The sequence below is a fragment of the Silurus aristotelis genome, assembly GCF_946808225.1.
Source record: "Silurus aristotelis genome assembly, chromosome: 2".
In the NCBI taxonomy this organism is placed as follows: Eukaryota; Metazoa; Chordata; class Actinopteri; order Siluriformes; family Siluridae; genus Silurus; species Silurus aristotelis.
Genome location: NC_139575.1, coordinates 10,658,647 through 10,730,735, shown reverse-complemented (window position 1 = coordinate 10,730,735; position 72,089 = coordinate 10,658,647). Strand labels below are relative to the sequence as shown.

The 72,089-nt window shown below is 36.9% G+C and overlaps 4 protein-coding genes across 6 annotated transcripts in view; 1 reads left to right on the top strand and 3 right to left on the bottom strand.

Annotated features, from left to right (window-relative positions):
- Positions 1 to 4,791, bottom strand: part of ror1 (receptor tyrosine kinase-like orphan receptor 1) — a 122,655-nt gene extending 117,864 nt beyond the window's left edge. The window contains exon 1 of the mRNA XM_083566173.1: positions 4,349 to 4,791. Coding sequence (XP_083422299.1) covers positions 4,349 to 4,547 — 199 coding nt within the window. The 5' untranslated portion in view covers positions 4,548 to 4,791. The remainder of the gene's footprint in view (positions 1 to 4,348) is intronic.
- Positions 4,792 to 16,098: 11,307 nt separating this feature from the next.
- On the bottom strand, positions 16,099 to 25,337 carry pgm1 (phosphoglucomutase 1). The gene is made up of 11 exons (XM_083567328.1): positions 24,997 to 25,337; positions 23,406 to 23,568; positions 22,737 to 22,880; positions 22,508 to 22,633; positions 21,780 to 21,970; positions 21,185 to 21,339; positions 20,930 to 21,045; positions 19,145 to 19,280; positions 17,809 to 17,992; positions 17,195 to 17,329; positions 16,099 to 16,478 (listed from the first exon to the last, which is right to left on the bottom strand). Exons 1-11 carry the CDS (start codon positions 25,294 to 25,296, stop codon positions 16,389 to 16,391), a joined length of 1,740 nt encoding a protein of 579 aa, XP_083423454.1. The 5' UTR covers positions 25,297 to 25,337; the 3' UTR covers positions 16,099 to 16,388.
- Positions 25,338 to 34,686: 9,349 nt separating this feature from the next.
- itgb3bp (integrin subunit beta 3 binding protein) lies at positions 34,687 to 46,639 on the top strand. Of its 3 annotated transcripts, XM_083524224.1 has the most exons (9): positions 34,692 to 35,009; positions 35,210 to 35,246; positions 37,874 to 37,958; positions 38,482 to 38,554; positions 40,781 to 40,859; positions 40,975 to 41,062; positions 41,442 to 41,498; positions 45,425 to 45,473; positions 46,231 to 46,639. In XM_083524224.1, the coding sequence occupies exons 1-9, from the start codon at positions 35,005 to 35,007 to the stop codon at positions 46,235 to 46,237; spliced, it is 480 nt and encodes a 159-aa protein (XP_083380350.1). In that variant the 5' UTR covers positions 34,692 to 35,004; the 3' UTR covers positions 46,238 to 46,639. The 3 variants fall into 3 exon arrangements, with proteins under 3 accessions (XP_083380349.1, XP_083380348.1, XP_083380350.1); XM_083524223.1 differs by lacking the exons at positions 45,425 to 45,473; positions 46,231 to 46,639 and adding an exon at positions 45,068 to 45,200 and having other exon boundaries at positions 34,687 to 35,009; positions 38,485 to 38,554; XM_083524222.1 differs by lacking the exons at positions 45,425 to 45,473; positions 46,231 to 46,639 and adding an exon at positions 45,068 to 45,200 and having other exon boundaries at positions 34,689 to 35,009.
- A 2,066-nt stretch (positions 46,640 to 48,705) lies between these two features.
- alg6 (ALG6 alpha-1,3-glucosyltransferase) lies at positions 48,706 to 67,146 on the bottom strand. The gene is made up of 14 exons (XM_083567424.1): positions 66,865 to 67,146; positions 66,601 to 66,685; positions 65,351 to 65,440; positions 65,020 to 65,108; positions 63,880 to 63,962; positions 63,723 to 63,787; positions 63,434 to 63,619; positions 60,682 to 60,817; positions 56,024 to 56,109; positions 54,585 to 54,669; positions 54,397 to 54,467; positions 51,636 to 51,704; positions 50,212 to 50,398; positions 48,706 to 49,231 (listed from the first exon to the last, which is right to left on the bottom strand). Exons 1-14 carry the CDS (start codon positions 66,944 to 66,946, stop codon positions 49,034 to 49,036), a joined length of 1,512 nt encoding a protein of 503 aa, XP_083423550.1. The 5' UTR covers positions 66,947 to 67,146; the 3' UTR covers positions 48,706 to 49,033.
- Between the last annotated feature and the right edge of the window lie 4,943 nt (positions 67,147 to 72,089).

Sequence of the window (72,089 nt, the reverse complement as noted above, 5' to 3'; positions counted from 1 at the left end):
GTCTCACAATCGTTATTAGACCCAAAGTCTGAAATACTGAAGAGCTCTGATTCCGTTTCTCGGCTGGGTCGCACGAAATTCGGGATGAACTTTCTTTCCGTCGTCATAAAAGGAACATTTCGTGCGATATCAACCGTGATCGGCGGGAAAGAAATTCCATTTATGTGAACGCAATGCTGTAACCCACCTACCAATGACAAGCTCCATCCATCAACCAACAAGTCTTAATTTAGATCCCAGCATGCACTGGAGCCTGTACGTGCAGCTAAACGCACATCTGCTATGGGGCCTGCGATGAAAAGCCAGACATAAAGATTGATGTATATCCCTGAGAGCAGCCGGTCAAAAAAAAAGACCTATTTGCAGTTATATCACAATATCTGCCTACTTCTTTAGCATTGTAACAAATATTAAATATATTGCACGTTTTTTTTACTCCATAGAATGTACTAGGGCTGCAGCTATCGATTATTTTAGTAAACGAGTATTCTACAGATTAGTCGATCTAATCGATTATTCGAGTAATCGGATAAGCAGTACTGTTTCTTCATTAAAAGAGCGATACTAAATATACAAGAGAAAACAAGACCGGCCTCTTAAAATGAACAAATCGTTTGTTTCCGTTTTTAAATAAAATAAAATTTTTATTGCTGACATTGCAATCTGTGAAAACCAAGGCCATTTACTGCATTTCATTGCCATATTGCATCAAAAATGCAAATGCAAATATATAAATAAAAAATTGTAAAAACACACTGTATGGAGTTTTCTTTGTGTTTTAGTTTAAAATGATCCCAAACTTTTTGTTGTGTCCTTTGATCTAAGTTTTCTCTCCATTTCTCATTCTGCAGCAGCTTCTGTGTTTACCTATCCAGGGATCTCATTCATAAAGGTGGCGTAGGCACAAAACAAGGCTGAAAACATGCGTACGCCACTTTCCACGCAAAGGTTATGATTAATAAAAAATAAATAAAACTGACGACAGAAAGTGCGCACCTGTAAGCAAGCTCTGAGCCCTGCATACGTACGATGTGAAAACACAGAAGGCGAGAAAGGGAATTGGCAACACAGATACCTTTGTGTGGTTGCCACCGGCTTGCTCATCAGGGACAAACTTACTTATGAAGAACATATTCACTTTTAATCACCACATTATCTGTGTAAAGCTGCTTTGAGACAATGTTCATTGTTAAAAGCGCAATACAAATAAAAATGAATTGAAAGCACAAAACGAGGCTGGAAACGCGTGTACGCCACTTTTATACGTCTATCTTTTATGATTTCTTTATTGGAATGCCTGGATAGTGATAATATATTTAACTGATTGTTTAATAACATGATTTATAGCACAGTGTTGCTCAATTCTCATTTCTCTTTATTGGCCAAAAAAGGCTTCGATTAATTTTCTGTAGCTCTGACTACAGTTAACGTAATGCTCTTGTACTTATATGTAATCATCTCTATACTATAACATAATAAACGCGGCCATGTATGTGCATTTGTATATATATTATAATTATTATACCTGTCCATGGCAGATATTACACGTTTTGAAGTGAAGTTTTGAAGTTAAGTGAGGAGCTGTTAATTTGGCACTGATGTAAGGAGTCTCCAGTGTCAAACAGCATATTTCTCTGCCATTGAAAAGGACAGTGAACTTTGGTGTCTCAGCAAAAAATTAAGAGAATTTATTGTCTTATTAATTGCTACAACCTAAGCAACAACGGGAACTAACTTGTGTCTGCGATGTCCCACAACTTTAAATGTATAAGAAGTGTGGTGTTGTTTACTGAATGAAAATTGAGGGTGATCATGGCCGAATGCAAATCCCACCATCCCGTTTTAAAAGATTTTCGAGTCTGCCCTGTACACCATATAGTGGTTTATGCCTTACTGATTGTAGGCACATCTTTATGTAAACAAACAGGTTCATTAATGGAATTTCTATAGTATAAAAAAAGGAAAAGGTAGACAACCTCAACTGCTCCAGCAGGAAAAACTACGAAATGCTCAAAGCCTGGGCTCCAGGATGAGTTATAAGGCACAATATTGTAGTTATATTAATATATCCCAATTCTAATAAATCTGTACTTATTGAGTGCGCAGGACAGTTTGGGGATTTGGCTTGTACTTCACTCAAGTACTCCCTCAATGCGCTTGGTTAAAATGGACACTTTATCAAATTTAAATAGCGCTTACTGCTTTAAAGGGTATAATTCACAGACTTTAAATAAACAACGACTGTACGCATGAGTGCTACACAAATTAATGCTGATCTCTTGGGTAAAGATAATCAAATTATCCATCACTGTTTGCTGAAGGACTTTGTTGTGGGGAATATGCCCTGAAATACACTTAAAGCACTAAATACATGAGCAAACATCCCACTTTAGCTCTAAATGGTTTTGTTTAAAGCTTGATTTCTTGATAGTGAAAGCAACGTTTCAGCTACAGAGTAGAATAAGTTGCCTTCGGTTTAATCACGCGTCTAAAATGCGAATCTCTGTCCCATCGCTTAAAATATGTTTCGAGGATACTTCTGTTCTTTACACCCGACTTAGTACCGGACTCAAATGAACACCACAGACTCAAATCGACACTTGAGATTTCCCTGATAGCACTTTTGCTAATGTATTTTGCTCAATGGGGGAGTTTGCTCTGCATAATTAGGCGTTATCTTATTCCTAGTTCTCTTTCTGAGGCAAATGAAGCAATTCTACCTCACAAAGGCCCTCCAACCGAGAGGCTTAAGACGCCGACACGCATACTCACTGCACTTTAAGAGCTCCATTGTCATTCTATATAGAGGCAAAACCAACACTGACTCCAGTTTAATTTAAGGATCAACCTTCAGTCAGTATACAGTGGCTATGGGGTGAGGGTATAGAGTCGATAAGGTAAGAAATCAAAGTGCATTAAAGCACTGAAATGAAAGTTTTAGAACCCAGTTTTGAACATTAAAGCTTTTAGGAAACCTTGTACAGACACACATTCACAATGTAGGCAAATACATTGATTTTCTTCACAATTATTGCATGCACACATTAGATTAGTGCACAATGCACTGATTAATTTCACTATTAATGCTCATTTTCACTTTCAAGTGCTCAGGGAACTTATTGTTAAATTCAAGCTAAAGTCCGTTCTTAAATCAACCATACATCTTCATGTTGATTTGTTTTTGATGTGGCGATTTTGTTTCTATTTTGGTGCTCTATATTGTATTTTAAAGAAATGAGCCGTTTTCTGCAGCCATAAAGTCACATGGACACATTCCTGCCACACATCCAATGACGTTCAATAAGACAAATACCTCAGACAATCTTACACACAAAAGATAATGGTCAGTTTACGCCTTAATACGAAAGAAATCGAGAGACTGAGCTTATTTTTACTCCATTTTCAGCTAAATTCCTTGACACTCAATGACACACTGGTGAGAAATCCAGTCCGAGAAGACAGCCCAGCTCTGGGAATATGCTGTTTTAGCAGAGACCTGACTCAGCTATGCATGAGATGACAAGCATGATGGCAATGACAGTGGGATTAGAACAAGAAAATGGACAGATTAAAGGACTAAAGCGCTGCTGCAGTGCTTTCTTTAGATTGAAATCATTTCACACTGATGCCACGATCATCGAGTTATGGCTTTGTGGGTGAGCAAACTAAAAACAATTAATTTGTCAATAGAAAAATAAGAACCAATGCAATTGTCTTAGAATTATAGATATAAAATAAAATTTTCACACAACAAAAGTTAATTATGCTGAATTAAGATGTTTATACTAAAATATGGGGTTATAAAAATACTCACATGAAAGACATTTAAGGTGAATCTTTTTATTTATTTATGGTTTATTATAAGGATGGTGGGCGTTGCTTTAGTCCCGTAGTCGCATGATGCGGATCAGATTAGCGCACGCGATATTCTTAATCTGTCCGACCCCGAGGCGCGAGCGCTTTATGGTTCCACTGTTTCAACCATTACTGTTTAATAGAAATTATCCAAATGACGCAAATATATGCCTTTCTACTGCCAATTAATGATTTCGCAAGTTAATTGGGCGTTATTAAGAAATAATTGAATTGAATTATTAAGAATTAACAGGACGACTATCACCTGCTGCGAAGCAGGTCACGTGGCCTAAATGGACAATTTGCATATAAATAATGATCACAATTATATATTTAAAGTCGTTCAACAGTTTTGCATGCTCCTTGTGGTTTTATAAACATGGCTGTTCCTTTTGCATACGAAGCAGAACAGCGTGCAAACTCAATTACCGCACATTGCCATTGATAACTTCCATCTGATGATGATGATGAGGAGGAAGGGTAAGGCTCTTACCGGCAGCAGCGCGCGCCATGAAGCCGCTCAGTACAACCATGAAGCAGTGCACAAAGCAGCGCTGATGTTGTTGGCATCCTCGTGATGCCAGTCTCTGTGCTGTCCGCCTCGTCCACCACCTTCCTCCGCTCTCGTGCTCCGGAGTCATGCCTGTACATCCGCTGCAGATCGGTTCAAAAGCGCAAATAAAAAAAAACATGGACTGGAAAGCGCACGAGCTCTTTGCGCGCGCGCGTGTTTGCTCTCGCGCTCTTTCTCACTCTGTTATCCCTCTCTCTCTCTTCTTCTCCTCCTCCTTCGTTCAGAAACTGGACTTTCCTTGCACTCCCCACATGCACGCTCCTGTGTACAAGCCGAAACTGCGTGCACACACACTCACACACCCACACACCGCATATTATAGACGCCCCCTCGAGCTGATGCCACGCGCTCTGGACAAAAGTGTATGTCGCCACCTACTGGTGGAAATCTTATACGACATGAACTGCACAACCTCCTGTAATCCGATGGAGGTTATCAGAACACATTTGATCGATATTAAATATGCAATAGTCAGTTTTTTGGTTTATTAATTCTAAACATGGAATATATGTGCATGATTACAAACAGAAACCAATGTATTAGTTAGCAAAAATGTATTAAGCCACTAAAAAACCTGTTTGAGAAACTGGCTACCAGCATCCAAATTCACATTTGAGTGTGTAGCAAAAGAGTAAGCAGGTCCTTTTGAAAATATTCAGCTGGAAAAACATGTAGCAACTAATCAATTTAATTGACATTAGGTCTGTAACATGATTAGTTATAAAAGATGTCTTAGAGAGGCAGAGTCTCCCAAAAGTAAAGATGGGCAGAGGCTCCCCAATCTGGTAAAAATATTGTGGAATATTTTAAAAACAACAATCCTCAAAGGCTTTGCAAATCTCATCATCTACAGTACATAACATTATCAAAAGATTTAGAGAGACTGGAGAAATCTCGATGCGTAAGGGAAAAGGCTGAAGACCTTTGTTGGATGCCTGTGGTTCTCAGGCCCTCTGACGACAGTGCTTCACTCATCGGCATGATTGTGTCATTGAGTTTATTAAATGGGCCCAGGAATACTTCCAGAAACCACTGTCGGTAAACACACTCCGCCGTGCCATCTGCAGATGCCAACTAAAGCTCTATCATGCAAAAAGGAAGCCATATGTGAACATGGTCCAGAACACATTTTTTTTGGGAAATCACGGATGCCGTGTCCTCCGAGCTAAAGAGGATGGAGACCTTCCAGTGTGTTATCAGCATTTGGTTTAAAAGACTGCATCTCTGATGGTATGGGGGTGCAGAAGTGTATATGGTATGGGCAGCTTGCATGTTTTGAAAAGCATTATAAATGTTAAAAGGTATATAAAGGTTTTAGAGCAACATATGCTCCCCTCTAGACAATGTCTTTTTCAGGGAAAGCCTTGCGAAACCACATATTGTAGCTATTACAACAGCATGGCTTTGTAGTAGAAGAGTCCGGGTGCTAAAATTGGCCCGCCTGCAGTCCAGATCTTTCACCTATAGAAAACATTTGGCGCATCATTAAACGAAAAATAAGCCAAAGACAGCCACGAACTCTTCAGCAGCTGGAAACCTATATCAGGCAAGAATGGGAAAAAATTCCAAAAGCAAAACTACACAAACTCATAACTTAAATGCCCAGATGTCTTCAAACTGTTTTGAAAACCATGGTAAACATGCCCTCGTGCCAACTATTTTCAGACCTGTAGCAGGCATTAAATTTGAAATGAGCTAAGTGAATAAAAGTGTAAAATTTCTCAGTTTAAACATTTATTTTCTCTGTTCTATTGTGAATAAAATATTGGCTCGTGTGATTCGAAGGTCTTGTAGTTGTTATTTTATTCAAATTTAGAAAAACCTCCCAACATTTCTGGAATTCGGGTTGTAATTTTGGCCAATGCAGTGTCAGTACTTGAGTTGAAAAACAGCCCAGTATTTAGTCCTGTGGACAAAAAGTGACACTAGTAAAGAAATAAAGGTTAAAATAGCGCAATAAAAAATTATCTCTAGTTTTAAATTGGATACCAATTAAGCTGGACCAAAAAAACAAGTGTGCATAGAAACTGCACCGAGTTTAAAACCTATACTAGGCCAACACATGCTCCCATTTAAGTTTAATTGCAGTGCTGTGATATTCTTCCACTTATGTAATACCGGTTCTGTTGTTTCCCTTGTCTTTAATAGAGAGGAAAGAGGAGCGCTATAAAATAATGTTTAACATCAGTATTCATTTTACATCTACTAGTGACCTGTATGGGAATACCCATTATAAAATAATCACTAGGCAGATCATTGATGTACTTAACAAGGTGGCCACTGACTGTGCTTTTGAACTAAAACTGAAAGATGAAAAATTTACACTAACGTGAGAATGTGATCATACACCATGGCAGTTTGTTTCAATTTCGACACATGCACATCTTTAAAATTCCTCCTTCCCTTTCAACATCTATTATAGCCATGCTCTATAATCCATCAGCTCGTCTAACATCTGGAAACTTCTCCGGAATTGATTTATGTGGATTTAAAGCTGAGGTGTCTTCACATTTTATGAAAGTCGGCACACTCCCATTTCCACTTTAAAGCAATGCAGGACTGCAGGGACTATTCAGAGAATAGTAGCAATTTACAAGCTCGGGGTCTCGCATCCTGACCTGTTTCTGTTCGTTTGTGTCATGCTGCCAGAGGAGAAAACGGTTTAGAGCGATCATCCTTTGAAGTCCTGGTATGAGTTCGTTCAGCAAACCTAAATTTCATCTCTCATTTCCTCTCTAGGCATCAGAATTCTGACCTTAGCCTGCAATCAAAGCCAAGCCTTGTGACATTTCTCAGCAGTTTTCATCGAGGAAGGAAGGCAGGAAAGGGACAGTGAGGTGTTATGTAAGGTGAGAGAGGTTTAACATGCATGTATACTAGAAACACGGATAATGATTGCCGGAAATGTCTTAATGAGCAAATAAATGAGTTGTTAGCACTACTTACATGTTACATGCTCCACCTGCTCATCTCATTATACTTATTATGAGAACAGTTTATCTCTCACAGGACATTGCAGTGCTGCATAAAAATGACTTAGAATGGTGTGAATACATAAGATAATAAATCTTTCTAAATGAATGTTTCTGCACTGGTTTACAGAAGCACATTGCCCGTCTTTCATTCAATTTGAGAGTTTATGTTAATTGAAGTAATTTATAATACATAGTGTTAAACTTTGGTGTTGTGGTTATGAATAATTAGTGGGCTGTGATTCACAAAGGAGGAGAGAACTCGGAATTGAATTTATTTATCCTCAGTAAACACATCATCTTGGTCATGGCCGATATATTATGGAGCATATCCTAGTTATACTTGTCCCCATGCACACACATATTCAAACACTCATACAAATTAAAGGGCATAAGCACGGTATGTGATTTTTGAGCATTGCATTCCACATTTAGTCCTAATTTGCTCTTATAATTCCCTCCACTCTTCTGAGAAGCTGTTTTACTAGATTTTGGAGTGTGCTTATAGATATTTGTGTTCATCAGCCACAAGGGTATTACAAAGGGCAGGTACTGATGAAGGTGAGGAGGCCTGGGGTGGAGTCAGCATTCCAATTCATCCCAAAGGTGTTCAGTAGGGATGAGATCAGAGCTCTATAGCAGGCCACTCATGATCTTTCTCTCCAAAGCATGTAAACCATATCTTCAAGGAGCTTACTTTATGCACAGGGACAGTTTAATGCTGTAACAGGTTTGGGTTTCCAAATTTAAAGATGTCCTTTACAATTGAGTGCCTCCAGCTTTGTGGTAACAGTTTGGAAAAGAACCACATATAGCAGGAAATTTCAGGTGACCCAATACATTTGGAATTATGGTGTATATTTTATAGAAGCCTAGAAATAATATATACAGTAAATGCAAGTAAGTCATATGGAACAGTGATTCATTCAGTTTTTGGGCCAGAATTTATCGAAAAGAGATTAAACTAAATACACTGTATTAATTACATTCAATATAAATGTTATATGTACATGGATCCTATGGCCATATTTCCACAGTCTTTCACAAATATTACAAACCCAGTTCCAAAAAAGTGGGGACATGGTGCAAAATGTAAATAAAAATAAAATGCAGCGATTTGCAAAATTCATAAATCCATACTCTATTCACAAAAAAAAAAAAATCATGTTTAAACTAAGAATATATTCCATTTTAAGAAAAATTTGAATTCGATGACTGCAAAAGGTTTAAATAACTGTGTAGCATTACGTCTTATGTCTGTATACAGCTGGAAAAGGAGGAGACAGTAAAATGTTGTTCCATATGTGTCTGATACAAGATTCCAGCTGCTCAACAGTTCTGGGTGTCCTTTGTTGTATTTTTTGTTTCATCATTAACCAAAAGATTTCAAATAGTAAAAGGTTTAGAATGCAGGCAGGCCAGTTCAGCACCCGGACTCTACTAATTCATGCTATTGTAATAGATGCAGTATGCAGCCAGCATTGTCTTGCTCAAATATGCAAAGCCTTACTTAAAAAAAAATACATTTTCTGTATTGAAGCATTTGTTATTATTTACTGTTCAGCAGTAATGGAGCCTGTTGTCAATGAACCTAATTAGTTGCAAAATGTTTCTCCAACTGTTTAATTTTAATAACACTTACTTTTCCAGACATTTGTTGCCCCGTTCCAACTTTTTTAAAACATGTTGCAGCCATCGAATTGAAAACTCGTACATTTCCTTAGTTTAAACATGTAAGATTTTTTTCATGTTTTATTGTGAATAAAATACAGGTAGACCCCAACTTACGACGTAGATAGTGACCGGAAAACCAGTTCTAAATCCATCAGGCCATAAGTCGAGAAGAATGACTACTCTATGATGCCTTCCGACGCAGACATAAAGAGGCACTGTAAAAACATTAAATAAATTTTTTACATAGTACAAATAAAGTACATTAAAATTATATATATATATTGTATATGTGTGTATATATACGTTTCATCAACATATGAGAAAATGAGAAAAAAAAATAACTTGTGAAATAACAAACAATATTTGATACATATTTGAGTTATTTTGACAACAGAAGTTGACTTAACTTTGAAGTTCAAATGAAAAGTCTTGTAAGTCTTGTAACACATGAGCATGTGCAGTATTATTCAACCCCCAGCTTCAGTACCTTGTGGAGCGCCCTTTAGTTTTTATAACTTCTAACAAGCGTTTTCGATAAGTGCTGACAAGCTTCTTACACCGCTCGATTGGAATCTTTGCCCATTCTTTACATGCAAAAGCCTCTTACTCAGTGATGTTTGACGGCTTCCGTGCTGCAACTGCCTTCTTCAAATCCCACCAAAGATTTTCAATTGGATTTAAATCTGGTGACTGAGAAGGCCACTCCAGGACACTCCAGCATCTTTTCCCCAACCAAGCTTTGGTTGATTTGAAGGTGTGCTTGGGATCATTGTCTTGCTGGAAGATCCAATGATCACCAAGGTTTAATTTGTCAACAGAAGGCTTTACGTTCTTTTTCAAAATTACCTGGTATTTCTGGGAATCCATGATGCCAGGTACACAATCAAGATTGCCAGCCGCAGAAAAACAGCCCCACATCATTATTGACCCACCTCCGTGCTTGACCGTGGGGATGGTATTCTTCTGGTCATAAGCCTGACCTTTTGCATGCCAGACATACCGCTGGTCCATATGTTCAAAAATTTCCAGTTTGGTTTCATCAGTCTATAGAACTGTGTTCCAGAACTCTGTAGTTTTGTCCAAATTCCTCCTGGCATATTCTAGTCATGTTCCTTGAGGTCAAAAGTGGAGTGCGTCTTGGGGTCCAGTTATGAAGTCCTTGATTATTCAGTGCACGTCTTATATCTTTTATAGTTGCCACTAAAGCACTTGTACCAGCCTTCATCATGTCATCCTGTAGCTGTCTTGCAGTCACACGGGGGTTTTTCTTAGCTGTCCTGACTAAGTTCTTGATGAAATTGTGAGCTTTCTTCCACGGCCAGGCAGGTTTGCAGCTGTTCTATAAGTTTTAAACTTCTTTATAATGCTCCCAATGGTGTCTCTTGGAATGTTAAATCTTTTGGAAATCTTCTTATACCCAAGGCCCTTCAGATGTGATGAAATAATCTCCTCTCTCAGCTTTTGTGGAAGCTCCTTTGTCTTTCCCATGATTGCAACTCACCATTTTTTTGTTTTTTTTTTATCGTCGGAGGTGACCGTTGTATCTCCGAAGATATCGTAAGTTGAGAGGTCTGACTGTATATGTTTATGAGATTTGCAAATCATTGCATTCTGTTTTTATTTACATTTTATACAGTGTCCCAACTTTTTTGGAATTGGGGTTGTAGATATTAATAAAACACACACACACACACACACACACACACACACACACACACACACACACACATACACACACACACTAAAAACTGAGTTTGTAAAGGTATTTTAATATGACATATATAATTCATTATTTCTAATGTTACCTTAGAAGTTAAACAGTCCAAACAAAAGAAAAGAAAAGAAAGGAAAGCAGCCTGTTGCCTGTTCTTCAGTCTGATTGAATCTAATATTAAACATTTGGAAGCTATTACGTGCCATGCAGCAAAGGAGGCGAAGTATTTATGACATGCAGCTATTTTCTCTTTATTTTTCTTCTGATGTCTATCTGTTTTACTTTCCAAAAGCAAAATAAGATTGAAATTGCAACCATGCACAGCATTTAATTGTTATGAGCAGGGAGACTGAGGCCCGTACAGGCCTACAGGAAGAGCCATTGTTTTGAATGAACCTCCACCAAAACAGCAAAACGTCCCTCCCAAGAATAGACCTTCTGTTCTGGACCAAGGATTGGGTGTCAATCAAGCTGCATAAGTTATAGGAGAAGATCTTCTTCATGAATTACAATCGAGAACTGGATTAGCAAATTTGGGCCTGCTGAGACTTAATGTAAAACATTGGCGTGTGCCTTAACCACAGTCATTACATGGAATGCATATTTTATTTTCCACTTTGATTCACTTGTAAAAAGAAATTTTAAAAGGTTTAATTATTTTTATCTTTGTATGTTAAATGTAAACATTTCTATTGCATGTTAAAATGACACTTTTATTTATTATTGCCATCACATAACCCTTTAAATCTTTGGAATCATATAACATAATGGTGTTATTAAATACCATGATGTTAATAGAGCGAAAAAGCTAAATAAACTACACAACAGGTGGTATTCATTGCACATAAATATGAGGAAAACTTCAATGGACAGGGTAAGAGGAAATATTTGTGGACTTGGGTGGTCCCTTTTCAGAGCTTGTTCACTTTGTAAGCCTTCAATAACAACTAGAATAAAAATGGACACTGGAAAGTTTCTGATCAAACAAAATTCCATGACAGAACAACCCCATTAGTGAAGTAAAGACCATTAGGAAAATGGGTGCTGTCATGTTTGATAAGTGTGACTATATTTGTGTGAGACATTCAGTTCAGGAGAAGGAAATCATCAAGAGTCCACCAGAAGCAAAACAATGGAATACTGCATTTATGTATTTTGCTTGGTTTAAATCTTCAGGCAAAAGTAATGCACATTCGAAACCATATTATAAAACATTTAAAATTAATGTCTCTGTATGTCAAAGGTTAATAGGAGAAGTCTACATTCAGGGACAATGTAGGGACAGTTTTGCAGTGTCAGTCCATTTACTGGCATTTTAGGGGAGTTTGGAGGAAACTGAGAACACAGAACATGTACCGAATCCTGCACAGATATTCCAAGCCAGATGAAGGTAGTGACAATTGTCATATAGCACCATCTTCCTTGTTTAATTGTTTTAAGGTTACTTAATGTTTTTGTTTTATGTTATATATTCAGAACAGACTTAGAACAGATGTTCTGTATGATCAGCAAGATAAATTAGTGTAGCAAATAACATAACAAAATGTTAATGTAAAAACTATTTGCACTTCTATTTATAGCATTTGGCAGACACCCTTATTTAGCGTGACTTACAGGGCATTGTTTAAGAGCCCAGCAGTGGCAGATTGGTGGTGCTGTGATTTGCTGGGATCTACAGTCTAATACCTTATCCACTGAGCTAGCACTCCCCCACCAAGCCATTGTTAAGTCACCTACTGTGCAAAAGAAAAGAATTAACCTAAAAGTGTCAAGTATCCTTATTACTTAGCAACCAACCAAAATAAAGCCTAACAAACAATTTTCATGTTACATTGCCCATGGAATAGAAAATACCAGAGTGCTGCGAAGAAAGAAATACTGTTCCTACCCTTTAATTTACCAACAACACAAGAATGAATTGGAAACTAATGTCTTTTGATAGGTGTTCCAATAGACAACCCTTCACAAATACCAGGTAGAAGGTATTTATCAAAATGAGCTTATTGCATGAACAAGGAATAAATATGTGGCGACATAATTACAGCAGAGGAGGACATGAAAGCTATGTGGTAGGAATCTAACTTAGTATGTAACTGCCAGGACGGAATGCTAAATCTCTCTTTCCATTTTGTTTATCACGTATATACAGTACAGACCAAAAGTTTGGACACACCTTCTCATTCAAAGAGTTTTCTTTATTTTCATGACTATGAAAATTGTAGAGTCACACTGAAGGCATCAAGGGCTATTTGACCAAGAAGGAGAGTGATGGGGTGCTGCGCCAGATGACCTGGCCTCCACAGTCACCGGACCTGAACCCAATCGAGATGGTTTAGGGGTGAGCTGGACCGCAGAGTGAAGGCAAAAGGGCCAACAAGTGCCAAGCATCTCTCGGGGAACTCCTTCAAGACTGTTGGAAGACCATTTCAGGTGACTACCTCTTGAAGCTCATCAAGAGAATGCCAAGAGTGTGCAAAGCAGTAATCAAAGCAAAAGGTGGCTACTTTGAAGAACCTAGAATATGATATTTTTCAGTTGTTTCACACTTTTTTGTTATGTATATAATTCCATATATAATTCCACATGTGTTAATTCATAGTTTTGATGCCTTCAGTGTGAATCTACAATTTTCATAGTCATAAAAATAAAGAAAACTCTTTGAATGAGAAGGTGTGTCCAAACTTTTGGTCTGTACTGTATATATATATATATATATATATATATATATATATATATATATATATATATATATATATATATATATATATATAGTATACACCTTCTAGAATTTAGAGAAAGCAACTGACGTGCCATTCAACTATTCCTGGGCTGCAAGCAGGATTTTGAGCTCTAATTACTCTATTATGTGCAAAGATGCACCAGAAAAAGGAAGAAATATGATAAGAAGAGATCTTAGAAAAGATTATAAGGCCAGTCAGGGGTCAGTGCATCCCGTAACTCTGGGTTGTCTAGCTATATATCAAGAGAACCACAATTGTAAAGTTTTTGGTTGGCATAGAAGTTCCACATGTACCTCAACAAAACTTTCTGGACATAACATCAGATATATGTTTTATAGATTTTATTTATGACTAGTATCATAAGAAGGAGTTCTCATAATGCTCTAGTTAATAATTATAAGTTTTCTAATTAAAACTACACATTTAGACTTTCTTTACTACATGGGGCAGAACAATAGTTAATGTTTTATTTTATTATATTATATTATTAGATTATTTTAAGCCACTTTTAATAATTTTCTTTGGCACTAGTTAAAAAGGAGCCATCGAAGTTTGTCTGGTAAAAATATTATGGCCCAATTTTGAACGTTCCCCTGAGCGAATTGTGGTGTGGAAAACAGAATATGTTTTATTGGCCATGTTTCCTGTCTGCATCTTATTCTACCACCAGAACCACATCCTTGTGTGATGCGAGAGGTGATTAGTATAACAGTCCCTAAGATTTCCAGTCAAGATTCTTCTGACGTCATATAAATATAAAAATGTGCTGCTGGATTTTTTTAGATGTTGTAAGTAACTACTTATTTTCTGTTGGTATTTTGTTTTGAAAATATGAAATGCATGTTAAAGACACTGTCCTTTCACTTTTACTGAATTGCCATTTTTCTACAGCAATGCAACGTCAGCAAGTTATTGCAAAACGAGATATTCTAGTCTACGTATGCTTTTGAATGCATGTTTTTCATAAATCATAAAGGGTTTTAAGACTAGCTTTATTAACAAGAAAGTACTTTATTTATCTACGTTTATACACAATCAGCTTCAAAACTAGTCTTCTTGCATAGCAATACACAGTGTTGGGCAGTAACTAATACTGTAACGCGTTACTTTAAAAAATAAAGTAACTTCGTTACCGTTACCGTATGGTGCGTCACCCGTTACTATTTAAAATAAATTAATAGACAGTCTAACCTGCTTACAGCAGAGACGCGTTGTAGGATTGGTGAATTACCCTCTGTATACACGAAGAAGACGCGCTTGTGGGCGTGTCTCCGTTTATTCAGGTCTGTGCGGCAGTAATGTCGAGTCGAGAGCAAGACGAGTTTCTCAAAGTGGAAATATGCTCATTATTTCACTTTAGTTGAGCATAAAGACAAAAACTTTTAAGTCAAATGTAAGCTGTGTCTTTCTGGTTCGAAGCTCGTATCTACTGCGATAAACAGCAACTCCAATCTGTTGAAGCTGCTCCAGGACCTCCATGCCTGAGGAGCTAGTAGCTAGAAGCTAACCCGGTGTTCTGCTCTACATTGTGGATAGTTTTCATACTTCAGCTGTGAAAGGAACATTTTTAAGAGCTCAACACAACAGCAGAAGCCACTTTAGTTTTTGATTGTGAATATATTATTCAGCTTGTTTTGTTATTTATTTCAGAAATCCTTGTGATATATTCAGTTTGTGCAGGTCTGACTTTAATAAAATAGTGTTTAAAAATTACTTTGTGTTTAAGTCAGTTTTGTGTTTGTAGACCATAACGCATAAAAGGGCATTAATGGGAACATTAAAGAAGGTTCTTTAAAAAAGTAACTAAAAAGTTACTTTTAACAGTAACGCATTACTTTTTGGTGTAAATAATCAACAAAGTAATTGAGTTACTTTTTGAATGAAGTAACGAGTAACTGTAACTAGTTACTATTTTTTAGTAACGAGCACAACACTGGCAATACAGTGTTCCTGCCACTTCTGCAATGTGTCCTGGAAGTCTTCCTTTTAAAGCATGGTCAAGCATCTTCTCATATTCGCGCTGGGTCACTGCAATGGTGTCAAAACGGCGACCTTTGAGCTGGATCTTCATCGTCGGAAAAGGGCAAACTCCACAGTAGCCAAATCTGGCCAGTAGGGTGGGTGCGGAAGTAAGATTATGTGGATTGTTCTCGACGATCATCATGCACAAGTTGCCGACTGGTTTCAGCATTTTCAGGGTTGAGTTCGTTAAAGGTCTTCCTGATCTCTCGTCGTCTTCCAGTGATGTTCTTCCGCTCTTGAAGCACGCGTGCCACTCAAAACAACTTGAACAACTCGTTGCAGCATGTCACGTCAAACATTTCTGTGCCAGATTTGTCCAGTTTCACGCCAAATTTTACGTTTACTCTTTGTTCTTACCTGTTGTCCATCATGAAATCACATACGTAAGAACACGTGGTCAGAACAGCACCTGATAACCTCAAAACCTTTTTGATACCATATCGTAGCTACATAGCTGAATGGCACCCTACTAAACAAATCACACGTTTACTCCATTGTATTTACAATTATTCAAGTTATAAAAAAAAACAAAAAAAGAGGCAAAAATGGATAGCAGGTGGGTTTAATTTTCAACTATTGCTAGACATGTACACACTACTCCAAGTGCATAACACTGTGATGGAACATGTTTTTTTCATGTACTCACAGTAATAAAGACTTTTTTATTGCACTTGCACAACACTTGTGGAAATGTGAAACATGTTTAGGACACACATGGAAATGGGAAAGTGCTATTGGCCTGGGCATATGGGTAACGGACATGGGGTAAAGTATTGCTAGCTGGGATGAACTGAGGCGTAAACTAGGAGCAGGAGGTGAGCAAGGCATGTAAATGATTATGTGATCACGGTAGGGCCGGTACGGCCGGTCTTCTCTTGGAGCTTCGAGACCCTCAAGGCAATGTCCACCAAAGGTGCGAGCATGACCTAATGAAGACAAATAGCAAAAGTAACATGTCATTTAAAACATAAAATCTTAAACAGGTCCTAAGTTATTCTCCACATCTTACTGTGATGTAATTTTTATGCTTTTATCAGATCCTTGCTCTTTTTTTTTTTTTGCAAGATCAGCTCTGGGATTAAAGAGAATCTAAAGCAACTGTATGCACAAACAAAAATAAAAAAATAAGTAAATAAATAAATAAATGGCCCAGTTTGAAAGTCTCTATTCACACTGGTTATTTTTATAATTGAAAAGATTAATTATCCTTTGTTCATCATGATCGGATATAATTTTACTCAGTAGTAGATAAATACAGAGTCTCATCTGCTGTGCATTATTAGAATTCTGTCAATCATCATGATGATGATGGTGGTGATGATGATGATGATCATCATCATCCAGCTGCTTTGAGCAGCTATTTAAAAGGACAAACACACAATATAAGGGACACTATTTCAAATTTGTACAGTCCACTTGTCCATGTCCTTATAACAGAATGAACTGATTCCCAACTAATGCTTCTCAGATTTTCAGGGATCATTTCAATGAGATTTTTGTGGCTGAAATTTTGCTCCCCAAAAAGCTTAGCCTTAAATGGAATGTTATATATTATTCTGAAAGATTAATATCAATAATTCTTATCCTATACTTTAAAACATGGCAAACAATATGGCTGCTGATTAAAAACTCGAAAGTCTACCTGTGGGTCCTGATAGATCTTCTGAGGATCCTTTTCATAGCTGTCTATGTAAAGTCTAATGGTTGCTCCAGCGCTGCCTGTCCCACTGAGACGGAAGATGATTCGTGAACCGTCCGTAAAGATTATCCTCAGTCCCTGGACAAACAAAGTTTCAAGATGAATTTGAGTAATATTTTAAATAAAATGTATTGAACTGTTCTTTCATGCTAGTTAACTGAACAGAGTGCTGGCTGTTAAATCAAGCCTATTCAACAGATTTATTTTGTGCAGATTGCATATTGTAAAGCATTTAAACACATCAATAGGTAACACATGGATGCATGGTGGCAGAGCAGGAAGAATCGATAAGGTTCTTGGTTTAATTCTGATCTCTGTGTGGAGTTTCACATGTTCCCCCATGTCCACTTGGGCTTCGTCCAAGCTGCCCAGTTTCCTATGATAGTCCCTTAGAAAGAACATGTAAAGTTCCACTCAAACATTAGCCCAAGTTTAAAACTGAAATGAGATCCTGGAACTATGAGGAAGCCAGGCTCACCAACCACAGTGAAATACTATGTAATACAAACGTCATAGGATTTTCTAATAGTATAATCAGTATAGTCTCTTCCATTCACCTGTCCCTTTGAGACACTGCCATCCACTGGGTCTGTATATTCAAAATTATCAGCTTTCTCCACCTCGTAGGTTTTATCCCCCGAGGAGAACTTCTGTCCAACAAAAGATTTATCAAACATGGTCTGCTGCAGTTCAGCAATCATCTTATTAGCAGCATCTGAGTCGACCTCCTCATAATCGTATCTAACAACAAAGGCAAGAAACAAAATACATTTTGTTAAAAAATGTATCAATTTAAATACGAATCAAAAATACAGTTTTCGGGTAACATTGTTCATACAAGCTGGTTTGGGTATCAAATAGATTCAACTTTTATACATTCTTTTGCCACCCCATATGGACCCAGTGAGCACAAATTGAGACATAATTTCACTATTTTTTTGTGGACATTAGCAGTGGTAGGCTTTTTTCTGTAATAAATATATTTGTAAGTAGATCTAAATTGATCCTCTCAATAACAAGGAGAAACCCAGGACATTTTAGTAACACTTTTTCTACATGACTTTGTGACTGCCCTCTCTTTGCCTCACACCAAACTCAAATCTCTACAAAAACTATTTCCCATAAACCAAGTTAATTATAAAAGCACAAAACTAGTACTAGCCCAACATTATATTAATTATGTAAAAAAAAAAAAAATATCTGATATGAGTGGTCCTTTCTGCCACAATAATAGTTCATAAGGTGGATAAATATATCCATAAATATTTACAGACTTTTATTTCACAGATGACCTTAAAGCCTTTGGAATAAATAAACAAACAATACAAAGTATTGGCACAGATACATTTTCAGTTTTAAGTATAAAATGTGTCAAATTTCAAATATTGAATTCTCAATATCATTTGCTTGACACTTCCCGTGGGCTCACCACCTGCAGGAGGGACCGTAAGGGCTGAGAGGATTGGGCAGCAGTCGAAGGCGGGGGCCTTGACAGCCCGATCCCTGGACACAGGGAAGTGTCTGGGGAATCTGCTTAGACTGCTGCCCCCGTGACCCGAATTACGGATAAGCGGGAGAAGATGAAATGAAATGAAATTTGCATGACACTATTTATTATTCGGTTTACCCAAAAGCTACAAAAAACTTCCATTAAACCAAAATAACACAAAAGCAGAATCTTCATGGCCTGTTTATCAACTCCAACACTAGAGGGCATCCTTCTGCAAATCATAAAGCTACAGAAGTCAATTCCTCTAAATACATGTATATTAGTTAATCCATCCTTAATAAAGGTTTGTGATAGATCGCTCAAAAAAAAAAAAAAAAAAAAAAAAAAAACCCACAACCCAACAGGCGTCTCATAACAAAAGATAACAAAAATATCTCAATCACCTTGTGAAAAAGTTCCGACCAAATCTCTGCCAATGTTCTTTCAAGATGTCCTCGACACTCTGCTTTCGGGTGGCCACAATCGACAGCCAGGCAAGCACGGCCCAGAGGCCATCTTTCTCCCGGATATGATCAGACCCTAAAAGACAAAAATATCTGAACAGTCAAAGTGAGGGCAAAAAAGTGAGAAGGTACAAAGTTCATGCTAGCTTTAACCTCAACAACTAAAAGGTAAAAAGTCCATCATTGGGCAGAGAGAAAGCAAGGCTTTTTTGTAAATTATGCTAATTCAATGTATTTACTGCTAAAAAAAAAAAAAAAAATTATCTGCTAATAATCTTTTATATAATTAATTGGTTTGGTTGAATCTTATAATTGGAAATAAAATGTAATAAAAATTTGTATGGAATCTTCCAATGTATTTTACAATGACATTTAAAAAAAAGAAAAAAGAAAAAAAGAAAGGAAGAGAAAAAGCACTGAACAGTCCTACAAAGAAGAAGTGCAAACCTATATTCTGCATGCGATACTTTCTTCGGCTTATATTTGGAAATCTTTTAAACATTTGGCTCAGCTCACCATTCTATGTCTCTTTTGATTAAAAATGAAATGAAATTATTTAGAATCAAACACGAATGAATCCGAATAAAACAAGGTTTTGACCAGTCTTGGTATTCTTTGCATAACCATGGCTTAACAAAATGCAACTTCAGTGTATACCAGATTCCCAACCCAGGGCCCCTAAGCCAAAGTTGGCCTGCGGTGACCTTTGATTTGGCCCACCATGACATATACTAGAAGGAAAAATAAAAATAAAAATGAGGAAATATGCCATTTGGAAAAACTTTTTCAAATGAAAAGACCATTTTCATGTTTCTTATTAGAAATCATTATGATTGCCAGTATTGGGCAATAATACAATAAATTGGATTATTTCTCATTATACTACAATTTTCACTGAACAGGAAATTTTATTTAATGTTTGATATACACTCAACCCCCGATAATACGCGGTTCGGAACTCGCGGCTCGAAAAATTTGCGGGTTCTCATTTAGAATCTAACTAACGGTCTTAAAACTCGCAGGAATCCGCAGCGGGAACGGAATGTTCAGGAATGTTAGGAATTACATTTTAAACGATGTTTTCACTAAAAAATTCCCCAAAATTCTTTTTAAAACACATTATTGTATTAAAGTGACAACGTCTAGATGAATTCATTAAGGTACCATAGGGGCTGTGGGGGTGCGTCCAAAATTCACGGATTTCCGGGAAAATCGCTAGGGGGTTTTAGAGCGTAACCCCCACGAGTTCCGGGGGTCCACTGTATTGGAAAAAAATATCAGCCCACTACCCTCAAACATGTTTGATTTTTGTCCCTTCATAGGAAAAACGTTTGGCTTCAAGCATGGCTTTAAAAAAAATATTTTGGCATGTGCTCCGCATACTGTAGTTATCTACATAGTACTAGACACACACAATAGATCAGTGTAATATATTCTATTAGAACATTTTAATTACATTCTAATTGTAATTTTCAATCATTGTTGACGTGTGTGCGCAATGAATTGTGAGAACAAGTTTCCATGAATAAGGAATATGAATGAGGGAGGATCTGAGGTGTTCACATTCAGCAGCCTCGGCCCCCAAACTGATTTTACTCTTGTGCAATTCCACTCCTTGTTAAAACTAATTGACGATGCTAAATTTAGTGTAGTCCAAACGCATTTGAATAATTAGTAATAACCTATAAAGCAGAAGTAACATATGGATTTGTGGTTTCCACTCACCAGTGCCAAAGCTCTCTTCCCCACACAGAGAGAGTTTGCCAGCATCCATCAGGTTCCCAAAGAACTTCCAACCTGTGGGTGTTTCATAAAGCTGCATCTTCAAAGCCTTGGCCACACTGTAAAACACAACCACTTAAATATCCAGGAGCTGCATGAAATACGGGCAAATATCCAGTCCTGAGATGTATTTTTATGTTTGTAATGTCTCGACTGTAGTTCAGTTGACTACTGTTAAATAAAGCAGGCTGGTCTTACTTGTCTAGAGCACCACTGGTAGGCATGCTGCGTGCCAGACCTTTAACACCAGTTTTCTGGAAGTATGGGATGCAGGTGATGTTGGCACCAATCACAGCTACAGAGTCAGAAGGGTTTACAAAGAATCCATGCTTGCCAAGAATCATGTTACGATCCTAAATCAGAACATAAAGATAATAATGAGTTATCGTTAAATAAAAAGGGACTCTACTGCATACCGCTATGTATTTGGAAGTTTTAGAGGTGATTTCATACAGGTTATTTAATACAGTGCGACAAGAGAACGATATACAATAAACCTAGACTCTTTTTCCCTGCAGTATGATGTGTCATTCTTTGATTATTTTGGCAAATTATCATGTTGTATAAGGAACAGGACGCTCTGGGATGTGCTTTTGTTGGATGCTAAATCACTTCGGGAATAAATACAGCAACTTTGTTTCATGTTGATCCAAATCACACCACCTCATTGTTGATCATTCTTCTAGAAAATAATCATCTAAAGGTAAGGTTAAATTTATTCACACGCACTATATATAAGGAAGCCAAAAATACAACACTGAATTAATGTAAATGGAAAAGCATGCACACGTACACCATCACCATCAAAAGCTGCTCCAAAGTCATATTCGCCTCCCTTCATTGTTTTGACCAAGTCAGCAGCATAGGTCAAGTTAGGGTCTGGGTGGTGACCCCCAAAGTCCTCAGAGGGCACACAGTTTACAGCAGAGTTGGCCGGGGAGCCCAACTCCTCACACACAATCTTCTTCACATAGGGGCCAACAACTGTCAAGAAGAATGCATTAAACAGAATATCATAACCCACAATACTTCAGCAGGAAAGCCATACTTAAATGATCAATTTAAAAGTCTACAGAAACACTGCCATTATACAAAGAAAGGAATGGAATCTATTGGAACGAAACTGCATCACGCAGTAAACAGTAAATCAACACACACTAATGCAGCATTATTCTATTCAATTCTACTGTAAATTCGTTTTTGTAAGTTATTGTACTATAGTGTAAATCTATTCTAAGCAACTGTACTGTAGTAAAGCTTTTTTTTCTTTCAGTGGTGCAGTAATTAAACCTTAATTTTTGCTTATTGTGTAATAAGCGCTATTCCATTCAAAGGTACTGTAATAAAGATTTTAATCATTCAAAAGGTACTATAATAAATATCCACTCTAAAGCTCTATTTACTTCAGTTTAGTTGTAAATAAGCTATACACTTTTTTTTAATAGCTGTACTGATGCACTATATTCATCTTTTACTGTAATGTCTGTGTCTGGACAGTTTTTCTTAAACCCGAGTAATCACCTCCATGCATTGCATCTAACCGCACATTGATGTGATTAGGTCCAGAAAGTAACTCTTTCAGTGCAGCAAAGTCAAAGATGTCCCTGAGCATTTCTGCATATGCTTCCACTGAGTCCACAATCTCCACTAAATCAGAGCAGAGAGGGGAAGAAATGATAGAACAGTGATAAATACTGGTTACAAAAAACATCAAATAAACCAATGGAATGTAACTGGATTGGGATTTCACCAGTGAAGGACTTCAGAGTTTCCACTTCAAATGTCTGTTTGCCAATAGCAGACAAATCAACCTTGAGCTCTGGGCAGATGTGGTACTCTTGAAGGCTTTTGCTGATGTCAAAGATTTTATTAGTAATGCCCTCTGGTGCAGGTCCTGGAAGGACAAATTTCGCAAGTTAGAATGTGTAATATCTGTTGGGTTGTTTTTATATATATATATTTGAGCACTGAAACATCTTAAAAACTGATTAGTTTGTACAGAATATTGTACATGAGACATGAAATGTGATTTGGCCATCAATAGAACAGTTCTTACCGAGTAGATTATATAGCAAACATGGGTAAATGCAATACAGTTATTTAATAGATAAACATGTTAAGAAACAATACAGACGCTAGCTAGAATTACTAGACTAGAACTCCACATCTCAGAGATGAAACCTTGCCAAGCAACATTGTATATACGCTATATATGATAATAATCAAGCATATAAATAATATTAATAAATTATTGTACTCCAGTTTGCCATATTATATTACATTGCCTATCACTTCTTAGAAAAGAATGTTTTTGCTCAGCAATAACACTAATTAATATATTCACTGTCCATCTCAATGGAGAAAAAGGTGAACTTAAATATCCAGAATGAAATAAATCATGCATCCAAGCCTCTCGCACCTCCATTTGCGATGTTATACTTGATGCCAAAGTCCCCATTGGGACCACCAGGGTTGTGGCTGGCTGTTAGAATGATTCCTCCGATGGCGTTTTGTTTGCGAATTACACAGGACACTGCAGGTGTGGACATGATCCCATTCTGACCGATAACCAGCCGGCCGATCTGGAACAGGAAAGGGTGTGAGAAATCAGGAAGGACGTCACTGACACTATTAACTTCTCCAACATTGGATATAAATCAAATAAACCTTTTAAATGAAAAGGGACTCAATACTAGTTTCTTCTTTCGGCTGCTCCCATTAGGGGTCGCCACAGCAGATCATCCGTCTCCATGCCCCCCTGTCCTCTACATCTGCCTCTTTCAACCCAACTACCTGCATGTCTTCCCTCACCACATCCATAAACCTCCTCTTTGGCCTTCCTCTTTTCCTCCTTTCTGGTGGCTCCATCCTCAGCATTCTCCTACTGATATACCCCATGTCCCTCCTCTGCATGTCCAAACGATCTCAATCTCACCTCCCTCGCTTCGTCTCCAAAACGTCCTACATTCGCTGTCCCTCTAATAAACTAATTTCAAATCCTGTCCATCCTCGTCACTCCCAACAAAAACCTCAACATCTTCAGCTCTGCTACCTCCAGCTCCACCTCCTGTCTTTTACTCAATGCCACTGTCTCTAATCCATACAACATCTCAGGTCTCACCACAGTCCTATAAACTTTCTCTTTCTCTTTCAGATACTCTTCTATAACATAAAGAGACTAAATACTATATTGTGACATAGTCTGTTTTCAGAACTATGCTGATGGATATGGAATCAGTTCACTGAAAAGGGTCTAATAAAATATTAAATCAATAAATATGTTAAAGATTGACCATTAAAATGTGAAACCAGTGGCTTCTAAATTTGAAATCCATGTTGAATTTGTATATTTAATCTTTCAACAGTGCACAAAATGCATTTATTTATATACTGGTTAGGGGACGTTATATTTGTGTGCAAAAGGAAACGTGACAGCGCTCACGCCTCCTTCGCGCATGCGCGGCAGAAACACATAAAAACCACGGAAGCGCGAGCTGCATTCTGGTTCACTTCCCCAATGACTTTCTATTGCACATATATCGCACTACCTGGTGTGTTATTAAGTTCCCTTTAAAGGGTGCAGGCGTAGGGACTAGGGAGATATTTAAAGAGCTGTGCATTGTTGCAAAAGCATTTCCTAAATTGCAACAGTGTGTGTTGCAGTTGACCGACCGCTGATGAGAGAAACATGAGAGAGAGCCTTGAAATGTCAGCGGTGTCTCTTTGCCCTGAAGATCTCTTCTTAAAGATCACAGAGGTCATTCCGAACAAATAAGCACCCTAGCTCTGTGAAAGCCTTTCATGCAATTGAAACAAAGTAGTTTGCACAGTATAACAAGCATGCACGACGTGTAAAAAAAAGAGCAAAAAGCAAAAAAAAAAAGATGTTCAATATAGATGAAACTAGCACTAAATGTTAACAAATGCATGCATAAAAAAATGCATGCAAAATGCAAATGCATGTTAATATACAATGCACAAATAGTCAACGTTTACCCAAAAATACTAACCCCATTGGCAGCAGCAATTTGGACGATCAGCTGAATGGCATCTTTCATGAAAAATCGGCCGTCTCCTCCCACCACCAGGGTGCCCTCCAGTCTCTGTGCGGGCTCGATGGCAGAAATAATACTCTGGATGAAGTTCTCAGCATAATGCGGGTTCTGCTGGAACACAGTCACCCTCTTCCTCAAGCCGCTGGTTCCTGGCTTTTGGTCGCTGTACGCGTTGGTCTTGACAACACTAATTTTCACCATTCTGCCCCACAAGTTTGCCTGTGTGATCCAGGTGCCAATCGGGATGTAGAGCATGTAATCCACCCTACGTCCACTTACGTACACACACACTCACTGATTTAGTTGGTCAGGCTCAGACCCGCCCTCACTGCAGTGTTTAAAGGAGAAGTAGCATACAGCTGAACCTTCCACATGAGACCCTGGTGTTCACTTGTCAGCAAAAAGGTGGCTAATTGGGGTTATTTGGGACAGAAATAAACACTGTATAACCAAAGGTTTGTGGACACCTGGTCATAAGTATGCTATATTCATTTTTAACATTGCATTCAAGTTCAAGTTTCAAGTTCAAGTTTATTTGTATAGCACTTTTTACAATGAATATTGTCTCAAAGCAGCTTTACACATATAATGTGGTGATTAAAAGGGAATATGTTCTTTATAAGTGTAAGTTTGTCCCTAATGAGTGAGCCGGTGGCGACTGTGGCAAGGAAAAACTCCCTGAGATGGCATAAGGAAGAAACCTTGAGAGGAACCAGACTCAAGAGGGAACCCATCCTCATCTGGGTTGCACCGAATGTCCATTTATAACAGATATACAATGTTGAGGGGTGCAGTGATGATGATCAGAAGCGAAATGTAGTCCTGAGTCAGTGTAGGAGACTGTTGACATTAACTACAGTCCAAATCCATACTCAAAGCTCCCGTTCTTACTTTCGGAATTTCATAAAACCACCCAAGGCGTTGATGAGAAACCGTCTGTGATTGTATGACCATAACTTTAGTAGCCTTTATGCCAGATAACAGTATCAATGTAAGAATAGCTCTTGAAATATTCATAAACTATGGTTTGAATAGTCCAAGCTTGTGTAGTATACTAAGAATCCCCAAAGAGAAACAGCAATAAGCAATAGTTTACTGGAGCTCTAAACTAGAGCAGTGAAAGTTCAACAGTTAGGGGTCAGGGTTATTGAACAAAAGGTTGATAGTTCAAACCCCTGCAAGGGTCTTAACATTCTCTGATGCATGTGTGCTGTATCATGACTGCACATATACTCTGACTAAAACTTAATAACATGTTGAGATAGGTGAAGATTAAGAATTTAACTATGCTGTTATGTACTGTATATATGACAGATAAAGGTTTCTGCTTTCGTTATTCCTATGAACATGGGGAAGAAACTAATGCTTGAATTCTTGCATGCTATAAAGAAGAGATGTACAGTGTTGTTTAAATATGCTATTAATGTTCCATGTGACATTTAGTCTTGAAGTCTACGGTTACAGTAGATAAAGTCAAAGGGCAAAAGAATTGGCAGAGAGGTATAAATAGATGTTGAGGCCTGCTAGTGGCCATGAGTGAATAGTCCAGGGAGTGGAATGCATGTTATCCAAGCTAATTGTAGACCACCAGTGAATACAAATGTTGTATTATAAACAAAATACTGTCCCATCCCACTGCAACATTAACAGGAGAATTAGACTTACAACTCTGCTTACACATGATACACTGTTTATTTGTGTGCAAATATTTGATTTTGGACCTGGTCTTTTGTATCAAAATTGAAATTAAAAGCTAATGCACTACATGTTTAAAAGTTAGTGGACATCTGACCACCATACCCATATGTGGTTCTTCATCAAACTGTTAAAGCAAAGTTGGGGGCACACAATTGTAAAGAATGTCTTAGTGCATGTAGTAAAATTATTTCCCTTCACTGGAACTAAAGAGGCCCAAATTTGTCCCCTGTAAACAAAGCAAGGTCGAAGGTTGGAGAAGATGAACTTGAATGTTTTGCACAAGAGCACTGAATTCACCCTCACTGTACATCTTTGGGATGGTGGAATGAACTTTAATGCTGTAATGCACCCCAGACCCCCTCACCTAGCATAAGTGCTTGACCTCACTAACGCTCTTGTTGCCAAATAAGTACAAATTCCCTTAGCCATGCTCCCAAATTCTACTGAAGAGTGAAGGTTATACAAACAATAACTAATAAAAAAATAACTGTAACCTTTAACACTTTTCCAAGCATTGGAACATAAAAAAATGTATTACTTTTATATTATTGAAATAATTTATTTTAGTTTATGCTATTATTACTCTTTTTTTAAAGTAGCAAGCTACATTTATTTGCAATGTATGCATCATCTCCATCTTGCACAAAAACATCATCTCCATCATTACCATCATAATTCTGTTCCTAAAGACATATAGAGTATATATACTATACACTCATCTTCCACTTTATTAGGAACACATGTACTTCTGCTAATTTACATTCAGTTGTCTAAACAGCCAATCACGTGGCAGCATCTCAGTGCACACAGTTGTGCAGATCCAGAGCTTTAGTTAATGTTCACTGAAAAAGAAATAGTTCTTTGTAACTTCAACCATGGGATGGTTGATGGTGCCAGATGGGTTGGGGTGGGTTGAGTAAATACTGCTGATCTCCTGGGATTTGCACACAGAGCAGTCTCTAAAGTTTAACAAGATTGACAGTAAATCTATCTAATGTATAGTTTAGAAGCTGGTTCCCATTGAATATATTAAAAGCAGTACTGTTTACTGTACCATTCTGCTTTGCATCATTGTAATGATGCAAAAGCATTTCTAAGCTCCACTTATTATCAATGACAACACCAAATCCTGTATTTCAGCAATCTTTATAAATCCTTTAGAGTTAAACATACACTCAATAAACCTACTGGAACTACTGCTGACTTCTGCTCATTTGTATTCATGTCCAGCATTCACTTACACACAGCAAACAAAAGGTAAGTGCAAATAAAAGACAAGTGAAAAGAGGTGAAGATCTGGGGTACTATAAAAATCATATAAAACATGATTATGTTCGTTACTAAATCGAATTTTGAATAAAGCTTGAATTCATTTTTTTGTACAATGTACACTGTCCCAAAGCCACTTTACAGTAATAAATGGATTATGAATATATACTGTAAATGTGTAAATTAGTCTCTATAAGTTTATCCCTAATTAGCAAACCATTGGTGACTGTGGCAAGGAAACCCCCACTGAGATGGCATGAGGAAAATACTCAAAAAGAAGAACATGCTTATTTGGGTGACACTAAATGTCCATTTATTATAGTACCATCATCACCTGTAGTCCTAAGCCACTTTAGCAGTTTATATTAATTATAGTTTTCTCTATTAAGCTCTAAATTACTTATTTTTGAGCATTAAAAAAAGGAATGCTAGAGCTAAGTGTTATAGTGACTTTATTTTACTCTACCCGTTCAAATCCAGCACTCATGAGGAGTATGACAGCGCCATCTTGTGGAAAAGGACAGTACAGCAGCACACTAAGAATTGACATGAAAAAATAAAACTTTAAAGGAACCACCTTTGACTCAACAGGTAGTGATGGCTCAATTGTTAAGGCTCTGGTTTACTGTTAATAAGGGTGGAGGTTCAAACCGTAGCACTGCCAAGCTGCCACTGTTTTTTTTTTATTGTATAGGGTTTTAAACAAAGCCATTGTCATACAAAATTATTTAAAGTAGTATAATGCAGTAGCAAAGTCAGGAAAACCCTTACAGTTATATTCTGAAATCTATTTTGTTAAAATAATGAACTGTACCATTCCCCGCATTGTTATAAGCCGATGAAGCAAAATGGTATAAAGTACAAAGCCATCTTCTTAGTTTCTAAGTGGTAATCTCATATATCTTTATTTATCTTTAAGTTGTCCATGTATGGCCACCTTCAGCAGCAGTGACTGTTTTCTAATGATGAGAACTCCAACCATGTAATCGTATAACCAACCAGGAGAGATCATAATGACATTAACAATCCTGGTGCGAGTAAAGTAAAAGTCTTTATAATTCATAGAAGATTCAAGGCTGCAAACAACAGCACAGTGTCTGGCAACAGCACAGTACGTGAGAATATCCACAACAATGGGGGTACCAAACTTCACATTTTATTTGACACTGAGGTGGTACCATCAATGATACATCATTTGTGCATTTAGTATGAATCTGTGAGATACTGCATATGTATACAGTATCTCACAAAAGTGAGTACACCCCTCACATTTCACCAACCATTTTATTATATCTTCTAAAGGGACAATACTATAGAAATGAAGCGAGTAGAAATGAGTAGTGCGCAGCTTGTATAGCAATACAGATTAACTGTTCTCTAAAAATAACTCAAAATACAGCCATTATTGTCTAAATAATTGGCGAAAGAAGTGAGTACATCCTAAGTAAACATGTCAAAACTGTGTCCAAAATGACAATATTTTGTGTGAGCACCATTGTTATCTAGCACTGCCTTAATCCTCCTGGTCATGGAATTCACCAGAGCTGCACAGGTTGCTGGGATCCTCTTCCACTCCTCCATAATGACATCAGAGAGCTGCTGGATGTTAGACACATGGTGCTTCTTCACACTCCATTTGAGGATGCCCTACAGGTGCTCAATAGGGTTCAGGTCTTCAGACATACTTGACCACTCCATCACCTTCACCTTCAGCTTCCTTGGCAAGGCAGTTGTCATTTTGGCGGTGTGTTTGAGGTTGTTATTATGTTGGAAAACTGCCGTTCGGACCAGTTTCTGAAGGGAAGGCATCATGTTCTGCTTCAGAATCTCACAGTACATGTTGGAATCCATCTTTCCCTCAAAGAACCGCAGCTTCCCAGCAGCACTCATGCAGCCTACCACCACCATGCTTGACTGTAGGCAAGACACAATTTTCTTGGTACATCTCACTAGGGCATTGCCACACATGCTGGACACCATCTGAGTCAAACAAGTTTATTTGGTCTCATAAGACCACAAGACATGATTCCAGTAATACATGCTCTTTAACAGGTTGTCTTCCGCAAGCGGTTCGCAGGATTTCTTGTGAGCCAGCTTCAGAAGAGGCTTCCTTCAAGGCCGACAGCCATGCAAACCAACTTGTTGCAGTCGTATAGTCTGAGCACTGACAAGCAGACCATCCGCTTCTAGAAAACCTCTAAAGCAATGCTGGCAGCACTCATATATTTTTGAGTCAGCTTCTGCACCTGATGCACAGCACGACGACTCTACTTCTTTGATAGACCGTTGTAAGGACTGTTCTGAGTGGAACACTTTAGGAAAACTTCTGAATGACCCTGGTCACTGTACTGTAACTCAGTTTCAGGGTGCTACAGATTTTCTTATAGCCTCTGTCAACATGGTGGAGACAACAATTCATTATTTTGTAAAGATATGTTTATTAGGAATATAGTTGTAAAATATACAAACACATTAGAGTATCAAAAAACAGTAAAATTTCCCCCCCTTATGGAATTTTTTTTTAATAAATTGTAAACCAAATGTAAAAATCCATAGATCAATGTAAGTAAATGTTACTAATAGAATCCAGAAGCAAAAACAGGAGAAAAAAGAAAGAAATAGAAAGAAAAACAAACTAACAAACGTACAATACTGAAGAGCAAATATGTGAATATCAGTCAATATAGTACAACAGTGGTAAGATGTCAAGAAAAGGGGTTTAAATACAGTCAAAATGTGAATGTTTTTGCTGAACAAAATATATATTTTTTTAGGAGTACTATATGACACTAGTTCATTAATCCAGTGTCTTCTTTCTGGTGGAGTTTTCCGATTTCCAGTTTTTAAGTATATATTTTTTTGCTGCAGTGCTTGCAAGAAAGATAAAATACTTTTATGATTAGTCATGTGAATTGAACTAACATCACCCAATATCCAAACTTAAGGATCAAAGTCAATATGCTTATTTGATATTCCAGGAATTATTGCTATTACGTACTTCCAAAAAAAATATCTAAGATTGGCAGCTAAATTGACAGCATGTGAAGAAGAGTTCCAGTTGATGTTTTACATCTTTGACACATGGCTGAAATCTCACTATTAAGTTTGTTTAATCTATAGGGGGTATAATATGTTATGTGTAAAATGTTAAATTGAATTTGTCTGTGATTAGTATACACCAGTGCAGTTTGTGGCTTTTCTAGGAGCTTTTCCCCAGTCTGTATCTTCATACAAACATTCCAAATCCGATTCCCATTTTTGTTTTATTAGAGATTTTGGGTGAAAGCAACAATTCTAATTCTCAAATCCTCAGAGTTCTTTGCCTTGAGGTGCCATGTTGAATATTTAGTGGTCAGTATGAGGGAATTGTACTCAAAGCACCTAATTTTTACTGCTCGAATACAAGATACACTAATTTGTATGGTCCTGTCAAGCAGACAAAAGCATGAAGATGATGAACTGGGCTTGGATGGTTACATGACGTACAGCTGGTATCACTTAGGGTGTACTCACTTTTGTTTCCAGCTATTTATAGACAATAAGTGCTGTATGTTGAGTTCTTTTTCAGTAAATCTGTACTGCTATACAAGCTGCACAGTGACTACTCTGAAATATATCCAAGTTTTATTTCTACATATAGTAAATAATGGGACACAGAAACAATCTTAATAAATGAAAGTTATTATTTGCAACCACAGGATGGCGCCGTTACAACTGAATTCATTCAAACAAAACCAGCATGAAACTACACCCTCGGTGTTCAACTATACTAGAGTCCTAGGATATAATTCAAATGTTTTCAAAACCGTAATTAAAACTGGTTTTCTGAGGTGAAAACTGAACTACATAAATATATAATGTATCACAGATATATCACTTCATACATGTCTGTTTAAATTATAGAGTATTTTTCTTTTAATGGCTGTTGTTAAAAAAGTCCAGCAGAAATGGTACGGCAAATAAACTGTAAATCACATTGAAATAATCAAAAACTCAGCAATAACAGCCTTATTCGGACCCATCTGAGAGTCATTTGAGGAAATAAATAGTCCTGAGTTTTCCTTACAGCATTTTTAATGTTCAAAAAGCTTGAACACATCTTTTAGAGAGGGCTAAAAACATGTCCTAGTGAATGACACTTCTTTAACAAAAGCAATTTCCTCTCAGTATTTATGTTGAGCTGTGAAATGTGTAAAGTATCAAACCATAACACTTGGGTGGTTTGTCCACGCCAAATCAAAATGAAGAAAAGTGCCTGGGGGCGTGTGTCCACCTGAAAAGGCCCTGATGTAATGTCTCGAAGAGATGGGTCACTCTACTGAGCTAATACACTGCCCTGTCATCAAGGCAGAACGCCTTTAATTTACAGGCCTACACCCCCCCCCCCCACACACACACACACACTCACACACCATAAAAACACATTACCTAGCTGTGCTAACTCTCCAATCCCATCTCCCAATTATGAGACCTTAGTCTGAGGCAATATGGCTGGCTGGTAGCAAGTTACCAAAATGCTCTGTAGTAATCTCCAAGCCCTCGTTCTTCATTTAGGTCCATCTGGCTTTTTCCCAGGTCCTTGTTCTTTGACAAGTTTGGCCATTATTTTTCTGCAGTAAAGCAAACTAGCTGAGGTTAAAGTCATAAAGAGTGCAAACAAAAGAAAGAGGATCGATATGAAAGCTCAACACATATCAACAGCAAATGTGTTTACCTCCAAGAAGTAAAAAACCTTAAAAAAAAAAGAAAAATTAAGAAGTGTAGCTTATATGATATGAAATTGAGATAATAGTTTCACTACAGTGCAACTGTAAGTTATAAGGATTTAGTAAATAAATTTTTTATCATTATTGCTTTGAATGATGAAGGCAAAAACATGAATTCTAACACATTAGATGTCTTGTTGATCAAAAAATATTACATTGCAGTGAGTTTTTTAGATTGTTACAAGAGTTTGCAAAACTTTGTAATCTTACATTTTTTTTTAGAAACCAACATTTACTAAACTATCTTAGATTTTTCTGGTTTAATAAAATCCCCCTGAAAGCACTGTGCCTGCTTGGGTGTACCTCTGATGTATAACTGCCTTAATTAAAAGGTAATGGACAATAAATATCAGGCACATTGTTTGTTCTCTGCTAGTGTGAGGCAGTGTATTCTTTTAATACACTGTGTGCACATTATAAACAGGTGTTTGCTTTAATATAAAAATAAGACAATTAGAAGATGGGAATTAGCCATTAAAAGTAATAATGAAAAAAATGTTTTCATACTAAAGACTATTTACAGATATGATCACCATTATTATAGATGAAAAGCTTCTGCTATAAAATAAATATCTAATTTTTAAATGCCAGTTCATTGGTGCACCCTATATTTTTTGTTGTTATTGCTTTTTTTATTTTATACATTTTTTTATTGGTATTGGATGTTAAAGATATGTAACCATTTTGCTTTTTTATGTGCTTTGTCTACTTTCAATCTTTCTTTTAAGGGGATTTAGTCTAGTCACATGCACATTCTCCATCACTGTTTGTCAACTGTTAAAGATATGCTAGTGATATGGGTAGGAAACTACCAGCCCATTAGAAGATTAAATATAAGTGGAAGTAAACCATGCCATATATATTAGTGAAAGAAAAAGGGAAAAATACCATTTGGAAAAACTTAAAAAGTAAGAATATGCTTTATGTTTCTCATTATAGGTAACTAAATAGCTGTTTAAGACATTGAACTCTATTGTACAATAAAGTGGATTGCTTCTCTTTGCGCTATAAGTTTCATTGGACTAGAACGTTTAAAACAAAACTGAATAATTTAAGCAGATTAAAGAGTCATGTTTTCTATCTATTTATTTATTTTTCAATGTTAAATCATAATTGAGAGGAACCATGGCAACCTTTATTTTAAGTAATATAATGTTTGGTATGATGCAACATTTATTTTTTGCTTATGGCCCTCAATCAAAGTTGATTTTCTAGGTCCATCCTAGGAAAATGTTTGGGCACGTCTAATCTATACTGTGTGCTAGAAAGAACTCAGCCCCTTCAACTCCTTCAACTTTGAATTTACATGCTATTGAACAACAAATGCACAATGACCAGCTGTATGTGTTTTACATATTTCTTACAACTTCACTAGAGGAATTACAAATGTTTTAGATTTTCTTATTCATGTTATTAACTGTGAGCTTAGCTGGTAATTTTAGGCACTCGAAGGTACCTACAGGCACCCTTTTTAATACTTAAGACTGCTGTCCACAAAATCCCCAGTTAAACATCCCATACTGTATGTTCTGCAAGACATGTCCTACAAGTGTGCTCTCCCAATTATAAATACAGAAACTAAATAAGACGACCTTCATCAGGGTTGCCAGTTCCTACAAGTTTAAGAACCCAACTGAACTGTATTGCTAAAACCGCACAAATGATGAAGTGACCATCACACACACACACACAGGCCGCACGCGCACACACACACACACACACACACACACACACACACACACACACACACACACACACACCATAGATACCCTACACTAACTAATTTCCTTCGTTTGTAATAACTGACACAAATTATTCCATTATTTACTGTAAAACAAATTACGTGCTAAAACCAGTGGCTCTGGCAACCCAGAACTGCACCAACAATCAAATAGACCAGGCACTGGTGCGCAGACAAAATTAATCCGGAGAAAACAACTTCACAAAGCGTTCCTCGAACATTAAATTTTTTATTTTAATCTAGACTAAATATTGCATTAATAATAGTAAATTATTTGCTATATGGCATGTTTGTTTATCGCATACAAACATTAACACAAAGTATCAAAAAGTTGTATTTATTGATCATTTTATGTAGTTGTTTCCCGGGAGCGTTATTACCGTCGCGCGGCGCCAAAAGACAAACAGGATTATTGACTGCGTTGAAAGTGTTGTTTAGATTCACCGAAGCCCAAATAGCGAACACAGAAGTCTCAAAATTGCCGTAACAATGCCGTAAGTTATATTTTCTGGCTATGTTAACATTAACTTATTAAGCTTTATATATACATCTATCATTTTTCGTTGTTAGATAAAAGCTCGTGGTGTTTATATGTATGCACTGGTCTTGTTTTTATGAACTGTGAGATCAGTATTTATATTAAATATGATAAAAATAAAAATCTGAATTCACGATCATTTCCTTTCTTTCACAGGGTCAAAAGTAGTCTTCAGGTAGAAGAAAAGGAAAATGTGAGTTTTCATATTAACTGTTAATTAGTATCATTTTAACTGTGTTACCAGCTGATATACTGTACATTCAGCTGCTTCTTTAAATACATATCGGATTCAATTCAATTCAGTTTTATTTGTGTAGCCCTTTTAACGATAGTCATTGTCCCAAAGCACTGTTCATGGTCCTAAACCATTGTAGCAAACTTTTTATATTAATTACAGTCCAAATCCATCTTTAGGGTCTGTAAGTTTATCCCGCCGCATTAACCAAATGGATCATCAGACTGTTAGGATCACTGTAGTAATATAGTAAAGATCTATATGAAGTTACATTATTACTGACTGCAATATAGCTGTGGTTCTTTTTCAGCCACTTGTGTTAGTTTCTGTTAGTAAATCGGTACTCCCTCTAACCACGTGGTCTGTATAGTGACTATTTTCAGCATAAGCATAACTTTCACTCACCACTTACTACACATGCAGGTGCATCTTAATAAATTAGAATGTCATTAAAAAAGTTTATTCATTTTAGCAATTCAATCCAAAAATAGAACTCGTGTATATTATAGATTCTTCACACATGGACATACATTTCTAGTGTTTATTTCTTTTCATTTTGATGATTATGGCTTGCAGCTAATGAAAACACTAAGTTCAGTATCTCAGAAAATTAGAATATCGTAAAAAAAGTTTATTATTGGAGACTCGTAATGTCACACTCTAATCAGCTGATAACCTCAAAACACCTGCAAAGGTTTCCTAAGTCTTTAAATGGTGTCTCAGTCTGGTTCAGTGTACACAATCATGGGGAAGACTGCTGACTTGACAGTTGTCCAGAAGACGATCATTGACACCCTGCACATGGAGAGTAAAACACAAAAGGTCATCACTAAAGAAGCTGCTGTTCACAGACTGTTGTATTCAAGCACATCAATGGAAAGCTGAATGGAAGGAAAAACATGGTATAAAAAGGTAAAACGAAGCCCATTCAAGAATTTGGGGAGATTGGACTGCAAAGAGTGGACTGCAGCTGGAGTCAGTGCTTCAAGAGCCTCCACACACAGACGTATCAATGGGCTACAACTGACGCATTCCTTGTGTCAAGCCACTCCTGAATCAGAGACAACGTCAGAGGTATCTTACCTGGGCAAAGGACAAAAAGGACTGGATTGTTGCTCAGTGGGCTGGTGTTGGTCCACTGTGTTTTATCAAGTCCAAAGACAGCACAGCCGTCTACCAGGAAGTTTTAGAGCACTTCATGCTTCCCTCAGCTGACCAGCTTTATGGAGATGCTGATTTCATTTTCCAGCAGGATTTGGATGGAGAATCTATGGGGTATTTTAATGAGGAAGATATGAGACACCAGACCCAACAACGTAGAAGAGCTGAAGGCTGCTATCAGAACAACCTGGGCTTCCATAACACGTCTGCAGCGTCACAGACCGATTGCTTCCTGCCTTGCTGCAGTAATTAATGCAAAGGGAGCCCTGACTGAGTATTGAGTTCTGTACATGTTCATATTTTTCAGTAGTCCAAAATTTCTGTGTTTAAAATCTGTTTTTATTAATTTTTTATTGGTCTTACGTGATATTAAAATTTTCTGAGATACCGAATTTTGGGTTTTTATTAGCTGTAACCCATAATCATCAAAATTAAAAGAAAATATACCAGTCTGTGTGTGAAGAATCTATATAATATACAAGTTTGACTTTTTGTATTGAATTACTAAAATAAATTAACTTTTTAATGCTATTCTAATTTATTGAGATGCCCCTGTACATACCAACCCTTCTGGGCCTCTTTTGTAAGTATCTGCAACTTCAATTCAAAGGAACAAAGTGGTTCTTTTGAACCCTGGTGTGACAGACAATGTACTAGCACTGTAAAAAGGACAAGGTTATTTATTTGTCATATATATATATATATATATAATTTTACGAATGCAATGTAATATTTTTTTCTTTGTGATTTGTCATACATTGTAGCAACAAAATAGAATATACTATGTATTTATGGGTGATAACAACCCAATAGAATAGTGAATGCATTAAACATGAACTGGTCATGGGGTCATCTTGATCCTCTGGTATATGGGGTAGGAGGGTGCAACTTGCACTCAGCAACAAGAAAACTACAGTCTATATACAGCCAACAGTCAAGAGTCTTTTACAGAAATGCCCAAGCCATTTCTTATAAAGGCCAAAAATCACAATTAAGTGAAGGCTGTGGGCCCAAAATAATAGTTAATAAATAACATTATATAAATCATATATTATTAATTAAGATTACATTATTTTAATTATATTAAAATGTAAATTGCCATCGTTTCTCTCATTTATGATTTTTGAATATTAAATAAATAGAAAATAACAATATTACTGTGTAATCTGCTAAACTAATGCAGTTTTATTCTCAAACTTCTAGTTCAGTGAATATTACAGTTCAGTCAGAAACAACCCCCCCCCCCCTTCATTTATATATTTACATTTACATTTGTGGCATTTAGCAGTCCATATATTGCATGGTGGACCAAATCAGAGGTCACCATAGACCAACTTTGGCCCATTGGTTCTAGTTTGGGCATTTTTGGTCTATATGTTATGTTTAAAATCTATGACATAACTGTACAATATTGTTTACTCTAGACTCCAGTCAAGAGGCTCACCAAAGACAGAAAGTATTCTTCCCTGACTGGAACGATGCCCATGAACCCAAAAGCTAAACCCCAAGGTATTGGAGTTTACAATCACTGTTTATGTGTTACATGCGGTATGTTGATAATTATAATGACAACCATCACAATTGTACATGGTGGTGGCATCAAACTAAAAAATTTATTATAACATGCTCACAGTGGATGTGAATAAAAAAACCTACCTTTTTGAAGTAGGAAGGGTTGTGTTTTACAAAATAACTAAAAAAGCTGTTCTGTTTCCTGCTCTTCCTGTATTGTGCTTAAAATTAAAACTCAACAAATTGATAGAAATGATGCAGCTTGAACTAGTGTGAGATCTGATGTTATAGAAAATGATACAACATCTTCTGACCAGTCAGAGTTGAGAGTTCAGGAGAACATTATAAAAGATGTTTATTGAGGGATTTATGTGCGTATCATAAAATGTCTCATTAGCTTTAGCGTTGTATTGCTATGGAATCCTGCTATTAGTCCTCATATTAGTGAGGACACTGTCATTAATATGTCCATGTTGTTCACTGTGATGTGATTGATTACTGACATTTAGTGCTTCATCAGCAGGTAATTACAAAACCAGTGGGACTACTGTCAATGTCCTGGAAGCAGAAAAGCCACAGACAGAAACGAAAAGGTCAGTGTGTATACTGTATGTAATATGTATGTACATGTAGTGAAACGATTATTTTACTGCAAAACTCAACTTATGATAAAATAAATTCTGGATTTTCAGTTGCACATTTTAAGCAGATAAACCCTGTAGTTGAGAATAATATAAATTAAACTGTAAAGAATTATCAATAGATCTTCAGGTGTTTTGCATCAAGATTGCATCAAAAACTTTAGCATGTGTAATATTTTTGTGCCATTTCTTCATGTATTCTCTTATTATCTATTTAGTAAAATACTATTGATATAGGGGAGAAATATCTGTGCTATCTTGCTGTGCTAATGCAAGCCCGATGAAGCTTTTGGTACAGATTCCACCAGTTTCTGGAACTGTAATGGAGGTATGAACTTTCCTTGGATAGTGTTTTGATATTAGTGGTAGAGAGTTTGCTGTTTGATAAATCCTTTAAAATCTGCCATAGGGGTTCAGGAATGGTGAATGTGAAAGCCCTAAAATGTGATTTACAATGTTTTTAGACTCAAACCATTCAGTGAGCCCCGGTGCTCTCTAGATGGGGTGGGATTTTCCAGGAAGAGACAATTTCCATTGAAATAGAAAGTCTTTATCATGTAGGGCTGCAGCTATTGATTATTTTAGTAATCGAGTATTCTACCGATTATGGCATCGAGTAACCGGATAAAATGTACTTTTTCTTTATTAAAGAGCGATACTAAATATACTAGAGAAAATAAGATGCATTTCTTAAAATGAACAAGTAATTTGTTTCCTTTTTGAAAAATGTTTTATTTTATTGCTAAAATTTCATACAAGGGTATCTGTGGGTACCCATTTAGTGCATTTAATTGCCATAATACATCAAAATACAAATATATAATTAAAAAAATTATAAATAAAAACTTCAGATTTCTCTTTCAAAATAAAAAATCTATGGAAACCCGTTTCCTCCACGGTAAAAATGCAATTGTTTTTATTTATTTTAAATATCCAGCATTCCTGGTGCATCCACCGGTAACCATGTTGTGGCCTGAAGTTTGAAGCTGTAGGTGTATGAACGAGGCTCCTCTGTTTTATCTGTCCTGTTCTGTCTCCTTCAGAGATGATTGTTAGAGTTCTCTCCGGGGATCGGAGGCTTAGTTTTATACCATGCAAATCTATTGATTGTAGTCTTTTTTCCTTTTTTTAATGTGTAAAACATTCTGGCACTACAGGCTCTACAGAGGGGTGACAGAGGGAATTGCGCGAAATAACGTTGATATTGCGTTGAGAAAAAAACAAAATTGCCAGAAATACACACGGAATTGGCAGAAATAAAGTGGGAATTCGCCCCTCACTGTTTTCTCTCTGTTGATTTTTTCATTCCGCAGCGTTCAGAGTTTAGCGGGTGGTGCGTCAGTAATAATGGTCCGTGGGGAAACACAGTGCTTCCTGTGTAGCTAAATGATTTTTTTTGTACTCGAGTTACAACAGGAAATGTTTCAGCCATTATATAATGATAATAAACCGGAGTGAGTAGAACTTTTTCATTTGTAACTAGGCACACAACATGTTGCCGAAGCAGGCATTTTTTTCAAAAAAATTTTTTCCCACCTGATTGTAAATATGTACTTTTGTAGAACGTGTTGTCTTTTTGTGTGTGTATTCATAAACTGTGTGCACCATCCTTTGGTTAATCTTTGATCTAGTTTCTACTAGTGGCAATGCCAGACCATTACAGCGAAAGGAAATCTCTCATCATTAAAGGATATTTCCTTTGTCCCGCTTAGCTTGATGGTCATTATGACTGATCAGAATTTAATGACAGGACATGGAGGGAGCTCCATCACCAGCCAAAAAAACCTGTGATTTACATAGCACTAAAAATAGTTGGTTAAGGAGTGTTTAAGAAAGACCTATTTCCCCTTTAACGCATACTAACACAGAGACCCCTCTCAATCCATCAAGACAAGCATTAGTTTTGAATTTTATAGTGAAGTCATTTAAGAGGAAGCTAGTTAAATATATATAAAAACATCAATAACGAGAATGAGCTTATCATTAATTTAGGAGTGTGTTCATTTGGAGAGAGCTATTCCAGTGCCAAATTGTGACCATGACTGAATTTAGATCACAGGAAAAGGAATCTTGGTATTGTACTGAACAATTTTATATGACGTTTTGTTGGCTGAGGGTAACCGAAGGTCTAGGGTGGTGATGTTGCATTCATACGACATATGTTCAATGTTTTATCAGGATGGATTTCCTCAGGTCTAAATTGGAAGGATCTTTAGAAGCCTTAATGAAGATAAGGCAAGAGCTTGAGCCCTTATTGGTATGTATGTTAGATACACTTCGACACCCCTTTTCACCTCCCGAGCAAAAGGTAACCTTTCCCTGTTGTAATATACTGCATTTAATATGCAAAGTTTGTTTTTTGTATATTTAAGCCTGCAGAGGGCAACAGTGAGCTGAGGAGTTTCTTGCTGATGGGTCCTGGTGACTTACACGCTGAACTGAAGAGGCATAAAGAGCTGAGTGAGTCCTTATGACACTGTATGTCTAGATCAGTGGTTCTTAACCTTGTTGGCGGTATTGACCCCCACCAGTTTCATATGTGCATCCACCGAACCCTTCCAATGATGGCCAAGCGGGGCGTGTCATCACGAATCATATGAGTCGGGTGTGTGTGTCTTGACCTCCGCCGAACCCCTGAGACTGACTCACCGAAACCCTGGAATTCGATCGAACCCAGGTTAAGAACCACTGGTCTAGATTCATTACAATAAAATCTGTTCAGCAGTCCAGTCCACATCTAAACTGTTTCTTGCGAAAGTCTCAGAAATGGTTTAAACAAGCATATTTAAAGGTTTCTTCAAGCACATTTTGCTCTAAACACTTATTTTTTCCTTTACAGCTTTGCAATCGAATAGTCATGTCAGTGGACTACAAATGCATGAGAAGTTGCTCCAAGGTAAGTCGCCTGAAATGTTCTCCTCAGTCCTCAGACATAATGATTCAGATGACTACAGTAGTACGGTTGTGACAATTGTGCTGTGCTTAAATGCATCAGTACGGGGAGAAAAAAAAAACATTTAGAGTTCCACTTATTTATGGGCTATGATTGATTAAAAGCTTTAAAGCTCCTAGCCTCATTCAGATTTCACCGTTCGAGAACGAAGAGTTTGGCATTTAACATGATGCCGAAGAGTCGTAAATATTTACTACAGCCAGGATTAAAAGACTCCCTCTTCTTGAGGAAAAACATTTAGCTTTTATAGCACAAACAACCACGCACTTCTCTTCATGAGACAAAATTAATTGGATTATTTCAATCACATACACAGCCGTCAGCAAAGCTGCACTTGTGATTCAAACACATAATGGTGACTTGTAGCAAGTGAATGGGAGAATTGTGGCGAAGTTCAAAACAGTTTTAAGATAAGGTTGCCCAAACTTGCTTAAATTAGTCATGCTGGAGGACCTCGAAGCTCAGACTCGGCACCACAGGAATGTCACATTTTTGATCACATGATGGAGCATGAAATGTATCTGTGCACAGAGTCTTTCTTATAACAACAAAATACAACGTTTTCACACTGGAGAATCGAGCCTTTGTTTCGATAAGACAACTTCAGAAAACATTCATGTTAAAGACAACTATGGATGTTTAATGAAATCGGGGCAGGAAGTCCATCATGTTGGATGATGGGAAGCGTGCGGTTTAAAACTAAGCTTAATAACTGTAGCTATTATTGCCCCTACATTCTGTCGTACAGAGTCTGCATGATTTGACATTTTATGTTTTGTACAATTTATTTTTAAGACACAACTGATTCAATCTAATAAACAAACAAATTCTTATTGGGTTAGGCCAGTTTTTTATTTTTTTTTTTTACTTTTGCATTTCCTTTAACGACGTTAAATTAAATCAGGGGTCACCAAACTTTTTGAAGTTACTTCTTGGGTACCGATTAATGTGAAGGGCTACCAGTTTGATACACACTTCTGAAATAACAAATTTGCTCAATTTACCTTTAATTATATGTGATTATTAATAATTAATGATATTCATCTATGTGAAGACACTGATCATAATGACTTCTCACAATGGCACCATGTTGGTGACCCCTGAATTAAATGAACCGTTATTTGTAAGCAGAGGCAAGAAATATCCTATATTATATTTTACGGCATCGGTCCGAGGGTCAATTGGTACCGGGCCGTACAGAAAGGATACATAACTTAGGTTATTTCCGTTTTAATTATTATCTGATTCTGAACGATGTTTTATTTTGGAAAATTACCGGATTCTCTCCACCACATCTGTCTATGACTCACTCTTGATGCATGTCATGATGCCTCGGTCACATGTCTTACCTCCATCCGCTACCTTCTTAAAGGGGCTGCTCCGGCCCCTAACACATAATACATTACCGCTAAATTGAAACCCCCCCAATCTAGCAAAATGGAAAAAAACCCAAAGTGGATTCATGTTTATTATTATATTTAGAAAATACCAGTTTTTATGCCGGTCGTATCATTTTATTTTGTTGTATTTATCCGCCACACCTTAAAAGCCGGTCTGTGAAAATATTGAACCGGTATTAAACATTAAACCGGTGTGTGGCGCAAAAAAGGTTGGGGACCACTGCTCTATAGTGCCTGTCAAAAGTTTAGAAACACCAACTAATCTCTTGTTTTTGAGAGACATGTGCATGTTTCTTTTTCATTATATGCAACCAACAAGGTCATTTAATTATATTAAGATTTACTTTGACCAAACAAAATATATAAATGTGCAGATATTAATCCTCCCTTAGCATGAATAACAGCTTTACACACTCTTGGCATCCAGACAGTTCATTTCCCCAAACGATCATCTGAAATACTATGCCATGCCTCTGTAAAACCTGCCGAAGTTGTTCTTCGCTGGAGATTTCTTTCTGACCTTGTAATCCAGTTCATCCCAGAGCAGTTCAATAGGATTAAGGTGCAGTGACTGGGCAGGCCAGTCCATGACGGACAACACTCCATCTTACTGACTGCTCTCTAAATAACGCTTACAGAGCTTGAATGTATGCTTCGGGTCATTGTCTTGTTGTATGGTAAAGTCGGGTCCAATTAGCCACAGTCCAGATGTAATTGCATGGCGTTGAAGTATGGAATGGTAGCCATGTTGGTTCAGTATTCCTGTCACCATTAAAACTTCATTTGACCTACATGTATATGTGTTCGCATGCTCTCCAAATCTAGACAGAATAATAATTGATTGCTTGAATTATGCTCATTACATAAATAAATCTCGATTGAATGAGTTCAGTGTGAAGATGTTTACAAACAAAATTAAATAAAAATAAATGAATAAAGGTTTTAAAGTTCTGACTTGGGTAATAACTTATTTTTTTACTTAACCTGTGAGTATAATTTTATCATTTCATAATTTTAGTTTTTTGAAGAACGCCGTAGTCATTTATTTCATTTAATGACGTATTAACGGGGAAAGGTATTGGGGTAACTCAGGTTTGCTTACTACTTAATGTAATCAGCATCAACAATTCTTGCATGCATTAGAGATGATTGAACTTGTTTATAAACCTCACACATGGACACATACAGTCAGCCAAGCTGTCATGATGGATATGACACCACAGACAGCTGAGAAAATTCATGTCAATAATTTACCTTTCACAGAAAATCTTTTGAGTCCATGCCCAAAGTTGTGGCCATATTGCCCCGTAAATCTTCTCACTGCCTTCTGCAATCATCTCTGATGGTGGTACATCAGTCAGGAGGAAAGTTTGGAATCTTTTCTAAAAGTTGGACATTTCTTGGCATTTTCAAAACATCACAAAGTTACCACCAGTCCCACAAAGCATGTGCTGATGAGCAGAAAATGAATAAAAGAGAGCCTAATAATTCAGCAGCAAGTTCATCTTGGGTATTGATTATTTGTGTGTTGCGAGAGATTTGGAAAATTCAATTAAATGAGTTGAGCAAAGGATTCATAAATCGGCTTTTGTCTCCGCCCAAAGCACGCCCTTCCAGACACATTGTTATGTACTAAATCAATGTTGTGCTTCACAATATATTTTCTATGGAGCATGAAGATAAATAACATTTAAACAGTTCTGCTTACCGCCGAAACAAGTTTTATCTTCGCCGAAGCTTTCTGTCATCGGGAAGCCGCCGGCCGCTCACCTCGCCAGGGGTAGTAACATATTTTTATGGCAAATGTTCCATAAGAAAATCCTATATAATGTGAATTTTGTGGAGGAAAAATGAGGAGGAAGGGGACGGATCAGCAGTATAAAAATTGATCAGGCTGTAGATGGGGTCGAGTCAGGGGAGATTTGTAAGACAGCCTTAATAGACTGTATTAAAGAAAGATTCCTTAAAAATGTAATAAAACAAATAGGTTTTCAGCACTTGGCTGGGAAAGGGTCACACACACTACTCTCATCACATCAATCAGCCGGCTGTTGATGGATAAATGGAGCCTGCTTGCGGTGAATTTTATGCTTTTTTATGCTTTTTCTTCAGAAAACACAGACCCAATTAAAGCTGTGCTGTATATTAGAAGGCCTTTGGGGAGAGAGGTGACGAGGTGTTTTTCAGTATTCCAAAGCTTTGATGCTTCATAAGCGTTTATGACCATGTTCATTTGTTAGATTTAGTACTTTTAATTGTATTGTTTGAATATAGACAGATTTTTACAGCCAATGTTAGAACAATGGGAGCTTTTTTAAGTTGATTATATACTTAGTTTTTTTTTGTTTAGTTTTTTTTTTTTTTACCTTTTAATAGCCTTTTAATCCTGTCTTTTTTTTTTATTTTTATTTATTTATTTATTTTTTTTATCAAATATGATAAATGTGAAGTTTGTTATCTATTTCGCAGGTACAACCCAGACTGGCAGTTCCTACGAGTTTCTCAAGAACATCTTAAGGCAAGTCTTGTTTCTCATTAATATAAACACGGAATTGGAATAGCTGTGCATGTCTTCTGAGATCTTCATGTCAGTGTGTGTGATGTGCACTGAACAGCCTGTCAGCCAAGAGGCAGGTCAACATCTGGCCTGCTGTCAGTCAATCCAAATGTGTACATGTCAAAAGCAGCCTGAGCAGCGTTCACATTCTCCTTTATACGCAACCTGCTCTCCACAAGGGCTCTCATTCTTATTTTAACCTGCTCGCTGACAAAATGTTGATTCTACAGTGTACACTGGGATGTGTTGCTGCAAAAATATGTTTTTACCTCTGGCCTGCACTGTTCTATTAGAGCAGCTACAGAATATATACGCAATCGGCACCAGTGTTCTGGATGTTCCAGTGTAAGAAAAGATTCTTTTCAGATTTGTTTAGAAACTAACGGGGGGAAAAAAAATGTCAACAGCAAATCCGCAAAACACATCAGCGTGCGACAGCAAATTGAACTGAACATCACCTGCTCGTTTCTGATTGGCTGCATAATGCGTCAGTCTTAGACAGTGACGAATATGTTTGCACTAAGACGAAACATGAGCTTAAATGAATCCACTGAATCTTTGATTTATGCACAAAAAAACTCCCAAGAAGCTAAAATGAACAGTAAATCATGACACAGTTGTGAAAATCCTCCAATCTGACATCATTACTAAATGTGCAGGCTCACTATGGTGCAATGAAGTGCACTTTCCCTGTTAATCTTGTCTCTTTATTTGGCAGTGGCTGAGAAGGCCAACCTGAACAACAGCTGCTGGCCACACAAACCATCCCTATTTCTGCCCAAGGTGCATCATATAACTCTCACTTTATCGCCCTCAGAGGCGGCGTGAAGGACAAAAGCACAAGGTGGTCCATTAATGGTACTTGTATTTTCTCATATACATGTCCTCCTTTTTGGTTGGAAGTAAAGTCTTGGGGTGTGGTTTCTTTCGAATGACTTGTGTCTTAACATGGCACAGAGCTCCACAGCCTCTTTAGTTTAAACATTTATTCACAGAACTTCATAATAATCATACTTCATAATAATCATGGATTCTTGAATGGCTATTTATGATTCATCAGAAAATGTTGTTCATCCTTTGCATTTCTCGATCAATTGTACTAACAAAGGCAAACCATGTTAATATTATTGCACTAATTCTTATTGTAAAATAAATAATTAACAAAGGAAATTGGACAAGCTCTGCAAAGAGATGTTTATTTTTTGGTTTTTATTAATGGAAGGAGTCTCCAGTGTTCCAACGTGGCAGCATGTTTTATTTCTTAACTTCATAATAACATATATTTGTCGTTCAGGTCAGCAGACAGGTCTACAGTCATCTGTAAACAAGATCTACAACATTTGAACTTAACTATTAATAGATAAAAAAGTGCCGTTTATTCATTAATTAAACAACTGAAATCATTGGGATACGTTTTAAGCTCCTGAATCAGAAGATAATTGTGAACATATGTTTACTAAGTGCACTAAAACACTTTGACGTGCTGTTAAAATAATCATTGATGTCAGGCAGCATCAGGCTTCTCCGTTACGGATAACTTTTCCTATAGCGGCACGTCCCCAAATTATTTCTTTCCCCATTTAAAACCGAGGTCAAGCTCCTTAATTGGCCAACCTGTCCTTTGCTCCCCTGTCAGCTCCATGCGTGTCTCTTATCTCTATCCGATTACTGCGTTTCTTTGCATGTATTGAATCACATCCAGTTCATTTTCCTAGTCTTTTGTGCGTGTGGCTGCCGGGCTTGTACAAGCTGTAACACTATAGCCCCTCTGTGACCTGATAACATTTACAGTTGTAATGGATTTTTTTAATGCCAGTCATTAACTCCTGTGAAAGTACGAGGTAGCGAAAGATTGTGTGCACCTTTGTTCCTCTGGTATTTCAGCTTTATGACATTGTGTTCCAATATGTCCCTTCCCATCATTTTTGTTTTATGGGGCATGCAGGCAATGCATTTTATTCAATGTAGGGGGTGTAACGGTACACGTATTCGTACCGAATCTGTACCGAATGCAATCCTTGTGAGGAACACGGTTATAATCGGAGTTTCCTCAGGAACGTTTTAAGTGACGGACCGCAAGTTTGTTTAGTCTCTGCATTGCCTCGCACCTTGAGCGCATATTTTTATTATTAAACTTGAAAACATACACAACAATGCCAGGGGTGTGTGTGTGTGTATGTATGTGTGTGTGTGTATGTATGTGTGTGTATATATATATATATATATATGTGTGTATATAAGAATTTCTTTTAAAAGGAGAAACTCCCGACAATTCTGCATATCGAGGAAGTGAATGAATAAATGAAGGATGGAAGGAATGCAGACATTTGTTAAAGTATGCTGAAATAAGTAGAACAGTTAAGCAGATCTTATCTTTAGAAAATTCAATTATTTAATGTAAAACTCACATTTACATACGCATCTGTATTACCCAAATGCGGTCTAACAAATATAGACTATTGAATTTTTCTATTTATTTTATTTTATTTTATTAATTTGTGCCAATTTTATTATTTGCTCAATTTATTAGGTGTTTGCATTATTTTGATTTATTACATTTTATTTTAATCATATTTTACATATTTAACAAAGCAGGCATTTTATTGAAAATTGTTGATCACAAATGTTATTGGTAATTAACTGTGTTAATAAAAAAACGACAAGCAATTTTATGTTTTGCATTTTTTCCCACTATTACCGAAATTGAACTGAACCGTGACATAAAAACCGATGTTGATGGTCTTTGACAGCTCTTTGGTCTTGGCCATGGTGGTGCTGAGGTTTGAATGGAAGAGGTTGATTTTGTACTGGTGTCTTTTATACACGAGATGATATTAGAAGTTCTTTCTTAAAAGGACAGGACTAATTTGGGTCTGTGGGAGTCAAAATTCTTGCTGGTTGGTAGAGGATCAAATACTTATTTCACTTTATCAAATAGAAATTAATTAATTTATAATCTTATGATATATATATATATATATATATTATACATTTATATTCTGTCTCTGTTAAAATAAACATACCATAAAAATTCTAGACTGGTAATTTCTTTGGAAAGGGGTAAACTGAAATAATTATTTTGTCCACTGTATATATGGATACATGCACAGTATTTTATTTTTAAAAAATGTGACTGTCAATTTGAAGGGCTTAATCATGTTCAACCTTTTCTTATTCAGAGTAATGAGAGCAATTTAGTATAAAAGCATTTATTGATGTGTAGAAAAATATTTGGTTATAAATGAAGGTAACAAATGGTCCTTGTGAGTTCTATTCAAGGCTAAAAGTCTTTTTTTATTTCATAATATGTGATGGAGTTTTGTATGCTTTTGGAATCATTCCTTTATAATTTGGTGACTTTTCCCTTCATTCCTATCAAGTCACTAATTTAAACGGAGGGGATTTTCTCCAGCTATTTTTTTTTTAAAGGAAATTCAATTTCCTAAATTAGATCCAATCCATCCTAATGCAAGGAATTTTCATTTTCCTTTGTCATCATTCTCCAGAATTACCCCTCTGTTTCAGTTTGTCTTCTTTGGGCCCTTTTTGACGCTCAGATCGGTCAGTTGGACTAGATTAAAATACAGCAGCAGAACCAGAAACTGGAAAAAGGAGAAAATGGAAACTAGAACTGGGAACAAATCGGGCAGTTTAGCTGGAGGATCCACTGCCACACTCATGAAGCTCAGACCAGCCATGATCACCACAGAGGCTCCAAACTATTGGGGGGAAAAATTAATGGCACTTTTATGTAACTATAATAAGATATCACAAGGTCAAACTTACTTTTTCTATTTGCCCACATTATTATGTCTTTTAAACATTTCAGTTACATGAAACCGTGTTAATGGCAGTAACTCAAATTCAAGTTGGCGTGTCGCTTGGCTGATGTGGTTCCATGTTGGTACAATACAACTTAGACCTTACATGGATGATGTACCAAATATGAAATGTAATATATACTTGGAATGATGATGATGATGATAAAACAAGAAGTACTGTTTTTTAATTATTAAAGCCAGAAAGACTATATTAAGTGATTCATGTATATGGATCAAATATGGCCCTCTGTCTAATTACCAGTGGTGGTTACTGTATTTTAAAATAGTAGTGTTGGCCATGGTAAATAGTCAAGACACACTCCTCAATAACCAATAACCATTGTTTTAAAGGGATGAGTTTGGCACAAGATAAATATTCACTATTGTCAAGAGATCCTGACTTTGAGAGGATGGAAATCCTGACCTGTGTCACTCACAGTGACCAACATTAAATGTTCTTGTGTGTGTCTGTAAGCTTAAGTATATAGAAGCAGGGTATTTAGTGCTTCCTCTGATTGTGATAGGCTGCTCTGTGACGTAGCATGAGCAGAAGATCAGAAGCCTCCAGTGACTACGTTTGTCTTGGAGGAATCACGTGTGAGCTTTCACCCTCCTCATTTGGAAGCGATCATGTGATAAAGGACAGCTAGGCAATGGAAAGTGATCAAATGGGGATAAAAAAGTCTGTGAATGGCATCTAACGTAAGAAAAAACTTCAGTAAAGCAAACATGTCAATTCGTCTTATGCTCCTTGTTCGTAAATTTTGCTATCATGCACTTCACTGCACATGTTCCCCTAAACCACCTATGGTTAATACTAATTACCACAAATACATGTTACATGTGTTTTCCATTTCTGCTTGTATTTTCTTGCTTACTGTGCACTTGATTAGCGGGCTGAGGATGTGTTTGGACAGGCAGCGCTGGGTGATTGGGCTCAATCTGAGCTCCCCCTCTGAGCTTCTGTCTAAGGCTGAGAGAAAATACACACTGAAGTAGAGGAAGGCCAGTGAGGTCACTGCGTAAGGCAGAAGCAAACCATCCTTCAGCAGAAGAGGCAGCATGCTACGGGGCAAATTGAAACAAGAGCAAAAAAAAAAAGTAAGATACAGCAACTAGACTAACATAAATTGTGTTAACAGAAAACCCTGCAGAATAGAGGGTCTATAGCCATGGCACTAGGCCTGTCACTTTTAGAATAAATTCCAACAAAACCATCATTTTATACGACGGCATGACCGTGATTGGTTCATGCCACCGAAACAATCCGAGTTTTCATTGCAGGACATTCTGCAGCAATTCGTAAAAAAATGTAGCCATTGAATGTAATATTTGTGTGTTTGAGACGTTAGACTTTGCAACAGACTTGTTTCTATGTATACCTTCCAATTGTTCGCTCTAATTGCTATTACATGTGAATTGAAGGAAACTGCCAGTTTGACTCCACAGCATTCATACAAAAGCCTCTCAGTTTAAAGGCATGTGGATTATATTGTGATCGTGTGTACACTATACTGTGTGTGCGCAACAGTTACTGAGCAGAACGTACACATTGCAAATGGATCATTTGATTAGGGGCCATGTTTCATTTACACGTCGTCACTGAGTCAACTCAACCTTATAACTACACATTAGTTGTAATACTGTACGTTTATACAGTTTTATGTACTACTGTGCTGTTGAATTCTTAAATCTGATTGGTCAGAAGGTTGACTTATTTATTCCAACAGCAGCTCTGACATTAGACTAATAATGTTTTTATTAATGCTCTGATTCTAATACATTACCATTTAGATAGATAGATAGATAGATAGATAGATAGATAGATAGATAGATAGATAGATAGATAGATAGATAGATAGATAGATAGATAGATAGATAGATAGATAGATAGATAGATACTTTATTGGGAAATGGGAAATATATAATGGGAAATATAGTAATAACTCCTTCATAGTCAGTTGTATGATGAAAACTACATGCAATCTAAGCCTATTGGTTGAGCTGAAGTTTTTGTGAGGGGGTGTTTACTTCACATTTTTTGGAAGGAGTCTCTAGTATCAGTTTTGTAACAGTAAGAATTAAAGACAGCTTTCTGCCTAGCTCTGTTAAATATCTGCTACAAGTCTAAGTAAGGAGGAGGATGAGTTTTGTAGTTTCTCTCTAACATAACAAGCTGAATGACTGTTTATAGCTTATACAACATTAACTGTTACTATATATGGATGAAAATATGATGTGCATCAAAAACACAGCGCCTGTCTCTTTGTTTTCATTTAACTTTCTTCATGCAGCTACTTACCTGAAGGTGGAAGCCACCAGGAACCATGTGGCTATTAGTGGAAGTTCATTCATCAGAAGGCACACTGGCCTATAGGCAAAGAAATGCACATTTATTAAACACAAACAGACTTTTTGTGGAAAAAGCCTGGAAGAAGTTAAAAGCCTGAGCTGATTACTGTTGGCCTGTGGTTGATCCATGATGCTGTTCAATGCTCCCTGTCATCAATCTCATCAATTACTCAAAGGAATACTCGGGTATTCTACTATTACCCCAACGTGTCTAGCACAGGCACTGTTACAGCAAACAATTATTAGTGACACATTTCCATTATAATGAAAGTCTAATGGCAGGTGTTGAATTCGGTCAATAAGCGTTTACATTTTTGACTATATCCTGCAAAGTAAATGATCCAGATTTAGAGTTGAACTTAGTAAAGTATTTACTAAAGTTTTACTCACACACACACACACACACACACACACACACACACACACACACACACACACACACACACACACACACACCTGTCTGTCTTATTTCCCAATAACAGCATGCTGTCATGTAATTTCTGAATTATACCTCAGCACTTTTGAATTTCTGTATCATAAGTTAAGGTGGTTTATATTAATGTGCACATTATTATAAATATTAAATACATTATCTATAGTGCCAATTCACTTGTATAGCAGACATGCTGCATCATTATGCAAGTGTAATAATAAACTGTATGTATGCAAGTGTAATAATAAATTGGTTAAGAAAATCTGTTGAAATGTACACAGACCAGGCATATTATGATGACATTAAAACATTATGAGCAGTGAAGTGAATAACACTGATTATCTCTTCGTCATGGCACCTGTTAGTGGGTGGGATATATTAGGGAGCAAGTAAGCATTTTATATATGGCCTGTGAGGTCTGATCCAACAGACGAGCTCCTGTGGCTTAAATTGCTGAAGAAGTTCAGTCCCGGCGAGTCAGGACTGTTTTGGTAGCAAAAGGGGAACCCACACAATAGTTGGCAGGTGGTCATAATGTTATGACTGATCAGCATATAATCATTAATCTGGTGACGATTTGTTTTAGGCGGTTTATGATTAATGGAACGAGTCTCCAGTGTCACTGCTTTGTAACCCTCAGGATGGAGAAATTTTCTCATAAATCTTATAACTAGCTGCATTTTGTAATAATAACTCCGTGATAGCATAGGGAAGACTAGTGAGGGAACGACGGTTTATAGCTTTAATGAGAAGTGGAAATAACTTTTCTTGTACACACTTGTCTTCCATAACTTAGATTATAACTATAAATGGTTAAAAACTGTAATGCGTCTTTTATTAATAAATTAAAAAATTGTAGACATGGCCAAACCTCTGTATGAGAGGAGTGACAAGTCGGTGTGTGCTGTTATTGGAAAAGAATCTCGATCACATCTTCATACAACCAAATTGCATTAGGAGATAGTCTTTACACACAACCATAAACAAAGCGCATGAATACACACACACACACTATGTGCTTGTGTAAGCTGACGTGTAGTGCACAGGGAAACGCATTTTATCTGACGTTAAAGCTATTATTAACTAGAAAGGGGCTTGTAGGTATGACCTCTTCACTGAGCTGGTAATTACAGCAGCCACTTCTGTGCTCCTGTTACACCAATGCATTTGCTATAAGATCTGATCCCACACCCCCACACATGCAGCACTGTGGGCCAGAATGTGTGTCCCTCCTAATCCAGACATGCATCACTGATTGATCTGAACAGGTGTGTGATATAACTCAACAGTTAATAAAGCAACAATCTTAACAGATCAACGAAAATCTGTAACCAAAATACATCATACTTTCTATAAATGTACGCTCACATGATTAGGGAAATGATTCCGACACATTGCTAAGCGGGGATGAAAACCAGGTATACGGTTCCTCCTATTATTATTAGCAGTCATATGGATGATGTGTTTACAAGAGGAAACTAATATTTTTAAAGTCTTTGCATTTACAAAGCTCTGAATTGAGCAATTGATATGACCCACTGTTGACTAGTTACCCTTTCGAGTTTGACCATTGATTGACTCATCAATTCACAAAGTGGTTCTGTTTTAGTTTTGGTGCTTTATGGGCTTTGAATGGATACACTCTGATCCGTTTGTTTGAGAGAAGCTCAACATCACAAGCCATGTCATCACTTTGCTAATCGGGCTCAGAGAGTAATGAAGAGTGTCGCTCGCGCCGTTTCTGTTCTTACAATCTGCCTTTAGATTAATAGCATTTAGAGAAATGCATGGGACTGGATAATCTACAACAGGAGCTTACGGCTGGAAATCTACTACAGCTCTACTTCTAGCAGTTTTTTTCTTATTAAATGACTCTACTGCAGTATTTTTTTTAATTTTGTCTTGCAATACCGTATTTCCCCGACTTATAATAATTCGCCTTTTCGGGATGCAAACAAATTGCAGAGAACGGGAAGAGGCGAAAAGATGGTAGCTCATTCTTATAACATGAATCGTTCAACCATCGAGAACAAGATCATGGAACATGTAAAGTCTGCTGTGCCAATGAGGTCAACAATAATTTTATCAATAATCTTGAGAGTAATTTTTGTGCATTTCTATGCATTAAATTGTATATTTGTGCCAAAGGTGTATAAACCTCACTTTGTTAGACTTACGAGCAATATCCAGATATATACGGATATTATTATATCCAGATTGTGATCGGTCATAAACCATAGTGGAATACAAAAAAAATAAGAAGAATGTGCAAACTTACAAGGCTGGAAGCAGGATGGACTTCTCATGGACTTGAAAGGAGAAAAGGAAAAAGGCCAGTGAGGAGTTCACCTATAGTACAAGACCATATATGGTTAGATCATAAGTCCAATAAAAGAAAATAAGGAAAACAAAACAAACACATAGGTTATAAGAAAGGAATGGAAAGAAGACACTAAGAATACTTACCAAAGCCAATTTAAATTGCCATAGGGTGGGTTTGGTCAACAATTTAATTGACGAAGGCAAGAGGAACAGGAGAGTCAATGCAAAACTAAAATAAAAATAAAAAACAAATTGTGTTAGCATTGGATTTTTAGCCACATTTACAAACAGAGTTTATGGCTTAGAGCTGTCACACAGTAAATAGTGATTTTGCCTCATAGCTCTAAATTGGAACAGAATCTTGGATTACAGTCTGTCTGGAGTTTTACATCTTCCCCAAAGTTCTCAGATTTCCTCACAAAGCATTCCAGTAGTAAGATCTTTGATACCGATGTGTCCCTAAAGCTAAGTCTACACTACTCCGGAGAAAACAGCGTTTCCGTTTAAAAACACGGCACATCCACACTTTTGTTTTTAGTCACTTCTAAAAGTTGCTTATGCACACCGAAACGTCAGAAAACACCTACGTCCCTGTACTGCACGTGAGCAAACCTCAACATGCTTCGAGCTGAGTTCCGTCTCGTGTTTATTTACTTTCAGGCTCTTTGAAACTTTGAATTCTGGAAACGGCGCCTCTGCGTGGACGCAAGGCCAAAACGGAGATAAAAATATGCGCCTTCAAACGAAAACGCATTCGCGTGAACATGGCCTGTGTGTGTCGGAATATGCAATGTGTGTGCTTATAGTGCATCGCATCCCATTCTTCATATTCCTAACCTCATCCCCAGTGTTCCTGGTATAGAATCAGCATCCACCATGACTCCTACCAGGATAAAATGCTTAGAGAGATGGATAATTGAATGCACTAAAGAGCTTCAAAGAGTCAGTAAGTTGCATTTTTAATAAATGCTCCAGATCAACCAGACCTGGCATAGAGCCATGTAATGGATGCTCTGACTCTGAATCCACTTGACTCAAGAGAGGTAGATTACATGTTCGGTACTAACACGCTTATTTGGAGGCCAACCAGGATTCTGTTAAACGTGTGCAGGATGAGCTCACCGAAGACTTTTATCAAAATATGGCCACTTTTAATCTGGACCTCATAATGCTAATATCACCCAGCAAACAAAAGCTCAAATAATCCAAGGCCAAGTAATCCCAGGGATTACCAGTTGTAAAGAAAATGCTGCCTTTGTGCCTAAAATAGATTTACAGATTTAATCGCACCAAAGACTCGGACTCTATTCACTCGAACGGCACACCAGAGACTCTCCCTGGAAAATCTCTCCGAGAGACTAGTTTTAACCTCGACGAGCTAAACACATCCCTTTGTTTAGTCAGAAATCTCTACCAGGCCCAGCTGCAGATTACCGAGCAGATATCATTGTTTCAAAAAGCTCACGGATATCATTAGGGGTTTCGATAATCTTCAGCGCACTCAATCGTAATGAGGGCTCCAGAAGGTGGACTGAAGGCAAAGGAAGGGTGAATGGTTGGTAAACGGATGGAAGAAGGATTACCTGAGGAGCAGCTGAGTATCTCTGGACAGCAGGGTTTTGATCTTTATCAGCACGTTCAAGCTGCACCATGTGTTGGCCACTTTATCCTACACACACACACACACACACACACACACACACACACACACACACACACACACACACACACACACACACACACACACACACACACACACACACACACAATTGACAGGACGATTCAATTAAATATCAATAAAACAAGGTGCAATTGTTCTGACATTTGTGTACTTCTATATTAATAAGCAATGTAGAGAAAGATTTATGTTCACATTCCTTCCTTTTTAACTTCATTAACAAGACCAAAGAATTGAATTTCAGTTCAAACTGCTTCCTGGTGAATTGGTTACATAGGGTTAAAATCATCCTTTTTGTATGTTAATATATTTTGAACTATGTGCAAAAAAAACAATAATTTGATTACAGAGACTGTCAAAAGTTTGGAAACAACCAGTCTTTTATCATTTAAGAAAGACACACGCATGCTCTATTTGTTTATATGCAATTTATTGGTAATTTGATGGTATGAAGATTTACTTTGACCAAAGAAATATATAAATGTACAGATGTTAAACTTTTTCATTGAAAAATCCTCCCTTACCATGAAAAACAGCTTTAAACTCGCATAGCTTCTGGAAGTTTCACCAAACATTCGGCTGAAATTTTTGCCATCCTATAAAACTTGTCAAAAGGTTTTCTTCAATAGCTGGATATTTCTTTCTGAATTTGCGATCCAGTTTGTTCCAGTGCAGTTCAATGGGATTTAGGTGCAGTAACTGGGTAGGCCATATCATAAGGCTCCAGGACACTGTTTGCTTCCTACATAATACTTACAGAGTTTGGACCTATGCTTCAGGTCATTTTCTTGTTGTATGGGGGTTGAGATAATTTGCATGGTGTTGAAGTATTGAATGGTAGCCATATTGGTTGAGTATGCTCCTCTAAAACTATTAAGCTTCAACCTCCATGTTTGACTGTTGGTGTTATTCTGTTTCAGTTCAAAATGTCAAATTTGAACTATTCAGTCCACAGGAACTTTTTTTTCCCCCAGTCATTCCCAGTCTGATTCTTGTGTGTTTTTTGCCTTTTACCCAGTCTGTTGCATATAAACAAATTAAACGCGAGTTTGTCTCAAAAACCATAAAAGACCAGCTGGTGTTTCCAAACTTTTGACAGGCATTGCACACTGGTATTACATCCAATCAAGAAGTAATTAAACACTATACAAATAAAATAGTGAGAAGGGGAAAAAGGGTGTAACAATTGCCTCCTTACTTTGTTTGCACAGAACCAACTACTCATCAAATCACAAATAGCTGTAAGTTACAGTAACAGGTTACCACATTTGACCTCACCGCTATGGTGGGCTTCTTTAAATACACTGCAGCTTCTGAAGAGAAAGCAAATAACTGGCATTACTCAACGTAATCATTTCCCAAATGCAAGTGCAATAAAAATTCCCCTGTGACATTTACATGCTGGCGCTGGAGCTGACAAGCTACTCACTCCTGTCATGAGTTTCTCTGTCCAGCATGTGGCACGGCCGAGAAAAAAAAAAAAAAAAAATTGAAAAAAAGCTATGCACTTATTTGTAAACTCAGGCACATGGGGGTCAAATGTGTGCGAGTCAGCTCGCGACTCCTCTTTCTGCATGCCGAGCGCATTCCTGTGCTCCGGCCACCCTAAAGCAGCGAGAGTTACATCATAGCTGGCAGATTTGATCTACGTATGGATTTAAATTTCGTTTTTCTACCGGCATGGTTTTTCTCAAAGGCTTTTGGCGGGTAAAGTTTTGCTGTGATTAGTAAAACACACTTTAGCTTCGATTACAGTCCATCAGAAATAATATTCACTTTTTGCATGAACACAGCTGCTGCAAATCACAGCTGTGTATGTGTGTTTAGTTGAAGCACACCCACTAAACTCCCTTCTCATTGCAAATGTGAGAAGAAATTCACGTGTTCAATACACTCTCTCCCCTCTGACCCCGATGTAGTCTTGGAGCTGTTCCAGTGTCAAAATATGTGACTTGTGCTCTGTTAGAGAGCCAGCCTGTCTGTACAGCATGCCCCCGACTCCTTTACGAGAGCAATTTGATGCTTGGAGTGACAACTAAGACCTAGTTTGTCCTGGCCGTCTTTTTTTACATGGACATTAATACTATTAGTTCAAGCAAAATCACCCTATTGGCCTGCCTTTACACACACACACACACACACACACACACACACACACACACACACACACACACACACACACACACACACACACAGAGAGAGAGAGAAAGAGAGAGCGAGATAACCCTGGCATTTAGAATGGTCACGCTCATGGGCACACACACATGCTCAGTTCATAAGCTATGCAAACTCTCTCTTTCACAGCAGTCAGAGTGTCCAGGTTAAAGTTGCTCACACTTTGTGTATTATGTAAGCACTATATGACAAGCAAACTTTTGATAGACACTGTGTTTGTCTAGAGTTTCTAATGTGTTTCTCCCTGTGTCCATTTGGGTTTCCTCTGGGTTCTCCAGTTCCTAAAACAAAACCGGTAGTAGAACTGGTGATTTTAAATTGCCCTGGGTGTGAATTAGTTTTTGAATCTCTGTGTGTGTGTGCATAGTGGTTGGCATTTCCATTATACACCCAGTGATGGTGTTGGATCTGTGATGATCGCAAATGTTGAGCTATTTTATGAGTTGCTCAATAGCTCCTGGTTCCATAATCTCAAATAACTGTATAATACTGTAGAAAGAACATTACTCATAAATCACACACTCCAGTGCTCATGTTAGTTCTCACTCTCCAGTGTTCTGTATTGTTTAAAGACTATAATCAAACTCTTGATGTCACCCAAATGAGGATGGGTTCCCCTTTGAGTCCGATTCCTCTCAAGGTTTCTTCCTCACAACATCTAAGGGAGTTTTTCCTTGCGACAGTCACCACGGCTGCTCATCATGGGTAAATACTCATCATTTACCTTAACTGAATTTTTTAAAGCTGCTTTTAGACAATGTCTGTTGTGGAAAGTGCTATAGAAATAAACTTGACTTGACATGATTCTGGGGCCCTGAATCCATTGTGACACTGACAAGAATAAAGTAGGTACTGAAAAATCAGAGGCACCTCTACAGTTAAGGCAGGATATGCTTTAGAAGCAAGTTCCATGTACTTTAAAAGCAGGTTGAATTTTTTTTATTATAAAGATTGGTTTACATAATCAAGATGATGTAAAACATATTTGAGACTTATTTTGATTGGTTGAGGTGAGGTATCTATTTTCAGTGTGACCCCTTTAAGGGTTTTAGTCATATTGCAAATATAACCCTATAATCTAAAGCAAAAATAATCCAAGAAGTGCCTAGCTGGAGCTTCTCTAGGCACTGTAAGCATCAAATGCATATTCATGTAAGGTAGCTATCTTAAGGGTTCTGGTCACTTCATAAGCATTTGTTGGTTTAAATATATATATATATATATAAAAACAAATGTTTTTTATGTGCACAAATAATATGCAAAAATAATATATGCAAAAATTCATGCTCGTCTTTTACTGTGCAGAAACTCCGGAAAAATCTAAATGGTTAATAAAAAAAATAAAAAACACTAAATGTGACCTAAATGATGCTTACATATGGAAGATCCTCAGTATACTTTATTCAGTGTCTTAGCCTCCTAGTTCAAAAAGGCAGAATGTGCTAATCCAGACATACTGACCCATACTGTTTTTTTTTTAGACCAAATCCAATTGTTGTGTTGTCCGTCATTATCATACAAAATAATCTGTTTTGATAATCTAATTTACATAATATCTACAAAAGTACTGGGACACCCTGAAGTGATTATTCCCCAAACTGCTACCACAAATTAAGAGGCAATTTAGTATATATGGTGTCTTTGGGTGCAGTAGCAGTAAATTTTCCTTTCACTTGAACTAGTAAACCCAAATCTGTTCCAGCATGAATACAAAGCGAACTCTATAAAGATATAGTGTATATGGCTTGGATTAAAATGGGTTGGGTCTTGAGTGCCCTGCTAAAAAGCTCTGACCTCTACCCTATTGAACATCTTTGGGATAAATTGGAACCCTGACTTCTATGACACCCCATATTATTTGTTATAATATTCTCTGAATGTCTGAATCCACATAAAATATCACTACAGGATCACACACCAGTGTGCTAGATTTTAAATGCAAAAAAACATTCTATGTAAACGTCAAAATGCATATGTACAGACATGGATTCGGATTCGCATCTCAAGGGCATTTCCTGTGTGACCTCGCATTTGAAAGTCAACGCAATGCAACAGAAAAACGTCAAATCGTGCCGATGTGGCACTACATTAAATACGGCTTCTATCTACACACTACGTCCTGCACATAATGATAGAATAAATAAGCAGAAGCTGAAAATGATGTGTAACTGATAACATTCGGAATTTGAATCCTTTCATCTACTCTAATTATTTTTCATTGTGAAGAATCTTCATGAATTCAAGAATTCTACATGGCACAGGTTTGCTGAAGAATAAATTCTATGAATACAATGCAATGAAAACTGTATATGCTCTGAAATTGTTTCGTCAGTGTAAACGCGAGTGGGCTTCAGTGAAAGCGTGAACCTTTTGAGTTCGAGGACATACCTCGAATAAACCGCGGTCAACTGGGAACAAGCGATGCAGAACCTGCAAGATCTGCTGAGGGTCTGACAGGAAAGGTAACCAGCAGAGAGCAAAAGTCACCAGCACAGTCAATGAGATCTTCACCAACAGAAGCAGACTGTAAGAGAGGAAAAAAAATAAAAACTGAAGAAAATAAAAACAGAGTAATAAACAGTTCAATAGTAGTAGCTAACACAATTTAAAACTATTAACGCCAATGAACTCAGACTTTTAATGTTCTAGGTATACAGAAATGGTATGGAGATAAGAAAGAATTCTCAACCATGACTGGAAAGAAAGCCAGCTGTATCTACAAAACAAATCATTCTTATACTGTATTGTTTCTAAGGTCAGAACATGGATGAGTCCCATAAAAAGATATGTTTATTTTGATACGATGAAGTTTATTCCCTGTAAGTACCAGAGAACTGCACAAATAATGGATAAAGCTTTTTCTTCATGTTTTCCGCTACAGGGAAATCTTCACGATAGAGGATTTGCAGATCCCTGATAACATAAGCACCAGTTTTCTGTATCGTGTGGGATAACCAAAATGGACTTGTTTTGCAGACATCCCACAGCATTCAATTATAAACAGTTTGAACACTTTGGAAAACGTTATTATTGGAAAATCGTTGCTGTTGAAGTGGTAACAGTAATGATGCTTCAACTAGCCCTTCATTAACTGCTTTCCAAAAAACGAAATCTGCAAAACTCCATCATGTTTTAATCCTTACACATAACATGGTTTAACAGCAAGAAACCACTCCTTAAGCATATCAGGGTTTTAGTTTGCTGTTGGTGTGTCTATAGCTGCTGACTCTTCTCAGCTGTAGTTGTAAAGCTGCACACACAGGCATATCAGCGAGAACAGAGAATGGCTAGAGGGTCATCTGGACATATTTTTCCAAGTAATCTAACCCAACATTGCAATTGCTACCAAATGCCTTCAGTGCACTGTTACTATATCAACAAATGTAAAGGAGCATGAGCGTAAGTCATAGTAGTGAGAAGATGAACCTAGGAATGCTGTCTAAGGACTGTTATTTTAGTCTTGGATTCTGTTGGGGTCTATTGGGGTCTATTGAGCTACACTTATCTGGTCCTAAATCCAAATCTAATACTAATTTCTGGATGTGCAGTGGTGGACAGGGGCACAGTATATTACCTCAATACTGTATCAAAGTTCATCTGGGTACTTTCATTTGGTGGAATTGTTGACTTAACTACATTTTAATGCACAATATCTTACTTATTACACAAATACATTTCATAAAAAACATGCAATTCCTCCCTTTTAATGTGAGCTAGCCATTTAGTACTGTATACAATATGAATTTCTTGTTATAGAACTACTTACTCACAGAACACACTCACAGTTGTGTGGCTAAATGAAATATCGCACCGCTGTGATCACCTACAGTGGTGTGAAAAAGTGTTGGAAGGCAGTAATCAGGCCTGGGTGTGGCATTAAAAACTTAATGTTGTGTTATCTTTTACTAATACTTAAATTAGTTTGATCATCTGAAATAATAAAGTGTGAAACATGCATAAAAACAAGGGATCATATAGGGGGCAAACACTTTTTCACACCACTGTATATCCAAATTACAGCTACACCAAACTTTAGTATAATCGAACTATTGCTTGTGTGGTATTTGTTAATTGTGATTAATTAATATAATATATATAATTATAAGTATGAAGAAGGATCTGTGATGCTTTGGGCGTGGTTTATGTGCGCTTTTGGTTCAGTTACTCTTAAAGATCGGTGGCTTCATGAATTTTCATATGCCCCCCAGATATTTCAGTCTAAAACTTGGTTAACTCTGCCAGGTGATTCTGATGAGACCATGGTGCTTTCAATCATTTGATTAGACAAACATAATTCTCTATATTTAAACCTTGCTGTGATCCAAATTACCATAATTGCCGGACTATAAAGCGCACCCATGTATAAGCCTGAATTTTACAAATATTTGTATTTTTAACATAAATAAGCCGCACCTGTCTACACTAATGTACTTTACACAGGCTTTAAAGAAAGACACGTTATACACGGTTATATACGGTGTAACGGGTGAAGTATGTTGCCCTTCCTTTAGGAGCATAGCAGTATTTTGGGAATAGCCTGGCACTGCATTTTCCCGCTATTACTGCGTGTGTTCAAGACGAGGATTATGTCCTTATTATTTTCTGATACTCATGTCTAAGTTTCTTTGACTAACCCTTAACACTGTTGCCAAGAAAAATAAAAAAGCACGAGTTTTGGAAACCTGTGCTTATATGATTTCTGTTGCAACTGGAGTTAGCGAGCTCTCCCTTCACCCTGACTCAACGCGCTACAACAGCTTGTATCTAAACAGTAGCCTACCAAGAAAGTCATTGTTCACTGTCTTCCTCCTTCCTTTCACAACTATTTATCTCAGGAGTTTATCTTTTGGCATCGTCGTGCGTTTAAAAATCACCTGGTGAAGGTTTTTCTCCCGATGCCGTGCAGCTCAGAACACAGGTGGGGTGCGTTTTTTCGTTTCCGTTCGGAAATTTCATTGGTTTAATGTTATGTTACTCAGTTTTTTGGCTTGAAGTTTGTAAAACCGGGAAAAACCCAGGAAAAATTCATAAATTAGCCGCTTCGTTGTTTAAGCCGCGGGGTTCAAAGCGTAGGAAAAAAGTAGCGGTAAAAAATACGGTACTTGGAAAAGTCCATAAAGGACCTTAAAATGTTACTTACCCTTTGCCCAGAATTCCCTGTTTAATACACCTGCCTAGGAGGTAGCAGAAGAAAGGCAATGAATGGTACAGCTCCATCTGTTTGTAGTTGAGAGACAAAGTGAAGGCCATAGATCCAAGCAGGTCTCGACCCAAACCGAGTCCCACTACTCCCAGCAATGTCAAGCCCAGACTCACACTGTTATATCTGACCAGGGGGTTAGGGCTTCCTGCAAACTGTTGCTGTAATAATTCCTTTCATGATTGCAAAAGAACAAAAAAAACAGCAGAGAATTCAGGTTAAAGGATACTGAAAATGGCCATTGTCGATTAGGATGAGTCCTGGATAAAGCAAGATGCACAAAGCCATGGCAGCCTTGAAAAGGAAAGAAATGCAAAAAAATACAATATTTACTAAATTGATTTAAATGATAAAAAATTGAATTCAAAGCCAGACAACCAAGTTACCTTCTTTTTATAGGATCCATCACTGAGGTAGAAGCAGTACAGAAGGACTGCTGGAATGTATATTAATATATCTGAAAGAAGAACTGGGAAATAGGAAGAGGAATATTACAGCAACATTAAAAAAAAAACAGGAACTAACTGATTTCTGGGATGTTTTATTAAATATATACAAATACCGATCAGGCATAACTTTATGACCACCTGCCTAATATTGTGTTGCTCCTCCTTTTGGTGCCAAAACAGTCCTGACCCATCAAGCATTAACAGCATGAACTTCTTTTTTGTCATGTATAGGTTTATTTATGTCTGTACTTTTGAGAGTCACTAACAGCTGGAACCAAATTCCTTGTGTGTGTCAACACACTTGGCCAATAAACCTGATTCTGATTCTGATTCTTTAGCAATTTGAGCTACAGGAGCACATCTGTTGGATCGGACCCACACGGGTCAGCCTTCGCTTCCCATGTGCATCAATGAGCCTCGGCCGCCCGTGACCCTATCGCTGGTTCACCACTGTTCCTTCCTTAGACCACTTTTGATAGATACTGACCATTGCAGACCAGGAACATCCCACAAGGGCTGGAGTTTTGGAGATGCTCTGACCCAGACTTCTAGCCGTCACAATTTGGCCCTCGTCAAACTCCAGTAATTTGTCCTGCTTCGAACAGATCAAATTTGAGAACAAAATGTTGCTGCCTAATATATCTGCTAAATGCCGCAAATATCCACCCACGAACAGATGGCATGATGGAGAGATAATTAGTGTTATTCACTTACCGGTCATTATGTTATGCCTGATCGGTGTATATAAAAGTATATTAAATATATGTTGTTCATTATTAAGTGTAAAAAATGACAATCATTGGCATTGTTATCATATTTCCCCAAACTGATGCTTCTTGTCCATGCAAGCAGCTAATGTTCATGAAGTTTAACACTAGACACCAAATTTCTTGAAATGTGTGTGACAGGATGGGAAATTGAATACAAATTAATTTAGTTACAATGACAATATAAATTATTATGACTCTTACTATGTTAATACTGATCATGGTCTTATGACTTGCAGACACCCGAATGGCCACAAATTTTTTTTTTGGATGCACAAATTATATAATGCATGTGAAGAGCTTTGCTCACCTGTAGCCCTCATGAATAATTTATGAGAGGTGCTCTCATAACCTCTGGAGGTTTGCAACTCCACCCATGCAGGATTAATCAGATTTGCGCTGCACACAAACAAAATCATAGACATTCATAGACAAATCAGTGTTGGAGTTCATGCTGGTGTTTATGGCAACTGGGTCTTACAACATGATTCTTTACTAGTGTGAAAAGTTTATATAGTTCAAAGTAATATAATTCATTCTTATGACTTGTTCAAGGCCACAAAAAAAGCCATTCCTCAAATCTATAGTTTTTCATGACCTTAAGTTGGTCACAGAGTGTTCAGCTCAAGTATGACACTTACACATGGGCACATAAGAAACTGTGGTAGGCTGTTAGTGGAGGATAATCCAGGCCCCAGTAGTTCAGGTCATTGTTTGTCGTGTTGAAGTACCTTCAAGAGTGCAGAAACAATATTGTAGCATCATGAAACAGTGAAGCAGAGCTGTCCTTATCCTTATTAGACCAAATTCTACTGAATTCTGAAACCTGATTGGTCAGAAGATGGTGATTAATACTTTGTAACTGTACTGCCAGCTGCCACTAGTTCAAATCATAGGTTTATTTTAATACACTTCTATTATTCCTTTCTATTATAATAATTCATTTACAGTTAGACATTTGCTCAAACTCTAATAACTGATACTCTAAAAACTTGAAGGAAAAAAACATCAAATATGCTGTTTTTTTGACAAAAAAAAAAGTATGTTCGTTGTTACTGTGCGGGTTTCTGTAAGAATGTTTATCTAACATGTGGGGAAGGAGTCTCCAGTGTCAGTGCTTTGTAAGAAATACATTTTTTTGCCATAAACTTGGGTTAATCTCTGTGTGTTTGGCATATTCTAGGATTAATTTTCATGTGGGTTCTCTCGTATTCTTCCACCCTTTCAGCATCATGGACAGAACCAGCGAAAGTGTGTGCCAATGTATGCATGTTGTGTGCTGCAACGGACTCGTCCACCTCATGCCCAGTGTTCCAAAGTGCTTTTCAAAAAATTTCATGAAGTTAAGAAATTGGGAAAAGAAAGCGGCAGGTAAAACTGTGATACTTTATAGCTGCTATAATGTCACAACATTGGAACACACTTATTATAATCCAATTCATTTAAATGTTATTCGAATGGCACTTTTAACAATATACACTGTTACAAAACAGCTTTACAGAATTAGAATAAAGTTAGAATGGATAAGTTTAGTGACTTTTAGTTCCCTATAGGTTTACCCATAATGAGCCAGCCAGTGGTGACACTGCCAAGAATTACAGGTAAGTTGCTAAATAATTTCATGGTTCTGTAGGCTGAAGATTTTTAGACGTACCATAACACTAAATATAACTATAAACAGATAACAATTAAGATGGCTTAGTCATTAAAAAATACACAATCAACACTTCAGGAAATGGTGTTAGTGGGAAAGCATGAATGCTGATATTTTTATTTTCTGGCAACCCTACGCTACGCCCTGTTGTGGTTTGTTCGGTCCTTACTAACATGTTTATGTATGTATGTATGTATGTATGTATGAATAAATGAATGAATGAATGAATGAACCAACCATTCATGAACTGGAAGATTGTACGTCACTTCCTGCCAGTGCCTCTGCGCTTCATAATCCCCAAACATCGGTGGTTTGCCAGCACCTGTATATATATATATATATATATATATATATATATATATATATATATATATATATATATATATATATATATATATTTTTTATCAACAACAAAAACAACAACAACTGAGACTCGTCGTTTTTTTTTCTCCCTGAAAATCTGTAACATTTAATTTCCACTCCCTTGGACGAGTTACTAACCTGAATAAGAGTTCAGAGACACGGCCCATTTCCCCGTTAGTACGAGCAGAACACACAGTGACACAAGGCCCCAGGTCTCCATGTCTGGCAGCCTTAATAATGCTAAATTTCAAACCATGAAGCATGAACTAAACCCGTGTTGAAACCAAGCAAGATTCCCCCAACACTGCAGCCAGGACTTCCTGAAACAATGCGTCATCACCGCGAGCCGCTCAGGTAACACTAACCTACATTTCATCTCCAACCCAAACGATAACAACCCAGATGGTTTGAGAATCAGAAAGGCGGTCGCGTTCTTGAGTGGCGCATACTGATGACGCAATAGTCTGCCAGTTTCGAAATCAGTGCACTCACTGATTTCACACTTACACAGGTCTAATGGTGTGTATGTGGGGTTCTTTATTATTATTATTATTATTATTATTATTATTATTATTATTATTATTATTATTATTATTATTAGAAGTAGTAGTAGTAGTAGTAGTAGTAGTAGTAGTAGTAGTAGTAATATTTGTAGTAGTAGTATTAATAGTATTACTATTATTATTGGTATTAGTATGTTCTGTTACCATTATCATCATTATCATTACCAGCAGCATTATCATTATTATTATTATTATTATTGTAGTTATTATTATTAATAGTAGTAGTGTTTATATATATATATATATATATATATATATATATATATATATATATATATATATATATATATATATAATTATAATTATAATTATTATCATATTATTATTATTTCCAAATAATTCTAATTGACACATAGTGTTCATTAAAGAAGTAATTCTGCCCAAAATGAAAAAAAAAAAAAAATCCAAATTGACCTTTAATATAAGTGATTAATTAACTAACCACTACACAGTTACTCACTGACACTGCAGAAAGCCCAGGCACCACAAATTGCATTGACTTAATCATCCGTGAGCAGAATTATTTAGTCCATGCTACATTTTGAAACCAGCACTACCTGCTGAACTATGACTCCTATATCTTCTATAAATTACAACCTTGAGGGCCAAACAAAACAATGAATGATACAAGCCTTCCTACAGATCAGATCATATCAGACCTGGAATGGCAATTGGACATATGTTTTAATAATAAGGAAATCTGAGAATCTCTACACAGTGTAAAGCTTTGGTATAATAAGGCCCATTTTTTGTCAATATAACAACAGCAAAATAATTTTCTAATTTACAATGATATCGGACTGCATATATTCCTGGCAGGTTCATGCCGAACAAACTCTGTAAAAGATTGGATGAAAGTAATATGAGCCTTTGAACAATGTGTTTTCATCTATTAAAGTTGACGGGTGATACACAATTGTTTGAATGACAATCTTCTTGGACATATTCCATTGCTTTTTCATTTACATCTGAAATGGTAGTTCAGTGATTAAGATGATGAATTTCAGAAGGTCATGAGTTCAAATCCCAGCACCACTGCTGGGCTCTTGAGCAGGGCCTTTAAGACTCAGTTGTAAACATGAGATAAATGTAAATCGCTGTATAAGGGTGTCTGCCAAATGCCATAAATGTAATGTCATGTAAATACATTCAACACAGCACCATTGTGTACAAGTGTACAGGCTGTTCTTCTTGAACAACAATCCAAGCATAATAACAGTTGTTGTTTTTTTGCAAAGTTATGGTTTCCTTATTAGTTTCTAAACATAGACAACATTTGTAAGGCAAAATATTTTGTTGTTAGGCACTAGATAGAACTGAGTCAGGGTTCTAAGCTCTACAATCACATATGACTTTACTTTATACCACAGTTATATTTGTAAAACTGAAGTGTTTTTTCCCTTTTATACCAGATATATAACACTTTGAGAGCACTAATAATTATTATTTTTTTTTTATCGAAGAACAACACACTGTACATTTAATGATGTGGAAAGTCCAGATAACAAGTAAGTCCCTGTGATCCTGTTATAGCAGCTGTAAATTGTCCTCTTTTTCTTTATTTTGAAGTTAATGAGTCAAAAAGCATGCAGCTTGTCGTCACTATGAATCCTCTTTATCCTCAAGACTTTCCTATGAAGGAAAATGTACTGTTTCAGAGGGCTGACACTTGCAATTCATCTTTGAGATCAGTGACATCTTTTTGTTGTTTAAAAAAAACAACAACAAAGTGTTTTATTATTATTATTATTATTATTATTATTATTATTATTATTATTATTATTATTATTATTCATATATCAAGCCTTTTAAAGTCCTTACAATAGAAATGATAAGATATACTATTAAAACACAACCATTAGTAGAGCAGCTGCTGTAGAAAATTAATCAACGTCTTTTGGCCAATCAGTCTGAAGAACTCAACACTACAGTAGTAAGAAGCACCCTGACTAATGCGTTATTGTATTCTGAGTTATAGGCTTGTATCTGTCCTCTGCAATATGTCACTATTTTCAAAAGTATTTTAAAAATAAATGTGTTTCTATTAATTATTTGTTTTTATTTGCTGATATATATATTTTTTAGCTTCCTCAGGGCTGATGGCTTAATGGCAATGCCTTGTTTTTTTTTTTTTCTGCAAACGCAGGATAAGACACGGCTTCTTTGTGGTGAAACATTTATAAATAATAACCTTGGACGACTGCTGATTTGCAATGACATTTTCATTACAATGAACAGCCTATTAGTTACCGTCTCCTGCATTAGTTATTAATGCTCCTGTGTGCCAGCTTTACTTTGTCATTTATTGCTTCACCTCTGTGCCTGTTAAATATTCAGGAACAGCTGTATCCACATTTACTGTTGATGATTCGCTCCAGGAGATTGCTGTTGTCCTGACTTACCTCTCTCCTTATAATGAGCACTGGTCTCAATTTCCAGAGCTGCATACCAGTTTGTCCTTATCGAAGAATCTTTTTTGATTGTTTGTTTTAATTGATTCATGAAGTCTATACAATCCCTAAAATATTGTAAATTAGAAGCAAAATATGCAGTGAGTATACGTAATTGTTTTGTAAGAGATATAGTATATACATTTTTGCAGTCATGTTCAATATTAAAAAAATGTCTTCGTATTGTTGTGCCATTATGTTTATGTGTATTGCAAAGCTAATGCAATGGTAATTTGGAAGAACTTATGGAAAAGTTGGATGTTAATTATCTCCTAAAAATGTGTCCAGGATATACAAAAACTAGGCATAATGGGAGGTCTGATCACTCCTGAGCCCAGTTGTGGAAATGCCTGTACCAGGAGAGCAGGTGAAGCAGCAAAGGTCATGTTCCTCTGAAAGTGACCACTGATTGACCAGAACAGCACTTGCCTTGAGGCTCAGCAGGATATTAAGGGTGAGGAAAATGGCCACACACTTTCTTTTTACTTTCTCTCTCTCTCTCTCTCTCTCTCTCTCTCTCTCTCCCTCCCTCCCTCCCTTTCTCTCTCTCTATTAAAACTATTAAAATCACTTCAAAATATAGTCTTTAAACGTAGACTATATTTAATATAAAATGCATTCTATTTTGCTTATATAAACAATTTACAGTTTCCCTGGACGTTGAACAATAAGTGACCACACACACACACACACACACACACACACACACACACACACACACACACACACACACACACACACACACACACACACCCCACACACACACACACTGCCACTTGCCTCTTTGGCAGCCTGTCTGGAAAGTTCACATCCTCACCTTCTCCAAATAGTTTCTGTCCTTCGCTTGATATTTAATATGAACATTACATTTTGCACATATCGCTTCACAGCTTTAACTTGGTTTATGTTTATTGAAGAAATCTCAGTTTTCCTGTCAGAGTAGTGCTGAGAGATTAACAAGTCACATGACACCTGCGAGCATTTTTTTATGGGAAAAATAGTGACACATTTTTATTCACTTTTAATTACACATTATTTATAACACTCTATTTTTTCACTATTTAAAAAAAAACCTATTATATATTCATAATATTTATAATCAATTAATAATAATAAAAAATGCTAAAAAGTGTATTATATATAATAGTAATAGTAATAATAAATGTATAATTGGTATCATGATTATTTATTATTATAAAATGATGTGTCAAATTATTGATTTTATTTATTCATGTTTTATTAGATGGCAAAAAAAAAAGAATATCCTAAAACACTAAACCCAAATGGGGAAAAAACGATCTATATCGATGACTAGATCAAAGAAATTGTAAAAGCATAAAAAATTATTTAATTGCATTTGCACCTTTCCCCATGCGCTTTAAAATAATTGGCTACAGGAACAATGATTGTCTAGTTTCTTATTCTTTCGCTGCACCTACAGATCAGAGTAAATAAATACAGGTAATAGGTTCAGGTTGTAACAGATTACACAATGTAAAAATTAGGACATATTTTAAATCCTAAAATCGAGTGTATTATTTTGACTATAATCGTATATCCAAGTGGTTTAGTAACATAAAGTCTATGCACAGGTGGAGGCTGCTAATAGCAGGCTGTTGAATACTGCTCTCTTCAGTAGTAGGTGTAGGAGGCAGATACTAAACACACCCTTTATACTAAATGCTTTCAGGAAACACACAGGAAATCGGTTTATTATACTGCACTTAACGCTGGGAAGCACTGATTTCCAAAATACTACTCTTGTGTGAATTGCTCTCCAGCATCTCGACGGTGCGAGTGCGTGCGTGCGTGCGTGCGTTTGTGTGTGCGTGTGTGTGTGTGTGTGTGTGTGTGTGTGTGTATAAGCTCCACCTAGTGGTGTACTGTATGGCCTTAACGCTCCAATACAGTATCTGAGAGCTCATCATGTGTAAGCATTAATGCTAGTAAGCAAATGATAAAATTTATGTTTGAAAAATGTTTTTAATAATATTGTTCAAATATTTCTATATTTCTCTAAAGCACACAAATACACAGATAAATACTGTATTTTTGTATTGTTTGTTTTGCACAGTCTGTATTTATAAAGCCTGTTTATTATACGCCGGCTTTTTAAATAGTCAATTATATTTTATCAATAGGTTTGGTTGATATTGATTACTTTTAGGAAGCAAAAAATATAGTTAGCTTAAATATATATATATATATATATATATATATATATATATATATATATATATATATATATATATATATATATATATATCTGTTCAAAACAACTTTTCAGTGGGGAAAGAAAAATTTTTTTTTTACTTTTTCCAATTTTTCTCCATTTTTGACGTCTGTATCG

What these genes read in the sequence shown, in the direction of transcription:
- alg6 (XM_083567424.1), bottom strand. Translation starts at nt 66,946, where the DNA reads ATGGAGACCTGGGGCCTTGTGTCACTGTGTGTTCTGCTCGTACTAACG. An exon ending in TTGACCGCGGTTTATTCGAG is followed by an intron (nt 56,110 to 60,681) that starts GTATGTCCTCGA and finishes GTGTGTGTGTAG; the next exon opens with GATAAAGTGGCCAACACATG. An exon ending in GCCCGCTAATCAAGTGCACA is followed by an intron (nt 49,232 to 50,211) that starts GTAAGCAAGAAA and finishes TCCCCCCAATAG; the next exon opens with TTTGGAGCCTCTGTGGTGAT.
- pgm1 (XM_083567328.1), bottom strand. Translation starts at nt 25,296, where the DNA reads ATGCTCTACATCCCGATTGGCACCTGGATCACACAGGCAAACTTGTGG. An exon ending in ACCAGTGGTGCTCTAGACAA is followed by an intron (nt 21,046 to 21,184) that starts GTAAGACCAGCC and finishes TGTGTTTTACAG; the next exon opens with TGTGGCCAAGGCTTTGAAGA. An exon ending in GGAAGAGAGCTTTGGCACTG is followed by an intron (nt 19,281 to 20,929) that starts GTGAGTGGAAAC and finishes TTTGTCTTTTAG; the next exon opens with GGTCTGATCATATCCGGGAG.
- itgb3bp (XM_083524222.1), top strand. An exon ending in CCCAAAAGCTAAACCCCAAG is followed by an intron (nt 37,959 to 38,481) that starts GTATTGGAGTTT and finishes GTGCTTCATCAG; the next exon opens with CAGGTAATTACAAAACCAGT. An exon ending in AAGAGCTTGAGCCCTTATTG is followed by an intron (nt 40,860 to 40,974) that starts GTATGTATGTTA and finishes TGTATATTTAAG; the next exon opens with CCTGCAGAGGGCAACAGTGA.